Raw genomic sequence first — 71052 nt, 5'->3', positions numbered from 1 at the left:
TTGGTATGTGTACAGCCATGTGACTAACTTTCTTGAAAAGTTCATTGCAGTTAGCTGAAGCGGAATTATTTTCCAGCCAACTATTAGATTACTGGCCGGCTCGACAAGTCTGCACACGTTGGATGTTACTGTGGCTGGCTACCTTATGCGCCAGATTTTTGAGAAGTAATTTGCAAATACTGACACCTCATGCCTCCCCAGTTTGAAAGATGACGACAGCGGAGACCACGAGGACTCGGTCGCGACCCGAGAAGAGAAGAACGACACCGACAGCGGCTCGGTCAACAACAACAATAACAACGGCCGACGGAAGGTAAACCCGCTTCTATTTGCTGATCGTGGTCGTATATATATGTCACACAGGGTTTACCTAAGTGCCAAGCTCGCAGCCTCACCTAACTTGACCAGTCATAACTCCTTCCGTGCCACTGAGAAAGCCCCGTCCCCCATCTCGCCCTCCCAGACACAGTCCCGACCCTCAATTAAGTGGCCCTTAACAGACATGTGACCAGGGGTCTCCGCGCTGGTTTGAATATAAGTGCACGAACGCCATGATTTCAGGAACATTAGTCTGAATGTGGTTTTTCTCTTGTAGACCATCTCCCCGGGAGTAGGGGAGCACCCGCTTCAGTACAACTACACCTTCTGGTACTCGCGGCGCACGCCCAGCCGACCGGCCAACACACAGAGCTACGAGCAGAACATCCGGCAAATCGGCACCGTGGCCTCGGTCAGTTCAGTGGGAGTGCAGGCGGGTTGGGGGAGCCTCGGATAGGAAGACGATAATGAAACACAAATCCATAAAATGTTTTTAGCCAGTTAATGGGCCTGTTGTGTACTTTGCCTGATTTGCATTTACTTTATTTATCCTATTCTTATTTGGCAGTGACAACGTAACATTTTTGATGCAAATGCTGTCACATATAGTGCATTATGTCTCTTTAGTCCATGAGCTGTTTTATTTCGTGAGCACACTTGCACAGGAAATGGCACCACATAAACAATACTGCTGAAATATCAGAGATGTTGTTTTGTCGACTGAAGCCTTGAGCGTGTTTTAGTCACTCTCACAGTGAGTAACAGCCTGACTAGGAGCAGCCTCATGTTTGTGACCCGACTGCTGCCCCTCTGGTCCTCTCCCAGGTGGAGCAGTTCTGGAAGTTCTACAGTCACCTGGTCCGGCCTGGAGACCTGACGGGTCACAGCGACTTCCACCTCTTCAAGGAGGGCATCAAGCCTATGTGGGAGGTGAGGGTATAGGTTTGTGTTAAGGAGTATGGAATGCGTATGTGTCTTAAGGAGTGGGTGAGGTATTAAAGTTTACTAGGGAATGACAAGGTATTGGTGTATTTTAAGGTGTATGAAAGTTGTATAAGTGTTAAGGAGTGGTAGAGGTGTATGAGTGTTGAAAAGTATGGAAAGTATATGACTGTGTTAGCGAATGAGCGAGGTTTGAGTGCATGTTTGAGTGTGTTAAGCTGTGGTTAAAGTATATGAATATGTGAAGGGGCAGCAAGGTGCAGGAATTGGGGTGTTTTTTTTTTTTACAGTGATTGTCTGTGTATGCTTTCAGTTTTTGTTTTTAGGATATTACTGCTATAGCATTCTGATACCTTATGATTTTACCTTGATTACCAAGTAACTGTGTGTGTTTGTGTTTGGCAGGGAGTGACAGCTATGGCTTAGTTTAGCGTATTGTCCTGTTTGCATTGATGTAATGTTTCTGTGGGTAATATGGTTCTGTGTGCGTCTTCAGGACGAGGCCAACAAGAACGGGGGGAAGTGGATCATTCGGTTGCGGAAAGGGTTGGCCTCACGCTTCTGGGAGAACATCATCCTGGCCATGCTGGGGGAGCAGTTCATGGTGGGAGAGGAGATCTGCGGAGTGGTGGTGTCCATCCGCTTCCAGGTCAGGCACTGACAGTGAAGAAGTACTTCTGGGTCAGATAATAATGGGCACTTTAAGAGTGAGGAAATACTTCCAGGTCAGACGCTGACAGACTCATTGGCTGTATTTCAGTAGTGCTTCAGTTGCATCTTTTTCCTCGATTCCTACATCCTTGCATACTTTGTGACCCAGGAAATGATCATTGATCACCTTTATAAGGATTATTCCAGTTATGTAGTAGACATATATAAAGGAGGAAAAACATGTCCTCATTTGTGTCCTCATGCGGATCTGTGAAGCAAGCCACCATAGAGGTGTCACATTCCATGCATTTTTTTACTTCCTTAAAAACTCATTGCAGTAGGTACCACATTATTTTTTACTTCTCGTCACTTTCTGGTCTTTTTGATGGGCATCACCAAGGAAGAGAGGCAAGGAGGAGACACAAGGACACATTTCTAAAATAATGCAAGCACGGGAATCCTTCTGGGTCACATACTGGCAGGCACATAGAGAGGGAGAGGGAGAGAGAGAGATATATGTACTTTCGGGTAAGACACTGACAGGCAACGGGAGAGCGAGGCAAACATGAGGAAAAAGGGATGGGAAAATATCCGCGCGCTGGTAGCAGATGTTGGTCCTAGGGAGTGGGGTTGCTGATGGTACACACATGTCTTTGGTTCGTTTCTGCAGGAGGACATCCTGTCCATCTGGAACAAGACGGCCAACGACCAAGTGACCACGTCCCGCATCCGGGACACGCTGCGCAGGGTGCTCAACCTGCCCCCCAACACCATCATGGAGTACAAGACACACAACGACAGCCTCAAGTACGCTGTCATTCACACACAGACGGCCGTGCGCACAAACACACACACACACACACACACAGAGGCACCTGCGTGCTCACATACAGACCACCGAGTACACTATGCTGCAGACACTCACAGCACAAATGCACGCTCGTGCGCACACACACCCACACACACACCCAACACACACACTCCCGAAGTCACTCGCAGAACACTAATTCATGTTCACACACATACACTACCAGTTACTGTTACTGAAGTGCAGCATGAAATGACACCCACAGGAATGCTCACATCCATACAGAAATACAGTTGCCTTACTTTAGCTGAAAATTCAGGTGCATGACAGCACATTGCCATGCACAGGATAGTACTCTCTCATACAGGTAGTGCTGCTCTTTCTGTTCTTGGCTTTGTATCCCAGTCTGTCTAAACCATCACCGTGCCTCTGTTCTCCCGCAGGGACAACTCCAGCTTCCGCAACACGAAGATCACATTGTGAAGACCTGGAGAGCAAGGGATGGATGGATGGATGGATGAATGAATGAGTGGGCGGGGGATGAATGATGGACGGATGAGTGGGTGCACCTCTTTCTCTCTCTCCCCTTCTTTTTCCCAATGATGGACTTTGTTGTCTCTGCGATCAATGAATCAGTGACGGAACCAGACAAGACCGACGGGAGAGCGAAAGGGGAGACCCCAAGGGACCACGTCAAGTGACCATGACAGTGGCCTCGCGCCACACAGCAGCACAACTCATGTTTCAGTCCCCCTTCTTTTGTGACCTTTGCTTATATCTGCGAGTGGGCGTTCGGAACCCTCAGAGCCACTGATGTCACATCCTGTATTTTCCACTGAACAAAATATAAGCCTTCTATTATGTTTCCAGAATGCATGTGATACAGATCTAGCCTGGTGCAACACAGATTTTTTTTTACAAGGGATGGTATTTTTTGGTAAACATAATACCTAAGGTTTTTTCAGGCCATCAACACTGATGAGTTGAGAACTTGGAACAAGATATTCAAAAACCTCTGCTTAAAATGCAAAGACTTAATCAAAGATAATCTCGCTCGACATGGCACACTGGTTTTCTCAGACGTCATGTGTGAAATAGCCAGTGAGTATACCAGTGTTTCTGCCCCAAAGTTTCAGTTTGTGTTCTTTTGTTTTTAAGGAGATAACATCCATCTCGAGTGCTCTGTCTTAGGAAGCAGCGTCAGTCAGACATGTTTGTACCCTCTGCACAATCTCACAACTGAAACCAGTCCAATATTCCTGGCACTAAAAAGGCTGACTTTGTCAGGTGTATCAGTTGGTCCAGTTGCACACGTTTTGGAAGACCAGCATGATTTCTTATTTTCCAGCTCTGAATATGTGTGTGTGTATGTGGGTGATTGTAAGCATGTATGCGAGATGTGCTCATTCCAGCATGTGTGTGTGTGGATGCACTGTTTACCTGTTCACATTTAAATAAAAGCTTTGTGTGTTTGAAAGTGTGTAGATGTTGTACATGAACATATCATTGATGCAAACTCCTCACCTTTTGGCGAAATTCGCTGTTTTGAGATCAAAATAGGTCACCTATGAGATTCGTGCAGATCTGAGGAGGAATTGTTTTGGGGGGGGGGGGGGGGGGGTGTCAGTCAGGTGACCGGCAACAGCAGAAGTTCAGAAACACTTCTGTACCTTCTCTGTGGACTGCGTTTTTTTCCCACCCGCATTCTGCGAAGACCAACCCCTACACTGCCTCTGATTGGCAGATTAAAAAAAAAAACAACGGACACCTCTGTGTTCCATGCAGAAGGCAGGTAACTTGGTAGTCACTGCTTAACCTGTAAGGTATCTCAGAAGGCAATGGTAGAAATTATGTTTGGAATGCCCTTTGAAGTTTGAATGCATCACACGAGACTTACGTTTACTCCCACATCACCGTCTTCATCAAACAAGCACAGTATTGACACTACGCGTTCACACTAAGCTTCACAGGTGGGGTGCTGGGGTGTTTCTAGGTGGTTGCTGGGCTATTGCTAGATGGTTACTAAGGTATATGAGGTGGCTGCTAGGGCGTTGCTGGGTGGTTGCCAAAGTGTTGCTAAGTGGTTGCTAGGGTAAACAATATGGTTGCTAGGGACACACCCACCTTTGCTGAGTGTTAGGTCACAAGACCCAAAGCAGCATATCAGGTCCTGTGGGTATTGGTCAAATGGTGACTGAGCGGTAAGACTTTGAAAAATGAACTGAAGTGAATGGGAGGATGGAGGGATGAGTGAATGACAAAAAAACAAGTGTGGGTCAGAACAGGTTTCAATGAGTGTTGGACGGCATGACCTGAGCCAGCATATGAGGTATGTTTGCCGACAGCCTAAGTGTGACCGCGTGATAGGGCTTTGAAAAATTAATTGAAGTCAATGGCAGGATGGAGGGATGAATAAATGAGTAAAAAAACTGATGAAAACTGTGGGAAGAGAAGCGGTACAAAATTTGGTGGAATAAGAAGAAGAATAAAGCTATCAGATAATAATAGTTATAATGCCTCGCATCGCAATCACACTAATAATTGAAAGGATAAACCCTAAATGATAATATTGCCTATTATAATATTAATATATTATTCAATGGTGTATTCTCCCACTCATTTTTGGTAGGAGAATCATTACTAGTAGGCTACATCATTGTGGCAGGTTTTCTCTATCCACGCAATGTTCTCACCTTTTTTAACCCTTACCTGTCTGCATCCCAGACATATATACTCTGGTTAATAGTGGCTTCATTTTGTTATACCAGATTTGTGTATTTGTAAATTTAATCGGTTCTGACAGCACAGAAATGCGGTTAACGCCATGAACCTTCAGATAATGAAACAATGAACACTAGAGGGCATCAGAGTCATATTGTACACGGAGTCGAAACGGCTCTGATTGTGCAGGGTCATTGTGGTTAGTTTTATACAAAGCCCCAAAATGGGTGCAGTTCTTGGTTCTGTATGATTTAGATGCCCCAACTACCATTCTGGTGTATTTCAATGTTTGAAGCTGGTTAAACATTTGTCCTAAAGTTTTCAATATTTAAAAAAGATTGTGGTCATATGGTCTAGTTTCACAGCATACTATGCACACTGTAGATTGTAATATAGCTATAACATAGCAGAAGTCGCACACATTGAGTGGAAATTCAATGCTGGCACTTGCTGTTTAATGTATAGCTGATACTTGTTTAAAATGTGTACTGTGAATGATTGAAATAAGTAGAACTGTGTTGAATGTGATATTCAAATTTAAGACCAGAAGGAAAAAGTATGAAATTCTATACAGTGTGTTACTGAGTTTAAAATAGTCATATTCCGTAAAAGGTGTTAGGCATTTTTTTAACGAGTGGGTCTTTTTAGTGTCATAATTTGTAGGTTTAAATGGACTGAGAGGGGAGAGGAGGAGATTTGGAATGCAAAGAGAAAGTAAAAGCAAAATGACATCAAAAAAACATCACCACATGCATGCTTTGAGATCTAAGGGAATCGCCTAAACGCCTGATTTTTTCCCAAGATCAGGAGAATACCATCTAAAGGTATTGTATTTCATCATACTGTATGTCGTTGTGAAAGTAAAACTTTTAACTACTTTTGTTACCTCAAAATAGTATGCTTTTATAAAACAGGAAATTGTTTCAAAAGTGACCAAAACATGTCACTTTCAAAAGGGGGTTGGGCTCCTCTTCTCTAAATAATGGAATGTGAATCTTGTCAACTTTTTGGTTGAACTGATAAACCCCTGTTTCTTCTGTTTCAAACCAAAGTTACTGTGGATATCTGCTCTGACAGTTCTGGGAATATGAGTGTCTTGCAGATAAAGACACAGGTAAACATTTTGTGTTCTTTCTAAGCTTTTGTTACACAGTGAGCTAGTTGCACTATCTTAGACTGGTGACATGTCTTGAATAGGATCTGCAGATTCAATTAGACAAGCTCAGGAGTATAGGAGAATGCTAGATTTTGTTTGAGGTTATATGAGGTCTTCAGTCATGCTTTGGAAATTAAACTAAAGTAGCAGATTTGGTTATATATTTTCATGACATTATTGCTCCTAAAACTTTCTCATCAGCAGCACACATGCTTTTGAAGTGCCTATGGTACTGCATACTGTAGAAAGGAACGAAATTGGTTTAAATAATGATTATTTATTTATTTTTGTTGTTGAGTAAACTCACCACTTAATTTTTTTGTAATAAAAATCTGCAGACAGGGATAAGTAAAGCGGCAGTTTTAATTACATTTTTTACAATGTGTACTTTATAGGAAATAAAACAGCATTACAGAAAGTACAGCAATATCTGAGGCACACAAATCACCTTTTCATTCATGAATTACAGACATTGATCTAACTAGGATATAGAGGATTTAAAAAACAGAAAAGCTGTCACCTCTATTTATTTGTGAGTCAGTGAGTGTGTAAATGAGTTGGCACTGTGTCTCTTGACCCTGCAGTGTCCCCGTTGCCATCAGCAGGGGGTTAAAACGAGTGGAGGTCAGCGTACCACATGTGCCTCCTGCTCCAAAGACCTGGGGCATGCTTACCGCTACTGCTATGCCTGCAAGCGACAGTGGCCACGGGGCAGGACCAGGGAGAGTTCCTGCACTCTTCCCAGGTGCGAGATCCGGGCTGCCCTCCTCTCCTCCGAGACCATTACTGACCCGCTCAGCTGTGTTCATGGATGCCCCTTTTTCAGGGCTTGTCCTGGCTGCAAAGCCCTCCTGAACCACACAGGACAGGGCTGCCCCAATATCAGGTGCCCCCATTGTGGTTTATCATTCTGCTTCCGTTGCCTGAGGACACAGTGTCTCTTTAACTTGTGCCGTGTGGTGCATAACAGTGAATGTCTCAGGGCTTTGGGTCTGTGAGGCGTGCGGACACCAGTGTGGTGTAGTGGTAAGGAACAGGGCTTGTGACCCAAAGGTGGGCATTGTTGTTGTACCCCTGGGCAAGCTGGTTTCTTCACCAAATATCCAGGTGTATATTTGGATAATATTAATATGTCTATTCACTCTTGGCAAAGTGTGCTGTAAGCTAATGTAAAGGTGTCCTGCGTGGGAGAGAAATGGAGATCCTATGTGAATTTCTGTGATTTTTTTCTATATAATGGAACTATCTAATATCTCATGTTCTTGACATGCATAGTTGCTAGGTTATATCAGCTTTGCTTACTAACGTTGTGTTAAGTCATTAATTCATACATATTAAAAAGATGGATGTTCTTGCAAAGGTTAACAGCTTTTGCCAGTAAATGCTTATAGTGCATTATTATTTCTGTCTCATGAAAAAAACCTTTTCCCAAAACTGTAGGGTTACCAATTTAAAGTGTACCATGTTTAAATTCTTGAGAGGTCCAGCTTCTGCAACACAAAGATTACAGTGTGAAGACCCAGGGAGTGAGGGATGGGTGGATGGATGAATGAGGGACGGATAAGTCGATCCACCTCTTTTTCTCTCTGTTTTTTTCCAATGATGGACTTTGTCATCTTTGTGATCAACAGATCAATGACCAAAATGAACAGAACCAATGGGAGGGCAAAGGCAGGGGGGAGGAACTGTCTGACAACTGAATTCACTCCAGTGTTCCTAAGACTATAAACACTGACTCTTTCTGTTGAGAGTGTCAGCTTGTCTACTTGCACACAATGTTTTGAAAGACCAGCCAGCATGATTACTTGTTCTCCAGCTCTGACTCTGTGTGTGTGTGTGTGAGTGCATGCTTGTACATGCCAGTATGCATATGTGTGTGTGGCTGCAATGCACTTCTGCTCACATTTAAGTAAAAACTTGATGTGTTTAAAACTGTGTCCATTTTATACATGAACATATGTACACTGCTAGGCAGGGTCTCCATTTTGTTATAGCAAATTTGTGTGTTCATAAATTAAATCAATTCTGACAGCACAGAAATGCATGTGTTAAGACCACAGACCCTCAAGTTGAAAGTGTACACCTGCACACTGGAGTGCATCAAGCTTCTCTTCAGTGGGCCTCTACATCCAATCAGGGCAACTACAGCTCCCCCTGTCATCAGTTGTGGAGGAATTCAAGGTGGCAAAATGCAGAGTCTGAGAGTCTCCAACGAAGAACTGGTGTCACAACCAGAACTGGGCGCAAGTGGGCAGCCAACGCAGCCGTAGAGCAGGCAGTGATTTCTCTGAAGCTGCGAGACATCATCGACAACCCCTGCGTGGGGAGGCAAGGCCTCAGCTCTGCACACTTCCAGCAGTGGGGAAACGCAAGTGCAAGGAAGAGGCGAGACATGGTCCAGGTACAAGTACGGACTCGTAATGAGGAGAAGCAGATGTCAAAGGCAGTGGAACAAGGGTCCCAGGGTGCATGGACAAAATGGGATCTGCCCAAGCGCAAGATCTCATGGGCAGAGCTGTGGAGACTGGAGCCCAAAGCCCTTCCGTATTTCCCTCCTCTTGCGATCTGTGTATGACACCCTTCCTTCGGCATCACATCTGCACACACGGGGGCTGAGAGAGGACCCGCACTGCAAGCTCTGTGGTCAAAAAGGGACACTGGCACACATACTGTCCGGGTGTAAAACATCTCTAACTCAAGGACGGTATAGGTGGCACCATGATAAAGTGCTTTTGTCTCTTGCTGACACACTAGAGTGGGAGAGATGCAAGAAGAGGCCAGCCGGTACGGACTTGAAGAAGGCCATCACCTTCATCAGAGAGGGAACCAGGCCTTTCTCAACCAAAAGACCAAAGCCCAATCAGCTGCAAACTGCTAGGTCCTGGGAGATGAGGGTCGGTGTGGGAAGGAGGCTGCAGTTCCCGGAGGTGGTGCACACAAGCCTCCATCCGGATATTGTATTGTGGTCAACCGAAGACCGGAAAATAATTCTGGTGGAGCTGACGGTGCCGTGGGAGGAGAGTTGTGCAGAGGCCCACGAGAGAAAGGCCTTGAAGTACCAGCCCTTAGTTCAGGAGTGCAAGGACAAGGGATGGCAGGCATGGTTGTTCCCCGTGGATATCGGCTGCAGAGGTTTTCCAGCCAGATCAACATGGCGGTTGTTGTCAGCTCTGGGCCTGGATGAAAGGAGTAAGAATCAAGCAGCTCATAGGATGGGGGAAGAGGCAAAACGAGCCTCTTGTTGGATATGGAGTAGGCGAGAGGAGGGAGGCTGGAAGCCAGGAGCAGATGGGCAGTGATTTGACCACTACTGCCGGCCCACCAACTGGAGAGTGTCGTGGTTAAGGGTCGAAACACTCAGTGAAGGTTGGGTACCACCTGATGATATCTGCTCCTGGCCGAAGGCTACAGTTACTTCATAAGGCAACCGGAGAATGCACCCCAACAGGTGTGTGTCACAAATACAGGGTCATTGGGGTTATTTAAGAAGCCCCAAAAGGGGGCCAAGTCTCAGCACTGTATGTGCATAGAGATCATGTGGTCTAGTTCCATAATATATTATGCACACTAACTGTATGGCAACAGTGAGAAGTCACACACATTTAGTGGAATTCACTGCTGCTGTTTGATGTTTAACTGAAAGCTGAAATTTATTCAAAATGTGTACTGTAAATGATTGAAAACAGTAGAACTGTTAAACGTGTTTTTCAATTTTAAGGGCAGATAAAAATGAATGTTAAATTCCACACCTTATATCAGGGGTTTTCAAAGTCTAAGACTGTGGGCCCCCCCAGAGAGCATAAAAGCTACTGCGCCCCCCATCCCCCAACACACACACACACGGCCATTATTGTTATTATATGCTCCTATCATTGCTGAACACATATATCTTTAGCAGCAAGGAGGAGTAAGGTTTCACCAATGTTGTGGGGTTTACCTGCCTTTGCGATGCGTAAGGCCACGAGATATGATGCTTCGGTTGCCTTAACATTCACAGTGCTAAAAGTCTCGATGGATCTTTTCTGCCCCACACTTTGAAAACCACTGCCTTATATGATTAACAGCCACTGAAGTTTGAACTTGCTGTCGCTAACAGGTCGCTAACATTTTTTTAACTGGTGGGACTTTGTGGTTTAATCATTTGTAGTTTAAACAGGCTGAAGAGACAGAAGGAGGAAGATTTTTGGAGTGTAAAATCGGAGTAAAGAGAAAGTGAAAGCAAAGTCACATCAGCGTTCATTTTGAAAGAGAACGAGAGAGAAACACCGAGCACCTAAAGTTTTGCCTTCGATCAGTAGAAGACCTCACAAAGGCATCGTATTTCATCGTGCTGTAAGTCGTTATTAAGGTAAAACTTTGAACTACTTGTGTTAGCTCAAGTGTTATGGTTATATAAAGCAGGAAATGAGCTATAAAGGACCAAAAAATATTGTTACTTTCGAAAGGGGTTTGGTTCCCCTTCTCTAAAAAATAAAAGCATTTCTTGGCACATTTTGGTGAAGCAGTAAAACCTTACTTCTTCTCTCTCTATCTCAGGCTAAAGGCCAGTGACTCGGGTATCTGCCAATTCTGGGAATATGAGTGTCTCTCAGACGCAGATACAGGTAAACATCTTGTGTCCATTGTAAGCTGCTGTTACACAGTGAGCTAGTTATGCTAACACAGGTTCTGGAGAATCAACAAGACAAACTAAGGAGCATATTAGATTTTGACATGAGGTTACATGAGGTCTTCAGCCATGCTTTCTAATATAAATACAAGGAGCTGATTTTGTCTTGTATTTTGATGACATACTGTTTTTGTATTGACTCCTTGAGAATTGTTCAGCAGTCCATTACATGCTATTGATTATAGAACTGCTGCATACTGTACAGAGGAAATGAACTGACAGAAATAATGTTTTTGCTGAGGAAACTCACCATTTAGATTTTTACAAAAACTACAGACAGTGATGGGAGAAATTATGCATTTGAACTGCATTTATTTTAGTTTATTTAATTTCATAGTGAACAAAACAATACAGCATTTGAGGTACAAAAAAGTATCTCAATCATTACAACAGAACAATACTTATCTGAGGTACAAAAATTATTTTCCATGCACAGAATTACAGATTTTGATACTTAAAGGCAAAAAAATTAATTACTGCTATTCATCTGCGAGTCAGTGAGCATGTAAATGTGTTAGTACTGTGGTAGTGTGGTATCAGTGGTAAAGGAGCAGGGCTTATAACCGAAAGGCTGCAGGTTTGATTCCCTGCTGGGCACTGCTGCTGTACTGTTGGGCAAGGTACTTAACCAAGAGCTGCCTTAGTAAATATCCAGCTGTATAAATGAGTTACATGGGAAAACTGTAACCCATATAAGTCCCTTTGAATAAGAGCGTGTGCTAAATGTAATGTAATGTACTGTTTTTCTCTTGACCATGCAGTGTCCCCGATGCCATCAGCAGGGGGTTAAGACGGTCGGGGGCCAGCGTACGCCATGCGTCTCCTGCTCCAAGGAGCTGAAGCGCCTTTACCACTACTGCTGCGCCTGCAAGCGGGAGTGGCCCCGGGGGGTGACCGGGGAAAAGTCCTGCACTCTCCCCGGGTGTGAGACGCGCGCCGCACTCCTCTCTCCACAGACCATCACCGTCATTCAGAGCTCCGTTTATGGTTGCCCCTTCTTCCGGGCCTGCCCCCAGTGCAAGGCCCTCCTGACCCATACGGGACGGGGTTGCCCCAATATCGTGTGCCCGCACTGCCTAACGCAGTTCTGCTTCCGCTGCCTAAAGAGAGGAGTCTGTCCCTTTTTACGACCCTCTCCCTGCACCATAGTAGATAACAGCGCATCACTCAGGGCACTGGGGCTGTGAGGTGTGTGGGTAGCAATGAGGGTAGTGGTGGAAGAGCATGTTGCTGGTTCAATTCCAAGCCACTGCTTTTATGTTGGGCAAAGTTCTTGCCTCAGTAAATATCCAGCTGCTCAGATGGATAATATGTAATGGGGGGGAGGTGAAATCCCTCTGAAAATCAGCTCTCTCCAGTTCTACTTCAAAATTGTTTATGAAACGTATGTGCATTGGTCTTAATTTTGTAAAAAAAAAAAAAAAAAAAAAGTTTTTTTTTTTATAGTTTTGATGATGGTGACACTTTAAATCCTATCTGAATTTCAGTGATTTGGACCTATGTAAATAATGGAGCTGTCTAACGATGTGTTACATCATCTTTTTTTTCTGGCGTTGCTTTTAAATTCGTACATATTTAAAATGATGGACGTTCTTGCAAAGGTTGACACACTGCTACTACCCATAGAGAGCAGTCTTACTCGTGGGTCTTGTTAAAAAATCCAAAGTTTTTTCCCTGCTGCATCCATGTTCAATACCATATCCCAGCACAAAAAGTATCTGCACTTTTGTATTCAGTTTAAATGAATCATTTATAGTTAATAGCTAATTCACATCGTATCAAGTTAATAAACTGATTCATACAATAATCACGGAGTGGTTTGTGTCTAACTGCAGTTTTGTAACTTTGGTGATGATAACTGTTCATGTTAAATTATCAAGTACAAGCAAGTATCAGGAGGCACAACTAGGGTTGCCAACTGTCCAATAAAATACGGAATCATTCTGTAATTGAACTGAAAGAGTGTTGCGTATTGACCTGATACGGGACTCGCTTTGTTCCGTATTTTTGAGAATCAATTCAGTGCAAATCTATGGGAGAGAAATATTACAGGTTAGACTATTAAGACAGGGTGTGTACGAGATAGAAGGAAACCCTGCTGCTCTCCCTCAGCCTGTCTGTCATGTTATGTTCCACTATCCAAACAGAGAATGCGCTTCTCATTGGCCGTGAGTCACGACCAATGAGAAGCGCTGTCAGCGTTGCTACGATACGCCTGACAGCGCTAATGATTGAAATTCTTTCATAATACCAGGTCTGTTTTATTCAAAAGTAGGGCTGGGCGATAAAACGATAACAGTAATTATCGTGATATAATTTTCCTTGATAGAAATACAACAAATGTTCGATAAATATTCGATATAATTACTTTCCATGCTATCACAGAAATGATTCACGAACTGCCAATCATGTCGCAGGAATAGAGGTATGGATTGCGCAGTTAGGTTCCACGGCCAGCACGTGGTATTGTTTGCAGACACAGTGGCTGATAGGTTTGTAGTTAGAGTGGAATAAGCAAAATAAGCGAATGAGGGACACCGAAGAAAAAGCAGTGCCCATGACCAGCTCGAAGGACGAAGACATCGTCGACAAGAAAGGTTACTCAACTTCAGTAGTTTGGAGATATTTTCTATTTTGCTATTTACAATCCGACAAAACAGAGCAGCGTGCTCTGCAAACTGTGCCAAAGACACATGCCATCATAGACAGGCAACACCACAAACCTATTTCATCATTTGAACCAATATCCATTAGAACACGCAAAACGTAAGAAATTACAGTCCCAAACGAGTGTTGTTAGTGGACCCTCGACAAGCACCAGGCCAGTACCCAGTGCGACTAGACAGTAGCAAACGATCGTATCACCATTTTACGGCCTTACGACAAAGGCACAAAGACATCGCAAATGCAATTGCATATTGCATTGCAAAAGACATGCTTTCCATTAGCACTGTCGAAAATGAGATTCAAGAAGCTTATCAGAGTCCATCAAATGTAGTTTTAGCCTGTGTGTGTATATGTATATATATATATTGTTTTTCTTAGAATACAGATGTTTTATTCTAAAAAATGAGAAAATAATATATGTTAAACTTGTTTTGCACTGCCCAAATAAAATTCTTTAATGACAATCTGTTACACGCGTATTCCTATCGCTCAGAAATACAAAACTGATCAAATTCAGGTTTGTGTTTGCTTGTCTTAATACATGGGCCTATAGATACATGTCTGGTAAATGGTTGAGGCCATTGCAGTTTCCTTGATGTGATTATGTACGGTATGGATAGGACTTCTCACAACCAAGTATGTGGGCATTTTTACATTATATCTTTAAATACAGTAAGTCTACTACATAAGTAGCAGGTGCAATTAATGCAGGTGTAGTAGTCAGAGCTCCTCAGTCCAACACCCCTCCTCCCCCGTCCGTCCGTCCGTCCGTTTCTATTTCAGGAAGTTGGCAACCCTAGGCACAACTACGAAATCCAAACAATGTGAAGGACCATCGCTCCTTTTCGGACGTTGTGTTCGTTACTTATTAGCCAACGTCATTTGTTATTTCGGTCACATGAGCTTCATCTCTCGCCAATTTATCCAACTTTATTTGCGTAAAACACTACGTAAGTACACACAGTTGACGCGGAGACGTTGGCGCTTTTTGATGACGCAAACCCGTCGCTGAGGGATGCGCGGTTGCTATGGCGCGTTCGAAACCGGGAGTTTTCTGCTCCTCTGTAGTTCGTAACCGACTTTCTCCTGGGGATTTAATTAAGCAAATAGGAGCACTGAGAGCGGTCCTCTGGAGGATGTCCTAAGTAGTCCCGGTGAGCATCAGAGCTTCTCGCCTCAGCATTTAACGAATGCTAACTTTGTTCTGAAGCAATTCAGAGTACTTCTAGTGAGCTAACTAGCTAGTTAGTCTAGCAAATTTAATAAGCAAATTGTCTTGTCATTTTACCTAATGTTAACATTAGCTAATTAGCCCTTCGTGTATTGTTAGTTGCGTTGATAGCTGCTTAGGTTCGTCAGTAGCTACTTGTTGCAATTAATCAACAGAGTAGAGCTTCTTCTAATGTTTTGTGGGGACTTTTAATTTGCTCGCCAGTTGTTTAAAGTAAGCTTCGTAACTAACTACATAGACTACCTAGCTACCTTACAATGTCTTGGTGCCTATAGCTAGCTACATAGTAGCGGTCTGGTTCAGCAATAAAGGTGAAACGTTATAGTTCAGTTAGTTAGCTGACTTAGTTAAGTAACGATGATGCTTAAACTAACGTTGGCTGTTAGTTCGAATTATTGTTTTTGTTTTGAGGTAGCTGGCTACCCAGCGGACAGAATATTGCTGGAGCAAGTGCATGCTAACATTATTTGTGAATTCTTGTGTGCAAGTCATTGTGGTTAGGTAGTTATTAGCTATACTAAGTTACTCGCTGACTGTTGGTAAATTAGACCTTGCTATCTAGAACTGTGTGAATATGTAATGCTTTGTTTGAAAGTTTAAAGATTGTGCGACTGTGTTACTGTACTTGAATGACCGTGAAGATCACTTCCATCCCCAGTGATGTCCTCACTGAAGACTGAAGACCTGCTCAGTGACGTGGAGCCGCTGCCCTCCTCTGCGCCCCCCTCGCCCCCTCCCTCCGCCTTGTCCCTCTCCCACCTGACGAACCCCCCTCTCCCCCACTCCTCCTCCCGCTCCCCCCTTTCCCTGGCCCACTCTTGGCCTTCCTCGCCCCTCTCTGTCCTTGCATCCTCCAGCCAGGTGACTGCAAGGCTGTACGCCTCCCTCCAGAGGAGCCGGGAGCTGGAGGTCAAAGGTTATGCAGCCACCGACCCCTTTCCTGAATGCCCAGACAGGCCCAGGTGCGCTTTCCTTCCAGTAGTCCTGCTCAGCATTGCACCCTCTCTCATGCTTTTTCCCATTGCTTGTATCTTATGTACCATTCCCACATTCTGATGGTACTGTGGTACTGTGACCCAGAGATCTTCACATTTCAATCTGATGGGTTTTTTTTTCCCCATTTCTTCCTCTTTCCAGGCAGGTCACTTTCAACCTCTCGTCCCCTGAGCTCTACAGCAATAGGGCGGTGCCACCCCGCCCGGAGACAGGGGCGGGCTGGCCGGAGGACACGCCCCCGTCATTGCCCAGGCAGATGGAGGAGCGAGAGGGGGTGGACTCCTTCTCCCCGGCCTCCCTCGCCACATGCCCCTCCCCTGGCACAGGTGACCCTGGAGCAGGCGGGACCAGGGGTACAGAGGAGGGGGAGGAGGAGGGGGGCCTGGAGCTGGGGCAGCTGGCGGAGGAGATGAGCGCCAACCTGCAGACCAGCGTGGACAATACTGCCACCGTGCCGGTAACTGCTCCATACCACGCCTGCCCGTCACGCTGCCGCTGTGCCAACAATGCACTGTGCAGAGGTTTAAGATTGTCAGTCTGATTGTAACAGCTGTGTGTGTGTGTTTCTGTTTCTCTTTCTGTTTGTGTGTGCGTTTGTGTGTGTTAGAATGGTCGGCGGCACATCTTGGACATGGAGAATGTGCGCAGTCACTTAAAGACCATGCTGAGGGCCACGCATGATCCCATGGAGCATGAGAGTGAGTCTGGTAGTCTCTCTGTTTCCTCTCCTTTCTCTTTCCCCTTTTCTCTTTATCCTTTTCTCTATTGCATACAGCCACATGCCCCTTTTACTATCTCTGCCTCTGGCTGTCATTTCATCTGGTCAGTTCTAGTGCCGAGACCTCATCAGTAACAATAGAGCTAAAACTTCAGTTCCTCAAAGAGACATACTCTACCTTTTCTACTTAATTTTTTTAATCCCTCAGAAGCTCCGCTCCAGTCACTTGCTCCTGCAGAAGTCACTGCATATATATTGCTCATAATCTGTCTCTAATGTTCACATTTCCTGTTCCAGTGAAAATAAATTTCAGGATAGTATGTTCTTGGGTAAAATGCATGCACTGTTCACTTGCAAAAAAACCCTACTATGGAAAATGAACATTTGTCTTCATCTCCCTCTCAACTGTTTTGAGCTTTCTCACTCCTCCCACTTAGCCCATTTCTATTTGTCAGTCAGTGTTAACCACCCTTGGCTACCACCAGGGGCAGCAGGCACAGTGTGGTTGTGGAAATGGAAAAACGGAAAAAAAGGGATTGTTGGTAACGGAGACATCTGTACACTTGCTCTACGCTGTAGAGCGTGCCAGTACATCAGTATGAGGCTTGCACACACTCCAGTGTGTGGTACTTGATTTTTAGAGGAAGTTGAAATAGGGCTGGGTGAAATCATATTTTGGTATTTTTAGGCTGAATCGTGATACACAACATATATCTCGGTATTTTCTATGAATTGGGCTAAATCTTCAGTGGTAACTCAAAGCCACATGTGAGATGTCACAAGCAGGGATTCCACTAGGATTTTTTCTTGGCAGTCCGGTGTCCGGGAAGAATTTATTTTACCGGACAAATTTGAAACTTACCGGTCACGTTCAATAACAGCCTATGTTACAAACGCAAATATAATTTACACCTAGGTTGACGAAAAAATGACAACGGCCTGAAATCAGTTTGACTGTTTAATGAACAGTAACAATAAAGCGAAACAATCAGTAATGATTGAGCAAAACCTCAGCATTAGCCGCTAAAATGTAGGCTATTACGAAACATCTGTAACCTGTAACATCTGTAGCCTGTTTAAAAAATGTAGCCTATAGGCTACCAGGTAACATTTTATTTTCTCCTTTTTTTCATTGCAGCAAAGCCGTCTGCTGCTAACTTGAAACCAGACGTGTCCAATGTGTCTTTGCAGCTTGCAATGCACATAAGCCGTGTCACTCTCCGCCTCCAGACGGCTTCGCAGCACTGTCTTAATTCGATTCTGCAGAGAGAAGCCCCTCTCTGCTGGCACGCTTGACACGGGCAGAACACAGGCAATTTTAGCCAGTGTAGCCCAGTCGGGGTACAGCTCGCTGAACTCATAAATAAGCACGTTTCGCTGTCACAAATGTCCTGTTTAGGGATAGCCTTCGTTATAGCTACATTTTGTATGAGCATTATTACTGGACGTTTTGACTGGCAAGTTTTTAAGTTATCGTTTTTTTTTTTTTTTATAAATTTTACCAGGCAAAATTACCGGCTAACGGAAACCCTGGTCACAAGCACTTTTATTAAAACGCTGTGATCAAAATAAAATGCAAAGACAGGGGTTCCTTCCCTGTTTGAAAATATACAGCTGTGTGAACGAGTGGGGCAGTGGGACGCAGAGGGAAAGTGGGGGCAGGGTTGCGCGGAGAGTGTGAGAGAGGAGAGATGCAAACACTAGCACGGATTTACGGAAGAAGCGGGTTAAGTAACGCGACAACAGACTATATTGATATAAACGGTATTGTCTCATCCTATATCTTGTTTGAAAATATATCGTACCTTAAGTCGATATACTGCCCAGCCCTAGGTTGAACACTGATTGACTGCTGACCCTTGTTTGGTCTTCTCTCTTTTTCCTACAGAGGGCGCCACCACACTGACTACATACACCTTGCCTGAGAGACACCGAATGGGCAATGAGTCCTTTGAAAGTGACAGCACAGCCCACCTGCTCAGGTAGGGCGTGTAATTATACCCCCTGCACAGCGCTTAGACCTTCTGCCACTGGCCTTGATGGGTTCCAGTTATTTCCCTCCATTTATTTTGGAAATGAGATCACTTTGCATTGCTGTAATTTATGGTCCATATTCTGTGATTATTATTATTTAGGTATTTAGCAGGTATGCGAATATAAGGAACATTAGAAATGGCAGTCCTGAATGTAAATAGTAGATTGGCAAGTGAGGTACAACTAGCAGCATATCACAATACTGCTATGCCCAGAAGGCAGCACAGAGCAGGTCATTTCCATTGTGAAGGATACTTAACTACTGACACTATCCCACATTTACACTGCATGATGCCTGTGAATCACAGCCACCCCTGGCAGCTGGAACTGGAGCCACAAACCAGCAGCCACAAACCCACATAACAGGTTTTACAGTGTTACTTAAGTCCTTTTGATCACAGCCCCCCTTAGTCAAATACCAGGGGAACGCTGCTACCGTCTACTCAGTGAGGACCTGTGGTCGACATATGGCTGGGTGTCAAGTTTCTGGAAGTTTGCAGAGGGTATTGTTTGCCATATTGAAGTGCCTGGGAGTAATTTTGAGGGGCTTTTTTCCCTCGACTTCCTCAGTGAATGGGGCAGATGTACAGGTGATAAGCTGTAACCCCTCCCTCCCTCTCCGCTGTGCATTAGCGCCCCCCTGCTGGCTGACCTGTCCCCACCCCTGCCGCTGGGTGGCCTGGAGGAGCTGTTCCCCCGCTACTCCCGCCTGCGGCCCGACGGCGCACCCCTCTCCTCGGAGACGCAGGTCCTGCGGGAGAGCCTGGAGAGGGAACGGGCACGGCGCAAGGTACAGAACACCTTCCTCCTCCTCCTTCTCCCTCCTCTTCCTCTTCCTTTTCCTCCTTTTCCTTCATACCCATGGATGTGGTAGTATCAGAATCACCTAGCCATCCATCCTTCTCACTTGCTGGGCCTTCTAGTTAACACAGAGCAGTAGTGTGGTACAGTGGTAAGGAACAGGGCTGGTAGGCCAGCACATTTTCCATTACACTCTACTGTTACAAAACTCCTGATGTCCTTGAGTGTGGCATAGTGCTAAGTAGCAGGGCTCATAAGGTTCTTAATCCACATTGCCTCAGGACAACTTGTAAAAATTGTTAGTTATGTAACTTGCTCTGCATAAGTATGACTCCCGAGGAACTGTAATGTAATTTAAAAGAACACTGGGACGTTTAATAGCAAGAACAGTGAACAATGAATATGCTCATGAAACAGCGCAGATTGTCTGTAGTTTGTGTGCTTGCGAAAGCTACAACGTGAGATTAACAAGGATGGCATTTATCGATTTAAATTACGTTAGATACTCATGACGCATCACATCTTTTGTGAGGTCTGTGTTTCTCCAACGTTATTGTTCATTGCACCTAACCTAACCTAGAAGTTTATTCTCGCTAATTTAATCGATTTAACTAAATTTAACTTGTTTTGTAATTTGAATTTTGTAACACAAGAAAGCTATAATATGAAACGTTTAAGAGAAAGCTTTGGGATTACTTGCCACTTAATTATTCAAATTGCCATTTGCAATCTCATGCTGTAGCTTTCACAATAGCACACAAACTACAGACAATCTGCGGTGTTTCGCGAGCATAATCATTTATTCTAATTACGCCATTGGTGTCGATTATGCTGTGAATTTGTTTTATTGTTAATCAAGGAGGATAAAGGGGAACAGGTTGAAAGTAATGATAGATTTAAAGGTAGTGTTTCTGCTTCCCCTGTTTCCAGCTCACCAGCCTCCACTGTGTGACACTAATAATTGTACGTTGACAAAATTACACCGCCGAATGCCATACTGGGTACAGCTCACTAGCTAGCCAGGTAGCATAACAGTCTGTTAACAGCTGGGAGAGGCTCTGTCGCTACGGTACATTAAAGAACAGAAAACCAAGATCTAGGATGAAGAAAGTGAGACCGGAGTTAGAATGATTTATTTGGTAAATGGAGAACCAAGGGAATTGTGACTGATCAACAGCCATTTTAATACTTGAATACCTTAGCTTGAAGGATAACATATTGTAAATTAATATTAAGCTTGTTTCTTACTTGTGCAATAGAACGTTTGAGTAATATCTCTTTGAATACTTAAACAGTTTTGAGTATTTTAGGTCAGTTTATAGTATAATATTTGGTTTTGAAAAGGAAACAATGTTAGAGTTGTTGCTATATCTATTTTTTAAGTTCTGTTTTTACTACATTGCAGTTTGCACACTAAAAATGGTTTACATTCCGCAACTGTTTGATGCATACTGATTCCTTAATATATTGTGTCATTTTGTGGGGCCAAGCAAACCCTATAGTAATCAAAGCCTTCATTATATACATGATGAAATTAAAATGTATTTATATTCTATGTACTCCTGACAGTAGAATAAGCCACAAACATATATAAACGCTCAGTCATGCAAAAAAAAAAAAAAAACGTGATATTCCATGAAGCTAGCAGAATCTTAAAAAATACCGTGATACACATTTTTGGTCATACTGCCCAGCACTACTCGTTACCTATGTTTATTGTTTGTGCGTGGACCAATCAGTAGTCTGAACCCGTGATCACACTGTGATGTTCTAGTGGCTGGTCAACCCCAGTTTTTAATGGAGTTAATTAGGGGTGCAAGGAATAATCGACGTAGTCGACTAAAATTATAACTAACCAAATTAGTTACCAACGAATTTTATTGTCGATTAGTTGGTAACATCATCGCGTGTGTTTTTCGTGCTGACTCAGAACGCTCAGACATGTAACCTAAGCTACATTGTATTACTGGAGTGAACAACAGAGATGGCAATACCTTCACGACCAAAGAAAAGTGTCGCAGCATTTCACTCTTAACCCTTTTGGATGTAACTTATTTTTTATGCTATGTAGTGTGCGTTACGTTGCATGGTTCATTATGTTTTCATTAGCGTTATTAAGCTTCTCATAGTATTTGTATATACTGTTTGTATGTAGTATTTTTGTTTCCTCAAAGCTAAAATTAGCTAGAATTTTCCCAATCTAGTTTTCTAATCGCACCGGTTTTAGCATACACGCTAAACAGCTAATCACACCGGTACGCCCGAAAGGGTTAACTCTGCAACATTTTCAAATCTGGCCTTGCCTGACATTGGAGCACATCAGTTATGCTCGAGCATCTGAAGAAGTGGCACGTTGGCTCTCTGGATAATGAAGACTCGTCTCGTTAAGTTAGTTAGCTAGCATAGCTAATGTTAATGTTAAAAGCCATGTTACTTCACATTATGAGCTATTACGTTTTCTGTTTTGAAATACATTTTCTCCTGATCAATTAATTATGACGTCGAACATACAGTGTAGCAAATAATAACCTCTTATTCACAACAACCCTGTTCACATCCCAAATGTGCCCTAACTTTACAATGTTAAATCAGAGCCCGTCTGCTACTTAGAAATTCTCTGCTTAAACATTGCATCGTTGTCATGGCGACATTTATGGCTGGAGATAGTGATGCTGCCGAGTGCACAAGTTTAGAGAACACTGGAGAATTTGTTATTTTCTAAGAAGATTTCTACAACTCGAATCTATGCGTGCGTGCCCAGTGTGGGTTGCATTCGAATTAATTCCAACGAGTTATAGGTTTGTTGGATCTCGTAATGTTACCATGGATGGCTTTTTTCAAAGGAAGCAGATTTGTACTCCCCGGCAAGCTACTGCCTTCACTGAATTAGTCCTAGTAACCATTCATTAAAAGATGTATTTTTGAATGAGGTTCTCATCCTTATTGTCTTTGTTAGTTAGCATATGCTTAAAACAACCTCAAGCTAAAGTTAAAAGCTGATAGATAAATGAGAGCCATTGAGTAATTGTGCGATCATAATCCGAATAGTCGATTATTCATTTCAATAATCGATAGATTATTCAACTATCAAAATAGTTGTTAGTTGCAGCCCTAGAGTTAATACAGAAAAGGCAGATGTTGGGAGGGTGTATGAATCCGTGGGTGCAGCCCAAAATGAATGCTTAGATGTTGTGTTATTTCTGCAGTTGCTTGCTCAGCTCCATTCCCCTCTGTAGTTGTCACAGGTTCACATACAATGAAGAGAACCTTTTAGATTCAACTTAAGCGGGACGAGACTATTGCTTTGTCCATAGCCCTGTGGTTACATAAGCACACATGCTAATCACTTGTTTATTACATGACTACATTAGATTAGGATTGTTTTACCATAGGAATAAGTCTGTTATGGGTGCAGTATTTGCTTGTTTCCCATTTTCCAGGGCTCTCAAGAACATTTCCTCTGTGCATGACAATGATCAACTCTAATGACCTTTGATTGATGCTCTATACTCTTTACCCAAAGTCCTGTTTGCTTTCATTCACTGCTTTGGCACAGTGCCTTGATCCAGTTAGATTTCAGTCTGGTATTACACCCAAATCTTTTCCACTGTGGACACATATCAGGTTGCCCCCAAGCACAAAAACATTAGCAGTGATAATCAGGAATATAACAGTGCACTTTAATCAGGCATCATAGCCGTTGCGCTCTGAGACTGAGGTGGATAGTGATGTGGCATTGACAGTGAGGATGATGAGGAAGACTCTCTCCTCTCTCTCCTCCTCCACATGGGGGCTTCCAGGAAAGCTTATCCCGGGCCACCTGCACGAGCCCAGGTCACATGACCTCACGCCGCTTTGCGCGGTGTTGTGATTCGGCGACGGGGACACCGCGTGCTCTCCTGTAAAGGAGAGGCTTAGTGCAGTGTGCAGAAATAGAGAAGCCCCTCCCCCTAAATGAGAGAACAGCCAGGCAGGGTCTCAGCCACTGTACAGAGTCCAGAGACGGGCTCTCAGCCACTCCCATAGCAGTAATTACTCCTGATTACTCCTACTCCTAATTACATGTCAGTTTCTGCACCTGCTCAGTTCAGGAGAAATGGATGCTTTTGACTGGATGCTTAAATATCCAAACTATTCAGTCATAATTCAGTTCTCTTCAAATATTCAACCATTCAAACCTAACTCAGCTCATCCTCTTTTAAGAATAAACTGTTTTTTGAGTCATATGGGCTGGTCCTTTTAGAAAATAAAGGTTAAAGAAGGCATTTAGATGTAAGGGATGGTTACCCAGCTAGAAGCTTGGCCAAATCCTTTCAAACTGTCTTTTTTACATACCATTAATTTAGACGGTGTACACACAAGGAACAGAAGGAAAATTTCAGCATTCACAATTCATCTTACAGACCTCATGAACCAAATTACAGTAGTCTTAGGAGGGCTACCACAGGATTAAACATTTATAGGTATCCAAACCCCCCGTGTGTGTCACTCAGTAAGAGGCCTTTTAATTACACTGCCAGTGCCAAGCACTCCCGCTAATTTCCCTTTGTTTCATTGGTTCCCATACGGTAATGTCAGCCTTACCTGCGAGAACATGGTTTTAAATTAAGTATTAAATCTGCATGGAACAGTCTTGAAGATACAGATACAGAAGTTATTCTATGAAGTTTAAGGTACCGCAAAACCATCAAAGTTGCGTCGTTCTACAGAAAACTGCAGTGTGTCACCCAATCCTTGTACCCATCAAGAGAAGAACTATCTCCCTTTCTCTTCTCACTGCCTTTCCTTCTCTAAAGCTTTACCCCCCCCCCCCCCACTACCCTTTTCAAACTCAAAGTAAAAAAGCTTTTTTGGCAGGAAATGTACATCTAAAAATTTGTATGGAATGGAATGTCCATGCTAACAGTCATGCTAATGTTGTAGTAATGCTAGCAGTCATAGTTATCCTTATTAATTTCTGAGACAGTTCAGGTTTAAGTACCTTTCCCACAAGGCCACAACGGCAGCGCTCCACCCAGGAATTGAACCGCAACCTGGTCATAGCAGTTGCTCCTTGCTGCCACTATACTGCATTCCACACCACTGCCCACTTGCTTCAGTGAACTCTAGATTTTTCAACCATTTCTCCAAAGTGGGGGGAACAATGCAGGAAATGACAGCACTACTGCAATAACAAGAAGACACCTGCTTTGCACCTGATACTACTTGATACTATTCTTAATGAAAATAAAACCGAAATATAGCTCTCATTGCCCATGGCTCCCCTTATACTGTTACCCTCCTCTTGGTGCGGAATTCCCCACGTGGCCTGATTACACAACATAGTGGGCAAAACCACAGTACTTCACTTTAATTATAGAAGTACAGTGCGGTCTGTTTATTTTTGGCTGCAGGATTATGTACTTAATTGCAGTGCGGTGCCTGTAGTCAATCTGGAATCAATTCAAGCCCTCACCATGGGCCAGAAACGTTTCCATAGTACATGCAGGTCCAATTTCAATGCCATTTCTGTCTGACTAATACAGTCCTAAAATCACTGTTGCATGGACTCCTCGTCCAAGTACAGGTTCATATAATCAGTAGTGCTCCATTTTGTAGGTGAGTATTTGTAATGGTAACCTCCTCAAAATGTATTGCTGAGCAAGATTTCTTGTTCGATTGTGTATCAGAACTTGAATTTAGCATTTTGACTAAGACTTATTAAAATTAGATGCTCAGGTTCTGTCAGTTCTGCATACACAGACACACATAGACCTCTCCTAATTTTGTGCTCCCAACCTGTCTGCACCGAAGGATCCTACTGAAACGCAGCACCGGGACCTGATGGCTTTTGCCGACAGAGCCAGATGACGTTGAGTGTAGCCTGTGAAAGTGAGTCAGTGTCGTAACAGAACTTGGGTTTTCCAGCGACATTGCACAACTTTTCTGCATTCTTCATCTATTTAAGGAAAAGGGGCTGCCCTAGCTTACCTAATGTTAACTCTTACATACCGTCTCTGCCTTTGCTCCCGGTTGGTGTGACATTAATAGAAAATCTGGGGCTATCCCTGTTATGTGTGACCTGGGTGATTTGCGTTTGATCCCCAGTAACTCCCCGGCCCCTCGTCCCTCACCGCTGTGTGCCTAGGCCCAGCTTAGGCCCCCGCTTCTGAATTAGCCCACGCAACGGGCTGTAATATCTCTAATGCAGTCGCCCCAGGAGCGGGGTGTGGGCTCCCGCGAAATCCGCTTTGGTGCCCCTCCCACCGCCCGAGCAGCCGCCGATTGATGTAATGCGTTTTGACTTGGAGCCCAGCAGGACAGCCCTGGGGGGGGGGGGGGGGGCAGAACGCCGTCTCCAGCTCCACTGTCATTCCAGCTCTCAGTACGATGTCCAGTGCTGCCTGCGCCTCGTCTCTCCCTCTCTGTCTCTCTTTCTCTCCCTCTTTCTTTTTCTTTCTTTCCTTCTTTCTCTCTCTCTCTCTACCTTTCTCCCTCTCTCCCCTCTCCTCTCTTCCTCTTTTTCTCTCAAAGTTGCTTTATTGACATAAAATACATTGTGTTGTTACTGCCAAAGAAAGCTCTGTAGTACATGAGTCCAAAAGGGGCAAATAACATAAATAATAGCTGAACGAATTAAAAAATATAATGAAGTCACTCATTCCCTTCTGCTTTCTCCCTCTCTGTCTGCCTTGTCCTCTCCCTCTCTCTCTCTGCTTCTTTGTCTTCTCCTTCCTTCCCTCTCTCTCTCTCCCTCTCTCTCTCTATCTTTCAGTGCTCTCCCATCCTCAGAGATATCCCTTCTACTGATCATGGTGCTCAGGTGCAGGCAGAGCTGGTAATACTGAGAAGGCCATAGTCAGCATGGCCATAATGTCCCTTTCCTTCGCTTCACCTTTATGTCACTTGCTCAGGTTATTTGTGCCCACGCTGGGGCAGCATGACCAAAACGTTGCTAAAACGAAATGAATACGTCTAGAGAATGTTACACACTGCAATAGCAAGTTACTGTGCCCCCAGTCTCTCTTGGCAGCCACATGTTAGGTGCACCCTCCTCCCACAGGCTAAAATGGAAAGTTATGCAGTCGATTCTCTCCACTGGCAAGAGTTCTAGTGTGGGGGTTAGAGGGGGTGATCCCTCACGCCCCCCCGCCCCAGTGTCCTGGGACCCCCCTCACCCACCCCTCAGCTCTCCCGGGCCGACCTTGCAGCACGGCACAGGTGCTGCCAGCGAGTCTCACATGGGGCTAATCAGCTTTCAGGCCTGTGAGAGCGGCTCCATTTAGCTGCCTAATCTGATTAGCCCAACTAAAGGGAGCGCACACGCCTGTGCGCGCGCACACACACACACACACACAGTCTCATGTAGCTGTGTTCCCTGTCATCCCTTAGCCTAATGTGCAGACCAGATTAACCCTGTTGACCAGCAGTTTGATGTTCTTTTCCCATGTCCCCCCTTAGAAGCCTGTTGCTCACGCCCCTCGCTCTGGCCCATTCCCTCCCTCCTCAACTCTATATCGCTCTACCTCCCATAACCCCTAACCCTTAACCTGAAGGGAGGGAACCTAGCTTCCCTCCTCCTCCTCTTCACCCCCTCTCTGGCTTGATGCTCAGGTTGCCTACAGGTGCTGTTCTACAACAAGATTCCCCACAATTCTAACCTTACTTTTACATTTACATTTGCCTTAAGCGCTATAAGCTAAACAGCAAAACTGGTCCTGGGTCAGCACTTTTAGGCAACTTCTGCCTGGAGCCTCTCCCTGTCTCTTCCCTTTCTTGGTGGCTTTGCAGCCCAGGTTCTCTCTTTTTCAGCTGGCTCAGCGCCCTGTGTCATGTACCTCCCTCCTTGTCCTCCTTAGACCCAGGCTTCTTTCATTCTCCTTTCCCTGATGCCCTGCTGGGCGGGCTCTCTGTCTCCCTCCCTCTCTCTCTGCCTCCTGTAGATAGGACCAGCTTTGGCGTGACCTTCTCAGCTGTAGGCCAAAGCCAGTTCCAATCTTACCTTTCCCTGGGTGGCTGCAGTTGTCCCAGAATGCTCCGCTTGGGAGATAGTGCCATGTTTGCTTTGCAGATGCTCTTACCCAGAGAGACGTGTATAGCTTACCGTTTTGACGTTATCTGTTTATACAGCTGGATATTTACATAGGGAATTCAGGTTAAGTTCCTATCCCAAGGGGACAGCAGCAGTGACCCACCTGGGAATCAAACCAGCAACCTTTGGGTTATGAGTCCTGCTCCTTTACCACGGCAGCACACAGGACTTCAGTAGAGTATGATTGGAAATGTGGCGGCTTAGCTGTGTACTGGATGATGTCAGTAATACGTTAGAGGTGTGAGTGAGCTCCCTTTATCCAGGAGGGACGGCTCAGTCATTCTCATATCTCTTACGCAGAATATAAATCTCATCAACTAAAACGCACCAGGGAAGGCACAAAAATGACTACCTCAGTTAACTTCAGTTTACTTCAGTGAACTGTTATTTATATTGGAATCTTCAGACAACAATTATGGTCCAGCTTTGAAGAACCTTTTGAGAGGGTCATTTCACATCGAATGACCCTTCAGCTGAAATGAAGTCAGAAAGCTAGACACTGGTACTCATATTTCCTGTGTTTAGGTTAGTAAAATAGCTAGAAACACACTAGTTTTCCCACTCTATGATTGAAATTCGATTTTGCTTTTTGTTTTCTATTAACACCTTTTCCTTATTGACATCAATTAAAGGGCTTAATCATTTAGCAGCTGAGGAGAAGGGCAACTATATCTTGTTGTGAGATATTTTCAGTGCACTCATGCTCTACATATGTTTGGCACTAACATGGGCACAGTTCATTCATATAGTAGAGTGAACATCTCATGACAAAAGTGGCAAAGACAAGTGACAACAATGTAATGGAACATAACATAGTGTGAGTTTCATGGGGAAGAGGGGTGACGACCCCGTTTTTGACTGTGGAGCTTGGCGCTGTTTGTTTGGAATGTGCTTTGGAGTGGACTGTTCAAGTGAATGAACATGTTGCGTGCGTACAAATGTAACTGAATTTGTGTGTCTGCTGGCACGTACAGGGAACAGTGAGATACAGGGGCCTGCGAATGGGGTACAGGGAATGCCTTCTTTCAAAATGAAACTAAACAGAGCCAAGACCGTATTAGACCAGTCCAGTATCAAAGGCCATAATTCACTGCTCAAGTGATATGTGTTTTGGATTAGTATGTTCTTTACTTACAGATAAAAATTGATGTGTAAAACTGTTTAGCCAATTTTTCTGTGTGTGTGTGTGTAATTCTGTCACCTCTCTTCAATGTGTTAATGCGTCCTCTTTGTTCCTCAGCAATATGAGAAACAGATCCAGGTGCTACAGAGCAAGGCACTGCAGCTCCAACAGCAATTGGCTATGGCAGTGTCAGCTGACAGGAAGAAGGACATCATGATAGAGCAGCTTGACAAGGTCAGTGAGGAGCAGAACACTGTCCACTGTCCACACTATACCCCAATTCCCAAGCTACGTACACCCTGACTTTCATGCTGTGTTATCTCCACACCACGTGTCCCCTATAGAAAAAATCTTTCCATTGTCTAAAGCACGCAGATTAACAAATACAATAGCAGATGGAAGAGCAATGCGTGTCTGAATGGGGAGGCGTTCTGAGCTCCTGAATGTCGCCCCTCCCAGACTCTGGCCAAGGTGGTGGAGGGCTGGAGGAGGCACGAGGAGGAGAAGAGCGCGGGCGTGAGGCGGCTGCAGGAGGAGAAGGAGGCGGCGGTGAAGGCCCAGGCCACACAGCAGGAGGTGAGGAAATGCCGCCCCCCCCCATCCACCATGAGCGTGTCTGTTCCACTGTGCACAGGCTGGGTTGAGACAGGGAATGACTCTGTGTGTGTCTGTGTGTCTGTGTGTATGTGTGTGTGTGTGTGTGTGTGTGTGTGTGTGTGTGTGTGTGTGTGTGTGTGTGTGTGTGTGTGTGTGTGTGTGTTGCAGGTGCTGCTGCGCTTTGAGCAGTCTCTCTCCCAGGCAGCAGAGACTCTGGATCGAGAGCAGAAACGTACTGAGGAGCTGCGCAGCGCCAACCAACAGCTGGTGAGTCCCACACATACAGACACACACATATTACAGACACACACATTCATTCACTCTGTGTCACATGCATACATACACTCAAACACCAGCCTACATACAGGCACACATGCAGACACATTCAATCATACAGACACATGCAGACATCAGTTTAGTTCTGTGCTGACCCCGGATCAGCTGAGCTCTGTGCTGACCCCGGGTCAGTTTAGCTGTGCAGACCCCGGATCAGCAGAGCTCTGTGCTGACCCCGGATCAGCAGAACCTCGCTGACTCTGAGCCTCTGCAGGAGCGGGAGCTGGCTGAGCTGGCCGCGCGGCTGGAGGAGGAAAACCAGGAGGGCGAGCGGGTGCGGGCCGAGCGGGACGAGGCGCGGGCGGAGGAGGGGCGTCTCCGCGCCCAGGCCCAGGACGCCCTCGCCAGCCTGGCCCAGCACAGGGACACCTGGACCCACAGGGAGAGGGAGCTGCAGGGGCAGCTGGAGGCGCTGGGGGCCCAGCTGGACAGTGAGAAGGTGAGGAGAGGCGGAGGGGTCCCCACAGCTGCTCACAGTCATCCACCGAGCCTGAAGGTCCTGGGTTTGAATCCCTATTAGACATATTAGAATTAGACATAGCGTAGCCAGATGGGGTACAGATTGTGCTGTGTGTTTTATGGGGTCACCCTGGCTGTTGGCTGTTGCTACATAAATGAATACTTAATGAAGATAATAATGTGTAACAAGGAAAAATTGCACTGGCCACAATGGTGGGGCACTGCTGTTGTACCCTGGGGCAGGGTGCTTAACCTGAATTTCCTTACTAAATCTGTAAGCTCTGTTAACTGGCCACAAGGAATATGATGCCTGGATCATCGCTGCGCCATGCTCTCTCAGAAGTGTCCCCACTCATAACCTGCCAGAGGTCAATATTCCCGTCCCCTGTCCACATCACTGGCTGTGGAATGGAACTGTTCTGACTAACTGTTGAGATGAACTGATGCCTTATGTGTTCGGCAAATGTCATAATTTCTATTAATATTTTGTCTCAGCAGTCTCTTGACCACCTTTTCCCGGGGTTAGGGAATGATGTTATGTTTTTCCCAACTGGCCTGGGTTTTCTTGTGTTTTGATTCCCTCTGGAAAAATGCAGTATGCTATATGGGCAGCCCTTTGCTGTAACTTAAAAGTGATTGAAATATGTGGCTGTATAGATGGATAATGTAAGAATCGTAAGTCACTCTCGATAAGAGTGAAAGTAAGGTCCTGTGCCAGGATGTCCATTAATGAGCACTGTACACCCCCACCCCACCCTGCAGGAGAGCCGTGAGAGGGAGGCGCAGCGGCTGCAGGAGGCCCAGCAGGAGCTGCAGGAGGCGCAGGGGAGGCTGAGGCAGCTGGAGGTGGAGCTGGAGGAGGCGCGGCGGGAGAGGGACGGGACGCGCATGGACAGGGCCCTGGATCAGGTGACCACTCCGTCTTACACTGGGGGTGGCATGCAGATGGAGACAGGTGGAGGCATATGCTGGGTAATAGGTGTTTGTATGTGAGGGTTTGCATACAGTAGAGCAGGCAGAATCATTTTGTATGTGTTTGTGTGTGTGTGTGTGTTTGTCCCCGTATCTGTGTGTGCCTCTTTATGTCCATGTCTGTGTGTACGTGTCCATTTGCGTGTGTGTGCGCGTCTGTGTCCGTGTCTGTGTGCATGCATGCCTGTGTGTTCGTTCGTGTGTGTGTGCGCGTGTGCACGTGTTAATCTCCGTGTGAATGTGTGTGTGCTTCTCAGGCCCGGTTCGAGGCCCAGCGCTCTCAGATGGAGGTGGAGTTCCGACTGTCAGTGGAGCAGCAGGTGACTGAGAGACTGGCGACTCTTCAGGAAGACAACGCCAAGACCACCGCTGCACTGAGAGAACAGCACAGGTACACAACCCCCCCCACACACACGCACACGCACACACACACGCACACACACACACACACACACACACACACACACACACACACACACTCACTCACATGCACACACACACACACACGCACACGCACACGCACACCGACCCCCTGACATTCAGGCTGAATGTCGCTGACTCTCTCCTCTCCCCTGTGTCACAGGAAGCAGCTGTTGGATCTGAGTGCCCGTCACGAGAGAGAGCTGTCTGCGCAGCTGGCGCAGTTTAAGACCGAGCTTCAGGAGCGGGAAGAGCGTCTGCGCAAACTCACTGAGGAATATGACACAAAGTGTGTGCCTTGGGTCTCTGGCACTTTCATGCAAGCACTGTTTTCATGCAAACACTGACTCCTGTTACATTGACTCACCTACTAGCACTGACTCATGACAGTTCTGACTCACACCAGCATTGGCTTCTGTCAGTACTGACTTGTTCATATCAACAGTCCTTGTATCACTGGCTCCTTCACCTGTGCGTGCCTGGTCTTACCCGAGTGTCTGTCTGTGTGAGTATGTGAATGCGTGTCTCTCTGATTCTGTCTGTGTGAGTGTGTGTATGCGTGTCTCTCTGATTCTGTCTGAGTGAGTATGTGTATGTGTGTTTCTCTGATTCTGTCTGAGTGAGTATGTGAATGCGTGTCTCTCTGATTCAGTCTGAGTGTGTGTGTGTGTGTCTCTCTGATTCAGTCTGAGTGAGTGTATTATGTGTGTGTCTATGATTCAGTCTGAGTGTGTGTCTCTGATTCAGTCTGAGTGAGTGTATTATGTGTGTGTCTATGATTCAGTCTGAGTGTGTGTGTGTGTGTCTCTCTGATTCAGTCTGAGTGAGTGTATTATGTGTGTGTCTATGATTCAGTCTGAGTGTGTGTGTGTGTCTCTCTGATTCAGTCTGAGTGAGTGTATTATGTGTGTGTCTATGATTCAGTCTGAGTGTGTGTGTGTGTGTCTCTGATTCAGTCTGAGTGAGTGTATTATGTGTGTGTCTATGATTCAGTCTGAGTGAGTGTATTATGTGTGTGTCTCTGATTCAGTCTGAGTGAGTGTATTATGTGTGTGTCTATGATTCAGTCTGAGTGAGTGTATTATGTGTGTGTCTATGATTCAGTCTGAGTGTGTGTGTGTGTGTCTCTGATTCAGTCTGAGTGAGTGTATTATGTGTGTGTCTATGATTCAGTCTGAGTGAGTGTATTATGTGTGTGTCTATGATTCAGTCTGAGTGAGTGTATTATGTGTGTGTCTATGATTCAGTCTGAGTGAGTGTATTATGTGTGTGTCTATGATTCAGTCTGAGTGTGTGTGTCTATGAGTGACCCCTGTGTCCCCCGCTGTGGCAGGTTGTCTGCGCGGCAGGAGGAGGTGCTGTGCCTGGAGGCCAGCCGGAGGAAGCTGGAGGGGCAGAGGACGGAGCTGGTGACGCGGCTGCAGGGCCTGATGCGCTCCCACTGGGCCGAGGCCCTGAGGCTGCTGTCCACCCAGACCCAGGTCAGGAGGGGGAGGGGAGATGCGCCTGTCCTCCAATCAGTGTTTGCTCTCTCGCAGTGCATTTTGGGACTTGCAGTGTGAAAAGCAGCATTGGTTGCGCGGGGCTGTATTGGGGTAGGGAAAATGGCTGACTGTCCCTGCCTGTAATCTAACCCCGCCTCTCTTCACAGATGGACGGCAGTCCCTCTCCTCCCTCCCAGCGCCATGCCTCCTCGTACGAAGGAGACGTGTCCCTGTCCCCCTCCGGCGGCGGTGGGGACAGTGGCGGCTGGGAGAGCCAGACGAGGGCAAGCGGGGGCTCGGCAGGGGCCAGCCCCGCCTCCCAACTCGTGTCAGGTAGCGGCACCGAGCCGGGGACCCGCCCCTCGCCCGTATTCAGCATGCCAATGCCAGCAGTGGGAGCGTTTCCTCCCTGATCACTCCAAAACCACGCCCACTTGAGGTTCTGGAATGTTAACCACTCCTGCAAACCACCCACTCGCCTAAAATGAATGTGTGTTCACAGATTGGCAGAAAATCAGGCTAGAATTCACAAGCGCTGCTCTGTATCATGTCACTTACACAGTAAAGCTACGCAGGTAACGGGGCTCCATGTCACGCTGCATATTTCTGTTAGAGGAGAGGAATGTTTCAGTCGTCGTCTCCCCCCCCCCCCCTTCCCCTGCAGACTGCCCCCAAGCAGTGGCACTCCACCTGTCCCGAGAGAGGGGGGGCCCACGAGTGGCCCACAGCGACGGCCTGCACGCCCCCCTCGCCCCACCCCACGCCCCGGAGCAGGAGCTCAGCGTCCTGCTCAACCACAGCCACACCTTCAGCCCCCTGGAGCCCCAACTGGATGACACCACCGTCACAGGTCAGACGTCACCCCTTTCTGACCTTTACACCACTGACCCTCAGTCTCTGACCAGTCTACCATATACATATTGCGGAACAGATATGGAACAGTTGTGATCTGTAAGGTTGTTTTTGTTTGATCTATTCAGGTTTTTTCAGAGATGATCCTTCTATTTACTTTGAACACACATTTGCTTGCACTGACAGCTGGGATACTGAGACACATACAGGCAAACAGAGATGAGGGGACAGGTAGAATCTAGTGAACCCAGATGAGGTTTGGTCTGCCATCCGCACAGACAGATGCACACACTACCCCAGTGTGAGACTGAGGGGGGAGTGGGGGGTCGAACCCCGCGGCTCAGCTCCCCACAGCGCTGTGAGGGGGTGAGTGATGTCGGCGGTGTGGCGGTAGCCTGGGGGGAGCGTACTTGACCCACTCTTGAATAGACTCAGCAGTCTAGGGTGTCTGCTAAGCAAATTAGCGCAGCGGCCTCTCTCATCCCGACACATAGGTACACTACGTCTCTTCTCAGGGCTTACACTCAGCCCCCGTGCCAGCCCCCCGAGGGTGGGTCTCTGAAAACGTAGTAGTTGTTTCTTTATTACTGGTATAATTATGCTTCCAAGCCCACCATGGGCTAGGAAGCATATTGTCTTTTAACCTTAATCTTGGTATTCAGAGAAGGTGATGAGGTCCCAGCTAGAGGGACATGTTTCAGCACACCATAACATTTATCCTGAGAGTACTGATTTATCATGGGAGATATAGGTCTGTTAAAGCATATGGAAATGCAGTGCAACCCAGCACAAGCGCAACTTTATATGAATCAACCACTGATCCCAGCATAGCCCTTCAATCCCACGCTCTGTGGCTGAGCTTTGAGACGAGACCCGGCTGCTCTCCGCTCGTTGGCCGCACCCAGCTTTTTATTTCATAAAACCTTCATAATCCAATCGGCTTGCCTGCCCTCTGGTAGCAGGTCAGCTGCAAGGAATCAGGCCCTCAAATGGATTAGCCTGCTGTCAATACTTAGCCACCTGCCGCTCTCCTGCACTCACCCACAGCGTCATAGAACCGGTGCACTGATCAATTACATTCCTAGCCTCCTTTTCCGGTTACATCGGAGTCGGCTGCCAAGTGAGGAAAACACCGTTACTTTCGGAGGACTTGTCCTCACAAGGAGGTGGTTTTCTCTCTCTCTCTCCCCCTGTTCTGCTCCCCCCCAGTGTTCCCTGTTTAATATGATAGGCCTTACCAAACGTCATCTTTTTTTACACCTTTGACCTGGGCCATGTCTTTAAGACTGCCCAAGTGACCAGGTCAGTTGGCACTTTAGGTAATTCCAACATCCATGAAAAAAGTGATAGCTGAGGATGTCCACACAGTGTTCGAGACTCAGTTTTTTCTTCCTCGATAGTAAAACAGTAGTTTTTTCTGTTTCAGAACCGAAAATCCCCCGGCTCCGTGCTGTAATTATTCCACGCTGTGAGTTCAGGGCTTACTGTGTCAGATGACCATCATTTCAGTAGTAACCTTTTGTGTCAGTACACTTCAATTCAACACTTTGCTTTCATTTCAGCACTCTAAAATTGGCTTGGAGCACCAAGTGCCTTATTAAAAATCCAAGATTTATTTATCATGTAAATCTCTTTCAGCACAGTTTTTTGGGGTCTACAGACCACTTACATGTTACCCAGGAAAGAGGCAGATCAAATGTGCCATCATCCAAAGCCTATTGCTAGCTATGACTTTGCATGTACTGTAGTCTAATTGGCTTACACAAGGCCTCAGCTGCAGGCTGCTATAAATACATCCTCCTCTAAAATCCCTTGCAGTTGGTCTATATATGCCTTATTGGTGGCCTCATGTCTCATTAAACTTATGTCAACCCTCTGCCGGTGTGTCTCTGAAAGATGGAGCAGGGGCATCAATGCTGAGAACTTCAGTGTGGCATAAAATTAATTTGTCGACACCAGTGTATAGTTTATGGGAGCCTGACTACATATGTAAATGATCACTGTATTGGAACAGCCCTTTGTTATTATAAATTGTTGTCCGCGCCTCCGGTGTGTGTGGGCTGAGTGACGGCAGGTGTAGTCTGCGGTCACTGGCCTCGTCCCCCCCCGCTCTGGTCCCAGACAGCTGCGGCGTTGGGGCTGGCAGAGTGGAGTGAAAGCTAGGCTACCCTCTGCGTCTGGATCAGCTGTGCAGTTCCTGTGTGAATGTTTTGTTTTGTATCTACATGACGGCCTTGCACCTCTAATATATTTCAGCTCTTTTTATTGATTTTTCCTCCCATTAGAAATTCTACATAAAACAAGAATGTGTAATTGTTACAGATGCAAAAGAGTGCACCAACCTCACAACACCTCGCAAGATATGTGCCCTGAGTTCTGAGAGTGTTTCTGCATTAGCTACGAAGCCTGCCGTGTCACAGTTCTCCAGGACCAGGGGAGCTTTGTGTTCTTACAGGCAGCGTTTTTGTGGCTCTTTCTCTTCTCAGTGCTGGGCAGCTGTGAGACAGAGGAGCTGTCCGCGAAGCCGCTGGCCGGAGCAGGAGACAGGGGCTACGGCATGGAGAGGGGGACGCAGCCGAGGGGACATGTCACCGAGAGGGGCCACAGCTCAGACAGGGAGGGGCGGGAGAGGGGGTACAGCTCTGAGAGAGAGGGCCGGGACAGGGGCCACAGCTCTGAGAGGGAGGATAGCAGTGGGTATAGGTTTCGCGGTGGTAGCGTGGGACAGAGCGCGTACTCCTCCTGCATGGAGAGACAAGCACCCAGCAGCTACGGAGTGGACATGGGACTCCGACGGGGCGAGAGGGGGTATGGCGCCCCGGGAGGTGGGGAGAGGGGACACGGAGGTGGGGACAGCGGGTACAGCACCGCGAGGGGGGGAGAGGCCCGCGTGGTTTACAGCACCAACAGTGGTGCCTGTCTCCCTCTGAGCACGAACGGCGGGGGTCACTGGGGTGTGGGCAGGGAGAAGGCGTTTCCCGCCGGGCATGAGCACCACGCGGCGGGGCAGGGCAGCCTGGGGGGGAGGGGCCACAGCAAGTGGGCGGGGGTGGCGGACAGAGGGGCCGGTGGAACCAGGGTCCTGCAGGCCCTAAACGCGTCAGGCATGTCGATCGGGGATGCCAGCTACAGCAGCTTGGCTTCGACTCAGGCTAAACCAGGCGGGGGGGTCCCACAGAGGCCCCCGGGGGAGGCTGCGCAAGGAGAACGGCCTGGCGCCAAGGATGAGGACAGGCAGAGAGAATTGCAGTACTACATCGAAATGGTAAGCCATATACTATGCTGTGTTGCCAGCCACATGTATTCAGATCAGCTGGAAAGGCTTGGATTTGATCTCTCTACGGTATCTAGCCAAGCTTTAGGTCTCTCTGTCAACATACCTGTGTGTTTAGTTCTCACATTCAGATGAGGCACTGTTGCTGTAAGATTTGTCATAATTACAGCATTGCAATACACAATAAAAATTTATAAAAACCCAAAACAAGTCTGTCCTACAGAATTGCTGCACTGCAATAGAGGAGTGCTTAGCATGTGTGGGTGTGTCTTCCTCTCTATAAGCACTATACAGATGCGTGTTTGTATATACTGTACCAAATGCTGTACCAGAAACAGGGTATCGTACCCACCCCTGTGCCTGAAGCCACCCCTCTCTCCTCTCCCCTGCCAGCTGCTGGACCGCTCCCCTGGCCAACCCCTGGAATTGTCCGCCCTGGAACACGAGCATCAGCCATCAGGTCAGAGCTCCGCGCACGCACAGACGGGTAATGACCCCTTTTCGGGTGTTGTCAGCTCACAGCTGTCCACCTCATCCAGTGGGCATGTGACCCTCCCTGCCCTGCCCCTGTGACTGCAGGTCTCGGCGCGTCCTGGGACAGCGAGAAGGCCAAGGCCCCGGCTGGAAAGGCCATATCCCCCACACAGCCTCCTAGCTCGGCGGTCACCAAAACCAAGCTCCGCCCCTTGGCACCCGGTCAAGTGTCAGTCAAGGAGCCACACCCAGGAACCCTCCCCCCTGAAGCGATGGCAGGTAAGGCAACCACAGGCTCTTGCCCCACCCCTGATGGCTCAGCTGACTCAAGATCCCCTAGCAGCTGGAACACCACATATAATGCATGTTACGAGTGCAGCATGTAAATTTTAAAAATAATAATAATAATAATATGACTTTATTGTCCACAGATGTGGAAATTTGTCTTTGGCTCCACAGGTAGTTGTTAAAAATACAGACACAATGAATACAATAAAACACAGTTAATAAATAGTACACATACACGAAACAGACAGCAGTATAAATAAATATGGATTCCATATGAGTGGCCTGTTGTGAGTTAAGCAAAGTTATTGCACTTGGTATGAATGATTTTTTGTAGATATTCTTAGTTGCTGTTGCGGCTCTATAACGTCTGTATACTGAGTTTGAAAGATGTTTACATGAATTTGGTTTGCAGAATTGGTTTTCAGGTTCAGACCATCAATTACTGCAGTGATTCCTAAATAGCCACTATCGCTTTGTTTCTTTTACCAGTGATCCAAAGTCTGATATTATTAATGCATTAAAGAGCTATATACTGACTGCATCTGGGGCGGCAGTGTAGCATAGTGGTTAAGGAGCAGGACTTGTAACCAAAAGGTTGCCGGTTCGATCCCCGCTGGGACACTGTTGCTGTACCCTTGGGCAAGGTACTTAACCCACAATTGCCTCAGTAAAATATCCAGCTGTATAAATGGATAACATTGTAAAGAACTGTAACCTATGTAAGTCGCTTTGGATAAAAGCGTCTGCTAAATGAATAAATCTAAATGTAAATCACCATTTTTGCTGTCTCTTTCCAATGAATGCAGTTTGTATTTCACGTGTATGTGTGCTCAGAGCTCATTGTTTCACATTACAGCATTACACGTTAGTCTGCTCTGCACCTTGTTGCAGCTTAGTTCTACCTCTTATAGTGTGCTCTGTACATTGCCTCATCTAAGTGTTACATCTGTTACAGCGTGCTCTGTACACTGTATCAGGTTGTAGTGTTACATGCGTTACAGCGTCTTATCTGTGTGTGCAGCGCTCCCCCCAGAGAAGCTGGGCCAGCTGTCCCTCCTCCTGTCGCAGTACCACTCCCAGCCCGAAAGGGCGGCGCTACCTCTGGAAGAACTCCTCACTTGCATGCTCCAGAGCCAGGCTGACAGGTGAGAAGGTTAGCAGGAGTGGCACGGGATTAGCAATGGCGCAGTAGAAACCAACGAAACCACTTTTATCAAGGCCCTGGGTGAAACCAAAGTGAACTTCTCTGATGACAGCCCTGCTGTGATGAGTTAAAGCAGGTTGTGCGCAGTTGTGGGTGGAATCCATGACAGGATTGTAGGTTTTCAGGGGTTTTACATCAGAGAAGCTTGCCTTATGTGTAAGTATATCCTGTTGAAGGCATGGCAGTTCAAATCAAAAGGAACCTACTATACCTACTACACATGTGAGAGTCACTTTTCTCTCCTGTTGCGGGTAATTAGAATTTAAAATTCATGTAGTTGTCAGGGGAAGAAATCCATGTGTATTTTGAAAGACACCCTGGAAAGGCGCACGTTTGGAAATGCCAATCAAAGACCAGGGAAAAGGCCTACACAAGGCTGACTGAGAAATGCTGAGTGTGTCATCGTTAAAGAGCTTTTATGATGGGAGTTTGTAGGTGAGGTTGTACTGATCCAAACCCTGTTGGAGGGATCCTCACAGACACTGAATGGCAGTAGCGCCAAATGAGTATGGGAAGGCATGAGAAGTTCTGACGTGGTTCTGTCACTGTGTGCCAGGTCACTTCCTGGGCAAGGGAAAGGGGAGGCAGACGGGCCTGTCCACAGAAACCCGGACCAGAAGCTGAGTCAGGCCCGAAAAGAGGTGAGGAGAAGTGTAAACCCTGCACTGTCACATTCACTCTGTCATTCCCCCTCAACGTCGCACTCTCCACGTACAGCAAAACATGCAAGTCAAAGTAGGCTATGTTCATTTACACTGTCTTGACCAGACCATATTTAAGGTGTAGTGTCCAGCTTTGGGTACCGCATTATAGTAAGGATAAAGCAGCTCTCCAGAAAGCACAGAGAAGGGCAACAAGACTAGTTCCAAGTATTATAAGGTGAGACTGAAGATGCTTAAGTCATCAAAAGGGAGACTTGGCACGGACTTGGCTGAGTTTTTTGAAATTTAATGGGATTAAATAAAGTTGATTTAGAAAGAGATTTCAAGTTGGGAGTTTGCAGCAGAACAAAAGGGCATAGGTGGAAATACGTTACAGGTAGATTGACCGTAACAAGTCAGCATTAGCGCTGCGTCTCTCTGTCCCCTCAGACGGTCGGGTCAGCCCCGCAACGCCGCACTCAGCCCCCACGGCCCCTAGGGGGCGAGAAGGTTCAGAGCCAGGCTCCAAAGGGCAAGAGGGTCGCCCCCCAGGCCCAGCGAGGACCCCCGGCTCGGGGTGGCGTGTGGAGATGAACCAGGGGGCCGGGAACAGGAGCGGTCTCTCCACAGAGAGGTTTCTTATTTTTGGCAGCTTATTCAGGTCTTATTCACGTAACTTGCTGCCCTGTCTCAGCTTTCACGTCTCTTTAGCATGGCCTCTTTAGCACCTCTGTAGCATGGCCTGCTTCAGCTAATTGTTTATGAAGACTGACAGAGTGTTCTGACCAATCAGACAATGTGCTCATCAACCATGTCTCTGACGGGTTGCTAATCATAATGATGTGTTTTGTGTGGTTTTTATAAGTGATACCATAACAATGCTGAGCATCTGTACAAAGACTTTGGACCAGATCACCACTGAGACTGCGATGCAAATTCAGGCTTATATGACAGACCTAAAAAGAGGACATTTTTTACATGTATGGTTTTTTAATACACAGTTTGTGTCTAATTGAAGGAGTTTTTATTTATTTATGTAGTATTTGTACATGACGCAGTTGTCCGATGCTTTTATTAAAAATTTACTTTTGCTACACCTGGGATTTTCTGTCTTCTGTTTTTTTGTCTCTGTGTGTGTACCTGGTCTTATGAAAGTGAACACAGAATATTGTACAAAGAAGGTTGAGGGAAGAAGGTTATGTATGTGTGTATGTGTGTATCTGTATCGATCACGCGTGTCTGTGTGTGTCCTGTGTCTCTTTTGGATGTTATAATGTGGGTGAGGCTATGGGGAGCCGGCCACAGTCACCCTCACTTTAAACAACAGGAGTGTCCTTCTCTGAGCCAAACTGCAGATTTGTCCCTCCCAACCAGCTGCTTGCTGTGGAAAAGTCCCTGCAGCAAACGCAAAACAAACTCTCAGAAGCCCACCAGAGATACAATAGGATACACGTCATTTTTATTTGTCTTAATTTTTCCTTTTTATTGTCTTTAGTTACAACTCCAGACCAGTAAGCAGACACTTGAGGATCTGGCTTCTTGGCGTCATTCAGGGCAGCCACAGCAGGGTGCCTATCCCTACCAGGAGGCATTTATGGCACACTCCTAGCAGCTTTATCTTGTTACCAGCAACACGATGGCTCAGGTTCACTGCAACCCCCCACCTGGGGATGGGGACACCGTGGGGACATCTGAGTTTTGTCACCCTAACTGAACTCCAAATTTAAAATCTAATGGAGGCGTCTCTCTCTCTCTCTCTCTCTCTCTCTCTCTCTCTCCCTCCCTTTCTCTCTGTACGTCAGATGTATCATGAGATGAACATGTGTCCGAGAGCTGGGGGCTCGTGCACCTGCGGTGCAGCACACATCAATGCAACTTCAGTCCCCCTTACCGTCTGTTCTGAGTCTTAGATGCGCGCCCAGAATCTTTGATATGCACGCGCAACGCGTGCACTGATCCCGCCCCAATACCGTTCGCCTGGATTAACGACTAAAGACGTTAGGGAGCTCTGCCCTTGCTTGCCCTCCCCTTCTTTCCCTCCCTTCCTCTCTCTCTCTCTCTCTCTCTCTCTCCCCCCATCTCTCTCTATCTGGTAGCAGGGAGCTGAGAGCTAGAGAGCCTGACCCTGTTCCCAGCGCTTGCTCTCTGGTTTGGGGCAGGTCCCAGTCCAAAAAGAAACAGGGGCAAAAAAAAAACCCCACCAGGACTAAAATTCAGGAGACTGGGTGCTCTCCGTGACTTCCCCTGGACCTTTGCAATTCCCTCAGGAGCTCACAGCTTTGGAGGAACCTGACCCTGGAGCGACCACGCGATCCTTTTGGTTCAATTGCTTCAGCTGCATTTTTACATTTCTGTTTTTTAAGTTGCCACACGTGTTGCTGTTCTCAAGCAAAGCAGTGGATTTTTCTCATCTTGAAAGGAGGACAATCCCAACTATATTTATGCCATTCCAAGGGAGATAGCAAGGAAATACCTTTTTCTTTGCAAGGTTTTCATAATCTACTTTTTCCCACATTTGCACCTGGAATATTACAGGTTTTTACTATTAGTTGATTGGTGACATCTAAGGAATTGTGGAAGTTACAGGAATTGTGGATCTGTCAGTGCTCTCCAAGACTGAAGCTGTCAATCAGAAGAAACTCCACTCTCAAGAGAAGCGGCACTATGTCTCTCAGATAGATCCGATGCATCAGGTTGGAGCATTTCTCATTGTTCTGGTAGCAGTTAGTATAATGTAGGCCACCTTGATTGTCCTTACATTTATCTGTGCTGTAATTCATAGCTTCTCTGTTTCTCTTAATCCCTTATCATTTGAATACCTTTCTTCATTTCTTTCCTTCAGTTAAATGCCTCTGTAGAGTTATTTAATAGTGTTTACTGTGGTATCCAGAGTTGGAAAGCCTTATTAATTCATTGAAAAAGTAAGGCAAAGTTCTCTTTAATGATCAAATACCTCACAGCACTTTTCTTTTCTCTGATTTAAAATGTTCAATAGCAATTCTCTGAGTCAATCAATTCTTATTATCAGTAGTAATAGTAGTGTTGTAACATCTTTAAAGTACGTATGAGGATGGATTTAAAGTATTGTAATCATAAAACATTCTCCCTCCGGTGAAGTATTTTTTCTAATTTCAAAGTTAATCATGACATCTTCTTTCTTCCCAACAACAACTTTAGAATGTACCTTGGTAAACTGTTACTGTGGTACACGCCTAACTGTAGTTTACACTACTATAGAAAGACTATAAATGGTCTTATATATCAGGGTAAATCATGAAAACAGCTTGTAAGCCCTCCATTCGTACAGAGCAGCCAGCTCATTTTTATCAAATGCAGTGCTGTGGTTTCACATGTACCTGAGTTTATGCAGAAAGAAGTGACATAAAAGCAGAGTGGGAAGTAGAAAGTGCAACTTTAAACTGTGTGGAGGATGGTTGTTGCTACTTGTTCTTAGTTTACACAGTGACTCATTTGTAAGTGTGTCGAGGTGTGTGTATGTGGTCTGGAGTTGACTGCTCCGCTGAAAGGGCGAATGGAGCTCCTCCAGTCAGAAGCCGTGAGGGACTGTGAGGGATGGTCCGTGCCTGCGCTGATGTAAGAAGGTCATAGTTCCCTCCCTGGCCTCCAGGGGGCAGCCTGTCCCGACAGGCCGCCTCATGACATGTAATACGTAATAACCTTAAACTGTGATAATCACGCGAAGCCTCCAACACGACTTCTAATGTGGAGGAGAAAATGTTAGGGTTTGCAAACTGGAACTTCACAACCGACCCGACTGTGTAGTATTATCTGCTCGCTGGGGCCTATTCAGGCTGCTCTCTCCTTTCTATGACACCAAGCCACGCTGTGCCAGACATTCAGCACCAAATATTAGTAGCCATACAGAATAAGCACTACTTGTTTGTTTTATATGCGACCAAGGGCAATTTGTGTTAACCACTACCAATATGTAATGTAAATTTTGCAGTATTACAAGAGCTTATTGTCCCTTCTAAGGCCTGTGTCTAGACAAACATGGAGAAACGCCATTCTTTTTTACTGTTCCCTTCACTTATAATAAAATATGGGCATGCTGTATGTACGCTGACCTTGGGGTGAGAACAGGTTTTTTGAATTGTCGATATTGTGTATTTGTTTTTGTATCAATGTCTGATGGAGAAGAGGCAACACCTCTGTCCGTTGTGATTGTGCCAAAGGTGGCAGGACTGGAGCCCCACAGGGTAGGCTTGTGCTAGCACGGGCTCCAGTAAAGATGGAAGTGAAACCTGGGTATTTTAAGAGCAAGCAGCCTACGATAATCCGATTGATCGACTGTGACACGCAAGGTCTGCGGCCTCTCATCTTTCCTGGTAGTGGGAGAGGACACGCTGCACCCCTGAAAGTGCTTAATCAGCCATGTGTCTGTGCCTGAGTCTGTCTGTCTGTCCGTGCGTGTGTGTTTGCACACGCTCACTCGTCCCTTCGTGTGTAAAAGTGGCCAAAAAGCACTGGATGCTCCACCCTGTCTCTGCCTGGCGTATAATCTTACTCGCGCATGTATAACGTTTATGTGTTTAAGTAAATAGAATAGCACGAGGGCATGTGTGTATATGTTTTGGGCAGTAGCGTGGTGTAGTGGTAAGGAGCAGGGCTTGTAACCAAAAGTTTGCTGGTTCAATTTCCAACTAAGGCACTGTCGTTGCACCCTTGGGAAAGGTCCTAAACCCACAAGTGCCTCAATAAATATCCAGCTGTATAACTTGATAAAATCGTGAGTCGCTCTGAATAAGGACATCTGCTAAATGACAGTAATGAAATATATGTATTTGGGTGTTATATTTGAACATTTTTACCCAGTTGAGATCTTTGAGGATGTACAGTTGCAGCTCTAACAAAGCTCTATACAGAATGTCGGAGAAATCTATGTGATGCAGTTATGTATGAGTATGTCAAGTACAGCCAGCCTCCTGATGGAGCTCTAGAACAAAACTATCATCTTCAGTGAATACAGAACGCGTGGAGCTCTAGTGCGGTTCCAGAGCACAGGTGTGGCTGCGGGTCCAGTGTGGTTCTAGAACGTGAGCGCTCTGGTGCATGAGCCGCTTGAACTGCTCTGCAATGGGGTGAGTGAAAATCCAGGTAAAGCTATCACAGGGTCCAGAGAGACTTGAGCCGACAAGTCGAATGCTCTAATCCTCAGACTCTGCAGGAGTGAGAAATTTACAAGGGATTCACTAACAGACTACAGATACAGTAGACTCCGTTTACTGTATCTCATTCCCTGCAATTTGTTTCTGTCATTTACTTCTCTATAAGGTACATCAACATCCACACAATGGAGTGTGATGAGGTCAGGTGATACTGTGTCTAGAAGTAATTCTGTGCCGGTGATGGTATCGGCCCTGGGCTTTTATGGCCTTCTGAACAGCTCTTTGTAAAGTCCATGCACAGCATAGCTAAACCCAGCCATTCGATACCAGCCCTGTGCTTCCGTAATAGCAGACCAATCAGAATAATGCAGGCTACTCTCTTTTTCCACAGCCATGGGCAGTTGGCTTGTTTCGGGGTCATCCACAAAAGGGTGACACAGAGGATATGGAGTCAGCATAAAATTTGTGTCCAGAATTACGAGTCACAATAAGCTTGAGAGCAGAATTATTTGGTGTGTTCCGTATATAGCAAAAATGTATCTGCAAAAATTTACTGCGATAATGTATGGATGGCCGACACCTGATCTATTTTTTATTCTCCACACATCAATCACGATTTGTCCACTCAGCCTGAATGGAGTCAATATCATCGGGTCACTTGGTCAGTGGTCATTGACTATCGGTCGGCGGGCTGTGGGACAATGGGTGCTGGATTGTGATGTGGGACTCAGTGTCAATGTCGATGCTGAATCCAGCTTGGGGCACCTGTGCCCAGCACTCTGCTGTCAATCTGAGGCCAGATGTCAGAATTATTTAAACTTCATTAGGATCAAAGGTAAAAACAGGAAATAAAACTTTTATTGTGGCTCAGTGATGACTGATTCTATACGCAATGAAGACATTGCTTCTTTATGCTCTTATTTTTCATGAATGCATATTCTCCTTTAATGCTAATCGACTGCAGTGTTATTGTAGAGCTATTGCTTTGACAGTGCTGAACTGTCATGCCGATAAAGCACTTTTGAATCTGAATTGATCTCTCCTTCAATGTTCTGACTCATGTGCCGTTAATCCTCCTATTACTGTATTTATGGAATCCCTTTACAGCGGGCCTACCGCAGCCTGGTCCTGGGAGGCCAATGTTCACGAGGTCTTCATACCACATGATCTCTTATTCACGTGACCTGATTAAACCAATGGCTGGCCTCCATTGGGCCAGAAGAACTGCCCCCTGCTGAGTCTGCATGTGATAGTGGCCTAAAGGGGTGGAGCAGAGCCATCTATGTTTTGGGGATTGGTTTGACATCAGCTTGCTATCATATAGCCTATCATACAGACACTGAGGTGGTATAGGTGACCTTTTTGGTGGGGGTAAGGGAACACTGTGGTCAGGTGTGTATGTTACAGAGAGAGAAACAGTTTTTAGCCTTGGGACATTTCCCAAGGTGAAGGACCCCAGTGATTTATCCCAATGACCCCCACCATTCTAAAGCCATGTGTCACCACACTGATGACCAGCTGGTCTCACGCATGTAGCTGAAGTCATGGCCCGACCACAGGCTAAGGCAGGCACAGAACCAACCAATCAGTGAGGGAATGCAAAACCTCACTGTCTCATCTCTGTGTCTTATACTCCATTAAAATTCAAACCCCATTTCTTCATTTACACAGTAAGTGACTTCTTGGCTGGCAGTATAAGGAAAAAGGCAGAGCTGTGCAATGCATTTATGATGTATTTAGACTGAGTAATGATTACTGTTTGTAGAAAGTGTTTGCTGTTGGGTTTACCCTGTTAACTGGTGTGCCCTTAAGCATGGCACAGCACACCACAGCTTTACTATGCAAATCTTATGGTGCTGAAAGTATTTTGCAGCGTTTATGGGTGAACAGTCGACAGTATATGCCCTGCAGCAGGTGGCAGACCAGGTCAGTGTGCTACAGTGAATCACTTTGCTGCATTACACTGAATGTGCCACCCACCACGGTGAGAGTTTAAAGACAGAGGGTCAAAGATAGGAAGGAGTGCTTTACAGTGCAACATCCGTCACCCTCGGATCCACCTGAGGCTTGCTGTTTAAATGCAGCTGGATTCAACTCCACTGTAACTGTAAGGTCCCAAAAAAAATTGGTATGTTGATTGAACCACAGGCACAAATCACATTGCATTTCCAGGCTTACAATAGTTAGCTGTCTCAGGTCCTTCACAACCAGAGTGGAACGACTTTCGTAATGGAGACAATCCTCTCGGGGTTCTCCGATCTCTAACAGTGGTTTATTTTGGGTTTAGCTTTAAAATGTGTATAATGCTGAAGAAGCTTCAGAAGCTGAGGATTGATTTAGGATGTCATTATCACTTAGACATATACAACCACATGCTACTACAGAGGGTGTGGAAATGTTATTTATGTCCTCCAGTAAGATCTCAATTATCATGAATTTAACATATGGGAACAAGTCGAGATTGTAGGCCCTATGCCATAGTGTGTAATATTAGTATATAAAATTATAACAGCATTAATATCCCAGTCAAACACCACTTGTGATCTGTCTTAAAGAAAATGTTCAAACTAGATAAACTCATCTTATGATGGATGTTTATGTAATTCCAGAGAAATTGTAATCATTGAGTCATATATTGAATGCTGCAATTCAAGTTAATTCACAGCAATACTCGCTCTACGCTTGTGTGATTCTGACCCATAGTGGTTGTGTTCAGTCTGCGTGCTTCCTGTGTCCGGTTTCTGTTCTGCCCTGTGTCCAGACTCCAGACTTCATTTGTCTGGTTTCCACACTTCCTGTGTACAGTCTCCACACTTCCTGAGTACAGCGTCAACACTTGTTGTATCCAGACTGGGACGCATAAATCAGACAGACAGACAGTACGTCAGAGATGGCACAGCTCCAATCTGTTTCAGCCAGACTGTGCTGCACTCTGCCAAGGACTATGAAGTTGAGGAGAAAAGTTGGCGGGTTTTGGTTAGATGGATATACTGGTATACTGTCTGTGAGAACAGTGGCAAAGCCTGCTGGGAAAGGAGAGAGTGAGGCAGGGGCGTGAACCATGATGGTGTCACAGAGCATTATCACCACTACATAGCTGGGCACCTGCAGGCATTGGAGGCCTCAGGAGTCAAGTCTGCTCCTGTCAAGAGAAGGGGAACGCACTGTTTCTGTGTCCTTTTCACTCTCTTTTAAGGTTTCTTACCGTTGTCAAGTTTCTTCTATGGTCTTCTGCCAAAGACCAAAGCGAAGAGATGGACTTGAACAGACGGCTATTGAGTGAGCTATAATGTATTGTTAGAGTGGAAGTGAGCCTTGGACCAGTTTCTCACACTATTTTAGGATATCTTTACATTTCTCCTCATTCGGAGGCCTGTGTTCTGAAGTCTCTCTGAAAGTTTAGCCTCCTCTTTTGCTCCTTTATGTGAAATTATTGCTTCAGGGTAGAGTGACTGGGCAACCTGAGCCTAGTGCTAAATGTCTTACCCATTTTTAGACTAGCCTGTTTCCAAGGTGGAAAATTGATTAGTAAAAACCTGCTGAGAAATGACATGCTGAGGTTTTGTTAGGAATGTGTCCTCGTTTCAGTTCCCTCATAGGCTTGTGCCTTCTGGTGTTCTCTTCAAGCTTGTTGTCTGTGTTTTAAGCAAATATCGAGAGAATTGCAAGATCAGGAAACCACAACGATAGCACAGGTGCCTCTTTGCTACTTTTGGTGACAGTCTCCACTTGGTGCCCATCTTAGTAGTGATGGTTTTATTGCTCTCTTTTCCTCCACAAGCCATGAGTCCCTGAAATTCTGCTGTCAAGGACCAGCTGAGGACAAGAACTATCACAGATGTCTTGCTTGCGCACTATCACAGCGTCAAACAAATTCTAAAACCTGTCTGTACCTCGCTATTATAAAATGGTCCTTTGCCGAGGGCACTCAGGCTAGCTGAACACGGTTGCCTGCCAGGTCGTTTTAATTCACCCTTTGGTGTCTGATGCGATTAAAGGACAGCGATGGAGAGGAAAGGTGACTCCCAAGAATTCTGGGAAGGCGCTGACATCACCTGCCATGCTGCTCTCAACCCCCGCTCATTCTCTCTGGCCCCCTTGTCCCTGGTACAGGCGATACATGGGAATGCTTCCGTTCAGCTGCTGGCAGTGTGAAGGGGAAACTGAGCGAATCGGGCTCTCCTGAGCCTCAGGCCCTACGTCACGGGCTTAAGGCTGCCTTAAAGGGCTGGTAAAGAATAGGTCTCAGCCACGTCCTTCAGCTTCACCTGCCCAACTAAAAAAAATTTCTATGAACATCCTGTGATCCAGATAAGAAAGTGTGTGTTTTAATGAAAGGGATGATTTGATAGGCCGTGATTTTTGTCATGTGGAAAATCATTGTAGGCAGTTTAAGGAGGTCAGATAAGCGTCCCACCTTCTTGCTGAAGCGGGTGATGTGTGCCACAATATCACTCTCTGTAGCGATAGAACCTTCTAGAGAGCCTTTGCTCTGCTACCTCAGAGATGCTCACTGGCAGACATATGACAGATTACAGCAATGGTAAGGCTGTTGGCAACAAGGCAGAAGTTACCGTGACACTACCCTACCTAAACGTCCTTTAGCTAATTTACTGCAGGAGCTCGCCAGCTAATTACAAGATCCCAAAAGAATGGCCCGGTCTAATAGGATGTGTCGGTAAAAGGTGGGTGACTAGGTTGGCACCCTTCACCCCAGAGTCTTGAGAAAGTTCCAGAATGGGTCGTGAGAAAAGGTGTGACTGTTGCTTTTAAGTGGCAGGACTAGAAGCGAGCGCTATGTCTGACGGTCATGGAGTTAAACCAGTGTCTCTGTGGTTAGCTTTCCACTCAATCTTTTTCACTTTTACCTTCTTTAACCTCTTGTCCCCTTTTGTTCTTTAGACACTCCCCCCAGCCCCCCTACTCAGCGATAATCTAACAAACAGATGGATTGAGAGAGGATTAAATTAAGAAACCATTTCTCTTCGGTTGTCTCATTCTATCACCTTCTCTGCCCTTCTATCACACAAACACACATGCACATACTCATTCACTCATACAGAGTGTGCCCATGTGGTACCCTGTGTGTCACAGTAGTCTGACCCCCATATGTCTGGGACTTCCTGCTTCTATACACTGCATTGTTCTGCAGAAGGAAATCAGTGGTTTTCCTGTACCTGTATCTTTTCCATTCCGGCTCCTCTTGCGTTTCTCTGGTGCCGCTCTTTCTCGGTAAAGAACTGAGATGTTAATAGGCTTGCAGGGTATTAGCGGAGCAGTTGCTTAGCTTATTAGCTGATCTGGTTGTGTGTGTGTGTGCATGTGTGTGCGTGTATTTGTGTGATGTCACTGTACTGCAGTACTGTGGGTCTGAACTATTCCTTTATTGCAAAATTGAATTGCAATTTATTGCAGTATTGAAACTCTGACTCCCCTCCTCTTTTCTTCTCCCTCTCTCTCTCTTCCCCCACCCCATACCTTCAGGGCTAGAGCCCTTCTGTGCCAAGGAGCAGAACGGAGAGAAGGAGAGCAGTGGCACACCCCATCAAAAAGCACAGACTCTCCTCTCTATACCTATCCACCCCTCCAAACCCTCCCCCCACCCCCCAGAGTGCCCCCAGCTCTCCCCCTCCTCAGCGTGTCACCACCCTCTTCCCTGGACCATAGCACAGTGGAGCGATGGCGGCCCACGCGGACACAGGCTGCCTCTATAGCCTCTCCCATCACCCCCGGTGGCATGGGCCCCCCCAGAGAGCCCGGCAACGGAGGCCAGACAAAGGGATGGACACGCCAGGCGGCGTAGAGGCCGCTCCGACCCCGGCGCTGCGCCCCCTCAGCTGGACGGCTGGCTGGCTGTGGCTCGGCCTGCTGGTGGCAGCCTACCTGCCCTGCGAGGCCTGGGCCGCTACTTTCAAGGTGGCCATTGTGGGGCCTTGGACGTGCGACCCGCTCTTCTCCAAGGCCCTCCCCGACCTGGCAGCGCGGCTGGCCACCAGCCGCATCAACAAGGACCCCTACCTCAGCAAGGGCTACTGGTATGACTACTCGCTGGTCAACGAGGACTGCCAGACGTCCCGGGCGCTGGCCCGCTTCGCCGAGCTGGAGGGCTATGGCTCGGCCTACCTGGGGCCCGCCAACCCGGGCTACTGCTCAGCGGCCGCCCTGTTCGCCAAGAACTGGAACAAGCCAGTGCTGTCGTGGGCCTGCCTGGAACCGCGCATGGGCGAGGACAGCACCTACCCGACGTTCGGGCGGCCGCTGCCGCTGTCCTCGCGTGTGCTCTTTGCCGTGCTCCGCTTTTTCCGCTGGGCGCACGTGGCCATCGTCACCTCCGAGGGCGACGTGTGGGAGGCCACGGGCCAGGAGCTGGCCTCGTCGCTGCGCGCCCTCGGCCTGCCCGTCCGCACCGTCGTCACCATGGAGACGGACAGCGACGGGCCCCGCAACGCCCTGCAGGCCGTTCGGGACACGGACAGGGTTCGAGGTGGGTGTGGGGAGAAGGGGGCAAAGATGATATCCCAGGATGCTTTGTGTTTTGAACATCCCAACTGGGTGGTGTGTGATTGCAGGACTGCACTTCATCATCTATAGAAGCAACAGCTAGCCAGGTAGTTAACTAGCAAATACATAACTTGCATTCGCATAATGGAATTTTTCTGATTGAATTTAAGTAATTCATGGTTACTTAACTGGCAAAGCATGATTTTTCATTCTCCTTATGTGTAATTATACATGTGTAAGCGTACTTTGGAGTTTTATGTAATTAGATATGTGAAGTTTTTCTTCAGGGCATGTGTTAGCATTTTATTTGGAATGGTATAGTTCCTAGGTTGTGCATATTGCATTGCACTTACATATCTGTCTAGGTACACACTTGCCATCTCAGCAGTATGTTTGGCACTTTGGAGTATTGTTTATGTGTGGTTAGTGATGTCCTGTTGGTAGAGCTTCTCATGCTGCTTATTAGATGCGCTGTCTAAGTTCTGGCTAAAACTGCCTGCTAAATGACAATAATATACTGTAATGGAGTGGAACACTCTTACAGCCGGTTCATAGTTAATGTGACTTTAGATACCTTTAGGTGTCATCTACCCAGTGTTGCTTATCACAGTTTAAATGTTTAAATGATTTTTTGGCCCACGAGTGACATGTATGATCAGCAGAAAACCTCTACCTTTCAGTTTGTTTCTCATCCTGCACCTCTTGTCTCTCTTTGGTGGATCTGAACATTGTAAGTCTGTATTCTTGCTTCCTATAGGTCATTTTCAGGAATCCAATGAGATCGCAGGGAACATTTTTGTATTCAATGATTGCTGAATATAGAAAAAAGTACATTCCATTCTGTCCGACAACTATTCAGAGTGTGCTAATTCATGGTTCTTGAAAGCACAGGGGTATATTACTTAGTACACAGGTTATGTGAAAATGCATATAAGGAGTTTTTTATTTCAAGAAAAATAACCTTAAAATGAGTAATTAAAATGATTTTGAAGTTTGCCAATGGCAAATGGAATACTAACTTGATTTTAAAGAGTCTGAATGCTGACACTGACAGTGCCGATGATAATCAGAAAGGTGGTGAAATTGGCACAAACCATGAGATCCTGCTGTCTGTCAACCCCCCACACACACTCTCTCTCCTGCCCCTCCCTCTCTTTCTTCCTCTTCTCTTTGTTCTCCTTCCCTCTTTTCTCTTTCTACCCCTCTCTCCTACCTCTCTCTTTCTCCCTTCATTTCTCCTTTTATGCATCTCTCTACCTCCTTCTCTCTTTCTACCCCCTTTTTCTACTGCCTACCTTCCTTGCTCTCTCTCTCTCTTTCTCTCTCTTTGTTCTCCTCTCTCTCCCATGTCTGTCTCCCTCCCTCTCTTTCTCTATATTTCTTACCTCCCCTCCCATCTCTCTCTCTCTCTCTTCCTCCCACACTCTCTTCTAACCATTTTCCCCCTGTCTCTGCAGTGGTCATCATGTGCATGCACTCTGTGCTGATTGGTGGAGAGGCCCAGCGACAGCTCCTGACCACAGCCATGGACATGCGCATGGTGGACCGTGGCTACGTCTTCATCCCCTACGACACCCTCCTGTACTCCCTGCCCTACAACAACATCAACTACCCCATCCTGGCCAACGACACCAAGCTGCGGAGGGCCTACGATGCCGTGCTGACCGTCACCGTAGACTCCGGCGAGCGCAACTTCTACGAGGCCTTCAAAGACGCCCAGGACAGCTATGAGATCCGCTCCAGCTCTCAGCCCGAGCAGGTCAGAGGGCAGGGGGCAGGGAGGGGGAAGTGACTCTGAAGTGTGTCTTCATGTGCAGAACTTTTGGTGGGTGGGGTTTGGGTCTCTGCTCTGATTCTGTTTGGCCTCAGTCATATTTGATTTATCACTTGTTTTATGAAAAAAAAAGAAATGGTACAAATGCAGCAGGACAGTAGATCCTTCTATCAGTGCTTGCATATTCACACAGCATACCCCAACAGTACAGGACAAATGCCAACATCCAGTCTGAGTGCCATGCTTTTCCATGCTCGTTGGCTTTTGTTTGCAACCATTTCTCCACGTTTGACCCATATGTGCAACCAGCAGTGCTCAGAGTTAGGGTGGCACACCTTGTGATTTGTTATTTTCTTATTCATTTGTTTGACAGATGCTTTTGTCCAAAGTGACTTTTAAGTGAGGCAGAGTACAACATAAGGGAAAGCCATACGTTGAGTCACAATGGTAGAAGTGCTGCACGAGCAAATTTCAATAGTTGGCCAGACAAGGAACAAGCTAGCTGGTAAAAACCCAACTGCATTAAACCATCATTTTTTTTAAAGGAAAACAGAGTGTAGGACATAAGAAATTGCTTTAGGTGGTAGCAATTCAGGTGATTAGGTGAGTGCGGAAGAGCTGTGTCTTCAGATGTTTCTTAATAATAGTGAGGGATTCGGCAGAATGGATGAAGTGTGGAAGGTCTTTCCACGATTGGGGGACAACGGCAGAGAAAGTTCTGTATAGTAATATTGTGCCGCGATGTGATGGGACCACCAGCCGCTGTTCTGTAGTAGAGCGTAGTGGTCGGGAGGGAACATATGCTTGTAGTAGAGCAGTCCGGTGGGGAGGTGCAGTTTTGTTGGCTGTTCTGAAGCAAGCAACAAAGCCTTTTACCTGGTATAGACAGCTACAGGGAGCCAATGGAGCGAGACAAAGAGCAGTGTAATGTGGGCCTTCTTCAGCTGGTTGCAAACCAGACGTGCAGCTGCATTTCGTATCAGTTGCAGAGGCTTAATGGTGCGTGTAGGAAGGCCAGCCAAGAGAGCACTGCAGTAGTCCACTCTTGAGATGAAAAGAGCCTGGACAAGCAGCGTGCAGCATACTCAGACAGGTAGGGCCTGATTTTCCAGATGTTGTACAGTGCGATTCTGCATAACCTAGCTGTCATCGCAGTGTGGTCCTTAAAGTTTAGCTGGTCATCAAACACATCCCCCCAGGTTCCTTGCAGACCTAGATGGAGTTAGTGTCGTTGAGCCAAGCTGTACAAGTGATGTTGTGCTGAATGGACGGACTGGCTGGGATGATGCGGAGCTCCATCTTAGACAGGTTGAGTTGAAGTTGGCCTTCCTTCATCCAAGCTGAGATGTCTGAGAGGCAGGCAGAGATTTGTGCCAACACTGTGGGGTCATCAGGATGGAATGAGAAGTAGAGCTGGGTGTCATCAGCGTAGCAGTGGTAGGAGAACCCATGTGCCTGATTGATTGGGCCCAGTAAGGTTGTATACAGTGAGAAGCGGAGGGGGCTAAGCACCGATCTCTTAGGTACCCCAGTGGTTAGCTAATGTGGCTTAGAGACGCTGGTGATGCCCAGACCAGCAAGAGTGGACAGAAGAATCTGGTGATTTACTGTGTCGAAGGCGGCAGACAGGTCTAGTAGAATGAGGGATGACTGATCCATCCAGTATTAACAAAGTGTGGCACTGTTTGGCACCATGTCAGTTCCATAGCAAGTGCACACACTCAATAACCAATCAAAGATCAGTGGGGTGGCACTTCTGAGTTCTGCATCCGTTAACAGGTGGGTGAAGTTTTCAAAGGGCCGTGGTCACATCCTCTGCTTGTGATTCAAGGAAAACCTGGGGAAAAACCTATAACAACCACTGCGGACTTTTCCCTGTCACCATCAAATCCATTGTCACACACACCATGCAATAAATAAATAAATATATATGTAGATAAATTAAAAAATTTATTAAATAAAACCTCCAATGTGCATGTCAGGTCACTGGTTATTGCACTTGCTATTGTTATTTTTGTTGTTTTCAGTGGCTGGGGTTTTCTAGCTCCTACTTCACTGGATCTTTGGGCCATTTTGTTAGTGCCTTCAGGCAATGTTCATGCATTATTTCCCGAACAATGTAAAGTAGGCCAATATTTACTGGTTGGGGGATGTTGGGGTCAGTTTAAGAGTTCCTTAATTCATTCTATAACTTAACTCCAGCACTCTGAAGACTCAGGTGTCCAAACATTGAGCTTTTTCCCAGGTGGTGCATTTAAGATGGTGTCAAGTGATTCCTTCACTTCACTTAAAGGGCAACAATAAAAATAATGTTTTAGCTATTTTCTGGCTTCTGATTGGACCTCAGCAGCCTGTACTGTTGAAATGCTGTTAAGAGTAGAATAAATTGCTCTTTCCTGGCTATGCAGATCTTCTCCATAAGATTCCTTCAGTCTTTTCCTGCAAATTTTACACATTTTACATCAAACTTACCTGCATCACTCTGTATTAAAAGAAATGCATTTTTTATGTGTGTGTGTGTGTGTGTGTGTGTGTGTATGCGTATGCAAACAATGAGAGTTTTCACATGTGTAACCATAAAATTATTGACAAAAGATTTGTCAATATAAATTGGATTTATATTCCGAAGCCTTTCGATGGTGACACTAACAAATCTGTCCTTCTGTCTCCTCTTTTTCGTCATTGTCACCACCATGGCAGAATCAGAGATGTTCTGTTCAGTTGCAATGCATGTGGGCATCTGCCTTTTACATAGAAAGATCTGTCGCTGACCCGTTCAACACACAGATCTTCAAGGAAGGCAGATTCTGAGCAGCCTGTAACAGGGCTCTATTGAGGACAGGAAGGGGCGTGGCCTGCTGTACAACATTCACTGACTTGGGTGTCGTAATCCCTCCTCCCCGTCTCTAGGTGTCGCCGCTCTTCGGCACCATCTACAACAGCCTGTACTACATCGCCATGGCGGTGGAGCAGGTCCGGCTGGCGCATGGCCGCTGGGTCACTGGCGACCTGCTGGTGCAGGGCGAGGGCGGCTTCGAGTTTGCTGGCTTCAACCAGCCCCTGTCCGCCGGGAAGAACGGCGAGGGCATGCAGGTCGCATACGTGGTGCTGGACACGGACGGGCGGGGCTCCACGCTGCGCGCCACACACCGGCTGGAGGCCCCCCACACCTACGGCGAGTTTGGCGGCCTCAAGTACCTGGGCCGCTCCATCCACTTCCCTGGGGGGTCCCCCACCTCCGAGTCCAACTGCTGGTTCAGCCCCTACATCGCCTGCAGTGGGGGTGAGTCAGCGGGTCACGGTGGGGCGGGGTCACAGTGGGGCGTGGTCACAGTGTGGTGGGATGGGGCAGGGCAGGGCAGGGCGGGGATCCAGGGGTACAGGGGCGAGGGGTGAAGGGAAAAGATGGCAATGCTGCTCCTTCCAATGGCAAACCCACTTATTTACTGCAGAAGGACTAGGAGTGTGGTAGAGTTGCATAGAGGGTGTCAGTGGGGCACAACTGTTGTACCCTTTGGTAGTAAATCTGTCTTGCCTCAGTATCCAGCTTTATAAATGGATAATATGTAAGCTGTATAAGTCACTCTGGATAAGGGTGTCTGCTAACCAAGTGACATAATATTTGAGGGAAAGCACAGAGCAAGTGCATAGTATCACTGACAGAACTGCAGCTGCAGATGGGGTAAAACAATCTTTTGTCGGTTTCTTTCTTCCGCTTTTCCCTCCCTCTTTACCTCCATCTCTCCCTCCATTTCTATCTCTCTACCCCTCCCCCATCTCTCCCCTCCCTCTCTCTTACCCTCCTCTCTATCTCACTCTCTCTCCATTTCTTTCCCTCCCGCCATCCCTCCCTCGCTCTCTCTCTCCTACCCTACCTTTCTCACCCTCCTCTCCACCTCCCTCTCTCCCTCCATTTCTGTCCCTCCTTCACTCCCTCCCTCCCTCCTTCCCTCCATCTTTCTCCTCCTTCCCTCCCTCCCTTTCACCCTCTCTTCCTTTTTTTAAGGCATGGATGGGGTCTCTCTCTTCCTCATGTTTATGTTGGTGTGTCTCCTGGCTGCGGGGGGTGCTGTCCTGGCCATCGTGTTCAGGTAAGCAGGACTGACAGAGGAGCAGGTAACTCACTCAAGCTCTTCAGCCACCCAATCACAGGCCTCCTAATGACTCCTTTCTTCTTGTGTCTCTGTTTGTCTGTCTGTGGCCCTGTGCATCTGTGTGTTTGTGTCTGGTGATCTGTCCAGGGGCAAGCTTTCACGGGTGGCGCCATTTTTCGGAGGAGGAGGAGGATCCTCCAAAATTTTGCTGACTCTGGATGACCTGGTCTTCATTAACACTCAAGTCAGCAGGAGGGTGAGTATTAGGCAAAGCTGTGTTTGTGTGTTTGTATGTATGTATGTGTGTGTGTGTGCGTTTATATTACGCTGATCAGGGTCTGCCCTGGAATGATGCGATTTTCTTTCTTTTAGGGGAGCAGGTGCTTTATCTATATGAACCTTTCACATTTCATGAGAAAGCACAGCTCTGTCTCTATCTCTGACACAACTGATGCACGAGAACAGCCTGTCCCATTTAGGCCAATCTGTTTGCCCAGTCTGTGTTTGGGATGGCTGATCCTGGGTCAGTTGCTTAGGGGCACAGCCAACCCAGAGCTTTGTATTTGAGCCTCTTTTGTGGGGCTTGCAGTGATAGTCATAGTTACAAGGTGCCCCTCTATGGGATGTGCGACGGCCTAATTCTTCCCCCACCTCTTCCTATGCAGAAACTGAATGAGGAGAGCATGATGAAGAGCACGCTGGATGTGAAGACTCCCTACAAATCCGTGTCAGGCCGCAGCTACATCCACTCCTCCCCAGAGAGCTCCAACATCGCCCTCTATGAGGTGGGACCAATGTCGGCGTGTCTATATAAGCGAACTAGGCAATTGCCTAGGGCAGCACTTTGGCAAGGGTGGCAAAATGTGGGCCAACCAGGGGCCAATATTCAAAGAATATATGAATTCCTGAGGAATGTGTCAATCACGCTGCACCTGTAGCCACCTCCCTCCCCCGCCTCCCGCCCCCAGCTCTCACAAGCCATGACTGAGGATAAGGGAAGCAGCATGTCTAAACGACCGAAATTATCTGGCTGCGAATATAAAAAGAGGAGACTATTGAAGGAGCAAGCACTCCGAAAACAGATATTGAACAAAAACAAAAACAAATATTGATCTCGGGAGTGTTAGCAAGGAGTGTTAGCAAGGATGACGCACCTTCAAGTCCACCACCGAACCAAGAGACCGCTAGCACAACTACCACCGTTGCTCCATCACCATGTGCTCCAGAAGAGGCAGCAGGTGCTAGCTTTAGCAGCGTCACCAGAGCAGACACTGAGCCGCCTTCAGATAGCTGTGCTGTCATGACTCTGCTGTAAAGAATTTGGAACCAGATTATTGGAGTTATTATGCAGACCTGTTTGGTGCGTTATTTGTGTATGGATCTGCAAAATGCCCGCATATTGCGTCATGCATACTTAAGTATTGTTGACACTTTGAGCACACTAGCGTTGAACTAGACTATTTATGTTATGTGTATGCCATATTGGCCTTTGTGTGTTGTTGCAAATAGAGGGGCAGCATAATTGTTTTTCACCTAGAGTGGCAGAAATGCATGCACCGGTCCTGGGTGGGACACACGTTCACACACTCACACACAAAAACAAACACACACACACAAACCCTATCCTCACACCGTGCTCTGACACATCCTACGCCCTCACAAACCCATCTTCACTTTGGAGAGGGGAGGTCTCTGGTCCTGAAGGATCGTGGGCACAGATCCAGGTTGACAGTTGACTGGCTGTTGACTCTTCCTAGCATGCACATAGCAAAGATAATCACCTGGAAATTCTCCCACTCAGCAAAGATGGCTCTGAGTCCTGCTCCTTGTGGTATATAACCTGTAATTATATTCCCCAGTGCAGAACAGGTATTGTTTTCCAGAGTGCACCAGATATTGTGTTCTCTAGAGTGTGTAACGGATATTGCATTCCTCAGAGTATGTAATGTGTATTGTGTTCCTCAGAGTGTGTAACAGGTATTGTGGTCCCCAAGTTGTGTAACAGAAATTGTGTTCTTCAGGGTGACTGGGTCTGGCTGAAGAAATGCCCACATGGAGACAAGGTGTCAGAGGTGAATGAGAGCACCAAGGCCATCTTTAACAAGGTAAGATGGACAGCAGTGGCAGCAAGACTACAAAAGACACAGTGCAGAGGACTTACCACTGACCTAGTAGACATGCCCAAGGGCAGACCGATACACTGACGCATTATAGTAAATGTACAAGACCAAAGCTGCATACAGAATTGTAGAATTCATCAACCCAGTCTTCTAGACCCCTTCTATGGAAGTACTGTACAACATTCTGAAGCACACTGAAACTGTGTTCAGTCTTACCCTCAACCTTAAGTTAGGGTAAGCCATGTCCAATAACCAGTTACTGAGACCTGCATTTGAGCCCAGCTGTGTCATCAGCCAATCATGACTGGGATCCCATGGGTGTGGAACAAACTGAAGGGGACAGGGTTTCAGATTACATCAGTGGAGACAATAGCTGTCCTCCAATTGACAATTGCTCCACTGTGGTTAATTGTAGGACATGTAGCGTGAAAAATAATAGCCGTAGGCATGCAAGCATTTAGAAGGACTGCATGCTTTGTGCCTATGCTGTAGAAAGGTTGTTGCAGTGAGACGAGCCTAAATGTGTAACCGATGATTCAAACAAGGGGTGCGAAGGGAGGAAAAAACATAAACAAACTAAAGCAATGTCTTTGCACCCTCTCCCAAAACCCACCCCCCTCCCCAGCTGCGGGACATGCGCCATGAGAACCTGAACCTGTACCTGGGCCTGTTCCTGGACTCGGGCATCTTTGCCATAGTGACGGAGCACTGCACCCGCGGCAGCCTGGAGGACCTCATTAACAACAGCGAGATGCGCCTCGACTGGATGTTCAAGTCCTCCCTTCTGATGGACCTCATCCGGGTGAGAGAGGCCCCCATCCTGTCCTCCACATTCCCCCATCCTCACCCATCATCACCGTCCTCATCCTCCCCACTGACTGTTTTATACATTCATATGTTACCAAACATGAGAGGTGAGTCATACATAGTTTGTTAGAAGCATATATAGTGTGAGCATATTGTATGGGAATGCAATTTGCCATAGTGGAAATATATTAATTGTTGTCTGCTCAGGGGACATTTGAGATGGTTCACAGAACTATAATGCTCTATGTAGTTTTGCATCATGTGTTGCAATATGTTCATGACATTACCTGTGTGAAACTGGAAATGGTTGATATATTTCTCACGCATGAGACATCTTGTGGGGGACGTAGTCCTTCTCCATTTGTAGTTTTTTAGCATCTCTCGCTTTTGGTGAGGGTGACGTGCTCATTCTCTCCCCCTTTCTTTCTCCTCGTCCTCCGCCTTGTCCCCCAGGGAATGAAGTACCTCCACCACCATGACATCGTCCACGCCCGCCTGAAGTCGCGAAACTGTGTGGTGGATGGGCGCTTTGTGCTGAAGGTGACGGAATACGGCTACAACGGGATCCTGGATTCCCAGAACATGACTATAGAGGAGAACAAACCAGAAGGTGAGAACACTGGAGGGGTGATAGGGTCCAAACCCAGGGGGGCAGGGCAGATCTCAGTGCCATGGTCCAAAGAAGGGACTTTCCTTCCTTTCAAGTCTCTCCTCTCTATATCTCAATGTCTGACTCTCTCTTATGTATGACTCTCTGTTTTCCATGACTGTCTTTCTTTGCCATGACTCTTTCTTTTCACCCAGAGTCTCTCTTTTCCATGACTCCTGCTCTCTTATTTATGACTCTCCTCTACCATGACACTTTCTGTTTTCTGCGACACTCCCTTTTCCATGACTCTATCTCTGTCACGATTCTCTCTCTCTGCCATGACTCTCTTTTCTGTAACACTCTCTCTTTTCTTCAGGACTTTCTCTTCTCCATGACTCTTGCTCTCTTATCTGTGACCCTCTATTCTCCATGACTCTCTCTCTGTACCATGACTCCCTCATTCAGTTTGACTTAAATGTGTGGTTTGTGGCCCCTCTCCCCCTGCAGACCTGCTGTGGACAGCGCCGGAGCTCCTGCGGGACCCGAAAAAGGAGCGAAAGGGCACCTTCCAGGGGGACGTGTACAGTTTTGCCATCATCATGCAGGAGATCATATCCCGCAATGCCCCCTTCTGCATGCTGGACATGCCAGCACAGGGTGAGACAGGGAGGGGTGCGGGACGGAGAGGGAGGGAGGAGGGAGGGGGAGGAATGCTGGGGGGTAGGGGGGGTGGGGAAGGGGCCAGAGCTGGCAGACATTGACAGAGTCTCTCAAACGTGCCATGTTTGAACAGAAATCATCGAAAAGGTGCGGTCACCGCCTCCGCTGTGTCGGCCCTCGGTCTCCGTGGACGAGGCACCGCTCGAGTGCATCCAGATCATGAAGCAGTGCTGGAGTGAGGAGCCTGACCGGAGGCCCACCTTCGAGGAGATATTCAGCCAGGTCAGGAATACACACACACACACACACACACACACGTATATACACACACACATACACACAACTTCACATATACACACACATACACACACATCTACACATACACACATATACACACACACATACACACATCTTCACATGCATACATACATAAATGCATGCGCGCACACACACGCACATACAGACATAAAAGTATGGAGAGACAGGGTTCAGGTCTGTTAAAGCTGTACTGTATACTGTACTATAATGTGAAAGCATCCATTCTCATGCCATACTCTAATGTGAGAGCATCAATTTACAGTTCAAAAACGTGAACAAAGGCAAGAAGACCAACATCATCGACTCCATGCTGCGCATGCTGGAGCAGTACTCCAGTAACCTGGAGGACCTGATCCGAGAGAGGACCGAGGAGCTGGAGGTGGAGAGGCAGAAGACAGACAAGCTGCTGGCCCAGATGCTGCCCAGGTCTGTTCCTACACTATACTGGCACTGCAACCACACTATGACTTCACTGCGACTGTCACTGCGACTGCCCCATGACCACACTACAACCGCACCATGACAGCACTGTGACCACCCTATGACCACAACACTATGCGGTCCTACCGTCTGCCTTTTGCTAACAGCAGCTTGCCTTCTCTATCTCCCTCTCTCCTCCTCCTCTCTTTCATTCTTCCTTTCCTCTCTTCCTTTCTCATTCCCTCATCTTTCACTTCTCCCTCCTCATCTCTTCTATTTGAGCCACTGGCTGTAGTGTACTGTATTGTCAGCAGACTGCACTAGGAAGCGCTGTATGTGTTAGAAATGTACTGAACTATATGTCCCTCGATGTGTATTGAATAGGTCGTCAGATGAGTAGATGGGACACATCTAAACACACAGTAGGTTAACATGAACATACAAAAATTTCATGCTCACCTCTCTCCTCTCCTCTCTGTCCTCCCCTTCTCCCTCCCATTCGTGCCCTGTATTCTTCCTTCTGTCCTCTCTCTTTCTGCAATCTCTGCTCCCTTGTTCCTGTCCCTGCAATATCTCTTTCCTCTCTCCTCCATCCCTCCTTCCCTACCTGGCCTGTTTTCTGCCTTCTCTCCTCTTCTCCCTGTCTCTCTCTGTTCTGCTTCCTATTCCTCCATTCCTGCCCTACATTCTTCCTTCTTTCTCTAATATCTCCTCCCTCATTACTGTCCCCCAATACCTCTCTTTCCTCTCTCCTCCTCCTCCTTCCCTTCTCACCCTGCTTTCTGCCCTCTGTTCTGTCCTCCCCCCTGCCTCCCCTCCTTCCTGTGCTCCCCTGCACAGGACAGTGGCTCAGGCCCTGAAGACGGGGAAGCCCGTGCAGCCAGAGCACTTCCCCGATGCCACGCTCTATTTCAGCGACATCGTGGGCTTCACCACCATCTCTGCCCTCAGCGAGCCCATCGAGGTGGTGGACCTGCTGAACGACCTCTACACTCTCTTCGATGCCATCATTGGAGAGCACGATGTATACAAGGTGTGCATATGTGTGTGTGTGTGTGTGTGTGTGTGTGTGTGCTCATGTGCACTTATAGGTTAGATTGTGAAGGAGTATACTCTTCTTTCACTTGGCATCTCTGTGTCAGCGTGCCCGTGAATGTAATATGTGTATTCTCTCACTGTGTGTGTGTGTGTGTGTGTGTGCGCGTGTGTATATATGTTAGGTCGAGACCATTGGAGACGCCTACATGGTGGCCTCGGGCGTCCCCAACCGCAACGGTAACCGCCATGCGGCTGAGGTGGCCAACATGTCCCTGGACATCCTGCACTGCATCGGGGCCTTTAAGATGAGACACATGCCCGACGTCAAAGTCAAAATCCGCATCGGCCTGCACTCTGGTGAGTGATGTTCCTCCATTGTGGCATGGTCTTCATCCTGTTCCCCTAGGCTGTGGTTCCCATCCTTTCCCCATGATGCCCACTGTCCCTTCTCTTCCCCCCAGTCCTGGTCTCCATCCTGTTCCCCTGAGGCATGGTTTCCATCCTATTCCCTTCAGGACTTGTCTCCACTCCTATCCACCATTTCCTAATCAATACATGTTTATGGGGCCAGTTTGTTCCAGTTAGCAATTAATTGACAAATTGTCTGCACACAACAATACAACCCTGACTGGGAAAGGGAAACATACAAACCAATATACCTAATTCATGATAAATATCAGATGGATAACTCCCCTTGCCCCGCTTATTAGTTAGTTATTAGTTGTTTCTCTTTGCTCAACCCTGCCTGACACTGCCCTGGTGCACTGCTAACTGCTAACCCTAACCCTGACACCATCTCCTGGTCTGTCCGTTTGTCACTCTATCCATTCAACTGTCTGTATGCCCATCTGATTGGCTGTCCCTCCTCCCAGGTACCGTTGTGGCAGGAGTCGTCGGCCTGACGATGCCTCGGTACTGTCTCTTTGGAGACACCGTCAACACAGCCTCCCGAATGGAGTCCACAGGGTTGCGTGAGTATTGCATTGGGCCTCAGACTCGGTTGTCAGACTCTGCTGATACTCAAAGTGCAGTCCTAAACCCCTTTCCCACCCCCTGCTACCTGTGCTGCTCCTCTACACGAGCACACCTGCACTGCAGTCTAAACATTGTGCTTCGAGGTTGCATAGAGAAGCTCAGCAACACTTCACAAAGAAGCATCTTACCACCCGAAGTGAGCAAAATGCAGCAAACTTACCAAAAACAATCATTTATTTTTAAAAATCTACAATCACCGAAACCAGCCTCAGCACACAGTCAACCGTAGAAAAAGTGAGTCCCCTCTGCAGCCACACACCTGCATTTGCGGCCCGCTAATTAGAGCACGTGGCTGATTGACCAATAAATGTTCACACACAGACAATGGCAATTACACATTCAACAATCAGCCTTTTTGAAATGACTCTGAAGAAACAAGATCTGCCTGTTGTTGGATTTGAAGAGGACGGAAAACAAAGAGGGCCCTTAAACATTTAACAATTTCCCAATTCACACCAGCGCTTGCTCAGGGGACGAGTGAAGGTGCTGGCCCATTTAAACTTGTACTTTCCGGAAAGATCCCCGTGGCTGCTCCTACGGCTCGCCCCAGATGACGCGGTGACACCAATTCGCCCCTGTTAGGGAAAAACGCGCTGGGAGGTAGCTGGAAGGCAGCAAGGAGCAGCTCTGACGTGCCCTCTATACGCCAGTGCTCCGAAAATAGAGCGATGACGGAAGAAGAAGGGGATGGAAGAGAGCCGGAAAAGGAGGAGAGGAGGCGACGGGGGAGGGAGGGCGGCCGCTGGAATTAAAAGGGCTCTTTTTTGTAGTAATAATAACCTGGCTTTGATTAAACCAATCAGCTTTGTTTAAGCGAGTAAAACTGCTTTGCCCCCGTCGGCCCTCCCCTCCCTCCGGGCGGAGATTAAGGCCGCCATGTCAAGAGTGGGTATTAATATAGCCTCACTTTCACAGCCATAGAACCACAGAACCGCAGACACAGCACTGATGCTCAGAGTTTAAACTTCTTGGTATCTGGGGAAGGAACTGCAGTCAGTGTCCCCTGGAGGCCTCGGTTGTCCAAATTTAGATGCCTACCAAATAACCCTGAGAGGGGTTAAACTGCAGAGTGAAATTAAAACTGAAGAGTAAAAAGTTTTAAATGTGCACATTCATATACTCACGTGTTGGCATAGCATGCCTCTGTGTGTGTGTGTCTGTGTGTGTGTGTCACTGTTGGTGCCAGGATCTGAATACATACATGTTGGGTATGTATGTATGTCTGACTGCATGTGCACTTGTGTATGCTGGGTAGTGGTGTGGGCTTGTGTGTCCATGGCAGTGACTGAATGCATTTGTGTGTACATATCTGTGTGTGTGTCAGAGAGAGAGAGAGACGAAGAGTGTGTGTATTGAGAGTGTGTGAGTAGCTCAGGGAGGTTTACAGAGTGCTCTGTAATCCTTTAAGACTATCAGCAGAATTAGCCAGAATGTTCAGGGCTTACCGGTAGCCTCCTCTAATAGCCAAACCTCTATCTCCTCATCTCTCATGGTCAGGCCAGAGGGAACATCCACTGCCCACCGCGTTCGGTTATTAAATGCACAGAACCCCACCGCACCAACACCGTCCCTCACTGCGTTCAAAGTAACAGAAACTGGGGCCCTGGGAGCCTGTTTGTAAAATTATGATGAGATTATCAGTGTCCCGGTGAGCGAGTTCATTTTGGTTCGCTTGGGAGTACCTTAAAATATAAGATAAAGTATAAAGACTGAGGCAGGGTCCTCGGCCCGTGAGTTAGCCCGACTGCGTATAGGGATTGCTGAACTCATACACTGAAGATAAAAAAACTAACGTTTTTCCTTCATAGACTTTCGCGTCAGATCATTTCTTACGAGAGAACAACATGTGAGATTGTCTGTCACCTGCCAGTTAAAAGAAAAAATGTAAAGAATCGTGAGATACACTATCCTTAAATATTCTCTTTTTAAGCTAAATAATCGTAAACGTTCTTTTAAGAATGTTACAATATGTATTGCAGGCATTGGTCCATATAAAATCGTTCTTGCTTGTCATAAGGATCCGTCCCTCACAAATGATATCCCAGAACACACAGCCGACTGTTGTTCAAAAACAGTCGGATAATTTCAGTAGGCTACACGTCATGAGACCGCTACTGGGTCGGTTTAGCTGGCGGTGTCCTTGTACTTTTCTGCTATTGGTTCAAACTCCGGTCTTAATTACTTGATTGGAACCGTTAATTGGATAGGAACTGGAATGTCCTGCTGTTCCAGAAATCAATCAGCGGTTGGTCGGAATGGGTTTCAAAAGCAGGGAGGAGGATCGGCTGTACCACGACTGGAGTGCGTCAGAACAGTGCTGTTGTCCTCAACGCGTAGGTTAAGTGCTGATGTAGGATCAGGCCCGCAGCAGCTATGGGGTGCTTAGGCGTGCGTTACACCCGCAGACAGACCGCAGTGCACCCCCAGTTGTCTCCTTACACCCGATGTCTACATAGTATTTACTACGTTTTTTAAGATATGACATTTTTCCTCCCGCCCCGTGGATTGCAAGTGCACCCCTCTGTATTTTGTCCGGGCGCCGAGCCTGTGTATGACCAGCTTTGCTGACAACATAAGTTAATGTTGGAATGCTGGAAGACCCTGCTAAAAGCACTCTTAGTTAAAAAAAAAAAAAAACTGCCTCAGGGTAGACTGGGAGTTATGAAGCCTCCTACCCCTACTTTCAGCTGGAAGTGAGACCACTTCCGAAGAAATTTGATTTAAGTATATCGTTAAAAAAATTAATGTAGGGTTTAAACTTTTCGCAAACGTATTTCTGGAAGCACCAGTCGTTAAATAGAACTTTTTTTTTTTTTTGAGTTACGTAGCCTACACAGACTAGAAATCAAACCTTAAAACAAATACATAGTCTATCCGTGGTATCCGCTGTGTGACGGTTCTGGAATTAGTTTACACGAACAACACCAATAATGGTCTTCCGCGTTTATGTAATCAAGATCCTACGGTTAATGCATACACAGTTCAACGTTGAAGCGGCAAAAATACGGTTGAAAACCAGGCGTTACAAGGTTATAAAAAAAAACTGGTCACATAATGTGGCTGACGTTGTGACTAGATTCCCTCTAGTGACCATAAAGTATATTGCAGTGAGAAGCTCCAGATTTAAAACTTCAGGACTTGGTCACGCTCAGTGAATTTAAAGCTATTGTTAAGAGTTTGGAAACAGTGTCTATTGGGAATTGCAAATGTTTTAGCTGAAAATTGATTGCTTTTGCACTTGTACTTTGCACTTTCTACTTGTCCTTCATCTTTTGTGCATTTTTTATGCTTATGTTGTTTTGTTTTGTCTGAAACTTGATGTGCTGCTTTTCTTGGCCAGGTCTCTCTTGTAAAAGAGATTTTAATCTCAATGGGACAAACCTAGTGAAATAAAGGTGCCACACTCACCCATGAAATACTGAGCGCTGTTTACACTGATGCATGGCAGTCAGTTTGTTTTGAAAAGTGCTGGGGACAACAACGGGTTTGACGTGTTCACACATTTTTAAAGTGGTGGGGACATGTTCCCAGCGTAAATGACGCCTATGCACTGATGAGCCAAAATATTCTGACCACCTGTCTAATATGCTGTTGGTCCTCCATGTGCCGCCAAAACAGCGCCAACCTGCCAAGGCATGGAAAGACCCCTGAAGGTGTCCTGTGGTATCTGGCACCAAACCATTAGCAGCAGATCCTTCAAGTCCTATAAGTTGCGAGGTGGAGCCGCCGTGGATCGGACTTGTTGGTCCAGCACATCCCACAGATGCTCAATTGGATTGAAATCTGGAGAATTTGGAGGCCAGGGCAGCACCTTCAACACTTCATCATGTTCCTTAAACCATTCCTGAACAATGTGTGCAGTGTGGCAGGGTGCATTATCCTGCTGAAAGAGGCCACTGCCATCAGGGAATGCCATTGCCATGAAGGGGTGTACCTGGTTTGCAACGACGTTTAGTTAGGTGACACGTGTCAAATTGACGTCCACATGAATGGCCGGACCCAGGGTTTCCCAGCAGAACATTTCCCAGAGCATCACACTCCCTCCACCAGCTTGTGGTCTTCCCACAGTGCATCATGGTGCCATCAGTTCTCCAGGTAAACGGTGCACACGTACACGGACATCCACGTGATCTAAAAGAAAACGGGACGCATCGGACCAGGCGACCTTCTTCCATTGCTCCAAGGTCCAGTTCTGACACTCCCGTGCCCATTGTAGGTGCTTTCGACGGTGGACAGGGGTCATCATGGGCACTCTGACCGGTTTGCGGCTACGCAGCCCCATACGCAGCAGAGTGCAATGCACTGTGTGTTGTGACACATTCTTCCCGTAACCATCATTAAAATTTTCTGTGACTTGTGCCACAGTAGACCTTCTGTCAGTTCAGACCAGACGGGATAGCCTTCCTTGCCCTGGCGCATCGTTGAGCCTTGGGCACCCAACACCCTGTTGTTGGTTTGTGGTTTGTCCCTCCTCGGACCGCTGTCTGTAGGTACTCACCACTGCTGACCGGGAGCACCCCACAAGCCTTGCCGTTTCAGAGATGTTCTGACCCAGTTGTCTGGTCATAGACGTTTGGTGCTTGTCAAAGTCGCTCAGTTCTTTACTCCTGCCGATTTCTCCTGCATCCAACACATTGACTATGAGAACTGATTGTTCGCTTACCATCTAATCTACCCAGACCTTGACACGTGCCCTCGTTTGGAGATGATCAACGTTATTTGGTTCACCTGTGAGTGGTCATAATGTTTTGACTCATCAGTGTATGCTTAAATAGTTTGTCTGGGTCTCCTTCGAACAATTAGCAAAATTAATATGATTTATATTTTCATTCCCCTTGTTTTACTATTTATTCATAATTACTTTATAATTAATTACTTTTTAGTTTTTAGTTTTTCAAGACTAGAGAGGTTGGAGTGCTTCATAACATCTTTATCCCTTTATCGCGCGCACACAAACACACACACACACACACACACACACACACACACACACACACACACACACACACACACACACACACACACACACACACACACACACACACACAAATGCACGCACACACACACACACACACACACACACACACACACACACACAAATGCACGCACACACAGGATGGGCCAGAGACTCAGTCTAAAGCATGTTTTTTTTCCTTGAAATGCAGCTTACAGGATCCATGTCAACCAGAGCACCGTTGACATCCTGCACAGTTTGAATCTGGGCTACAAAGTCACTGTCAGAGGCAAGACAGAGTTGAAGGTACAAGCACAGACACACATATGCACACCCATCACACACGCACACACACACACACACACAGCACCGTTAAGCTGCAGATTTACACACATAATCCAGTCCTGTTACACCGACTTCGCTGTGTTGCATTACACTCTGTCCATGTGTTTCTCCTCAGGGGAAGGGTATTGAAGACACATACTGGCTGGTGGGGAGAGATGGATTTAATAAACCCCTGCCCATACCCCCTGACCTCACCCCTGGGTAAGACTGCCTGTCCGTCTGTCTTTCTGCCTGTCCGTCCATCTGTCTAAAGGCTGCACCCTGTCCGGGAGTGTCTGTGAAGCTGGCTGTGTGACCTGTCCCCTCTCACCTGTTGTCCGCCTGTCATGCGAGTGAATGTGCAAGTGTTCTCAGCCTCCCAGCAGGGCCGCCGATTATGTTACACTCTCTTATCACTGAAAGGAGTGACCATCTCATCCCCCTCTCTCTGTCCTCTGCACAGGGCCAGCAATCACGGCATCAGTCTAGACGAGATTCCCCTCGACCGGCGACAGAGGTTCCTTGACCGGCAGAAGAGGATGAAATAGCATTACGAAGGTAACATAGAAGCAGCCAACACAACTCTCTCTCTGATCAGAGGCCTCCTCTTTGTACTCCTGTCTCTATCCAATTTGCCTACGCAATTTTTTCAATGGTAATATTGCAATATTTGTAATTGTGCTACTCCAGCACAACAAATTGCACTTCAGCACAGAGACATAACTCCTACAAAGCTAAAGAATGTTAAAATGTTGCTGATGAACCAGATGTTCATAACTTTACATGTTCCCACAGAAATACAATAATCTGATAGCTCACACACACTTTATATGTTCAATTGAGCTTTGTCTTCCATTATGTCTCTCCTCTGGTTCTGTTACTCTCCCTTCATTTCATTGGCTGATATGGTGTACACAAACACCTGAACACCTTCAACATGAAGACATGAACATCAACACCTTCTCAGCAATGACATATGAGAGACCTGATTGGACGATATGCTGCTGTATGTGCTTTCACAATGATGATGTCATTAACCACAGGTCTCTCTCTGTACCCTCCTCCTCCATGTGCAGAGTGACACCCAGTGTGGTCTCCCCTATTGGACTGAGTCAGGGAAGGAGATAGAAGGAGGGTTGGACGGATGGTGGGTGGGTGGGTTGGGCAAGAGTGGGCGGGGCACCGGACTCCCTCCCTTCCTCCTCCTCCTCCCCTCTGCCACACAGCGCCCCCTGCCCAGTCTATCTCTACTGCGCCACAGTCGCACAGCAACAGCAATGGATATACAAACAGATGAGTGTTGATTTCGAGTTGGCCGTTGAGATATGTGCACCGTACACATTTTGCACATCATGGGTAACCTCTGAGTCAAAGAACCACCC

At 46.8% G+C, this 71052-nt stretch overlaps 3 protein-coding genes and 1 long non-coding RNA gene across 5 annotated transcripts in view; all 4 read left to right on the top strand.

Annotated features, from left to right (window-relative positions):
• The window catches only part of eif4e2rs1 (eukaryotic translation initiation factor 4E family member 2 related sequence 1), a 4525-nt gene extending 457 nt beyond the window's left edge, over positions 1-4068 (top strand). The window contains exons 2-7 of the mRNA XM_036548601.1: positions 202-313; positions 596-730; positions 1144-1248; positions 1757-1909; positions 2582-2718; positions 3163-4068. Of these exons, the coding sequence (XP_036404494.1) occupies positions 202-313; positions 596-730; positions 1144-1248; positions 1757-1909; positions 2582-2718; positions 3163-3202 (682 nt within the window). The 3' untranslated portion in view covers positions 3203-4068. The remainder of the gene's footprint in view (positions 1-201; positions 314-595; positions 731-1143; positions 1249-1756; positions 1910-2581; positions 2719-3162) is intronic.
• Positions 4069-10656: 6588 nt separating this feature from the next.
• Positions 10657-12514, top strand: LOC118790570. 2 transcript variants are annotated; one of them, XR_005005503.1, is made up of 3 exons: positions 10657-10928; positions 11133-11200; positions 12027-12514. It is a non-coding gene; the product is annotated as an uncharacterized LOC118790570 (long non-coding RNA). The 2 variants fall into 2 exon arrangements; XR_005005502.1 differs by having other exon boundaries at positions 10657-10944.
• A 3426-nt stretch (positions 12515-15940) lies between these two features.
• cntrob (centrobin, centrosomal BRCA2 interacting protein) lies at positions 15941-41003 on the top strand (the record flags this gene model as incomplete). The annotated part of the gene is made up of 21 exons (XM_036548432.1): positions 15941-16125; positions 16301-16616; positions 16767-16857; positions 18766-18859; positions 19545-19701; positions 29024-29140; positions 29366-29482; positions 29672-29770; positions 30054-30278; positions 31061-31207; positions 31528-31661; positions 31854-31979; positions 33024-33171; positions 33342-33507; positions 33839-34024; positions 36513-37291; positions 37694-37787; positions 37880-38053; positions 39084-39207; positions 39823-39907; positions 40358-41003. Coding segments are annotated over 21 exons (3708 nt in total), but the record flags the coding sequence as incomplete, so codon positions are not given.
• Positions 41004-50715: 9712 nt separating this feature from the next.
• Positions 50716-70218, top strand: LOC118790980 (retinal guanylyl cyclase 2-like). The gene is made up of 18 exons (XM_036548163.1): positions 50716-51520; positions 52995-53296; positions 56222-56594; positions 57318-57402; positions 57553-57661; positions 58071-58190; positions 59427-59510; positions 60151-60327; positions 60786-60942; positions 61429-61578; positions 61715-61863; positions 62162-62325; positions 63160-63352; positions 63540-63714; positions 64230-64328; positions 69558-69652; positions 69807-69892; positions 70134-70218. Exons 1-18 carry the CDS (start codon positions 50716-50718, stop codon positions 70216-70218), a joined length of 3408 nt encoding a protein of 1135 aa, XP_036404056.1.
• The last annotated feature ends 834 nt before the right edge of the window (positions 70219-71052 follow it).

Source organism: Megalops cyprinoides, chromosome 16 (assembly GCF_013368585.1).
Source record: "Megalops cyprinoides isolate fMegCyp1 chromosome 16, fMegCyp1.pri, whole genome shotgun sequence".
Taxonomy (NCBI): Eukaryota; Metazoa; Chordata; class Actinopteri; order Elopiformes; family Megalopidae; genus Megalops; species Megalops cyprinoides.
The sequence above is the reverse complement of the archived record's forward strand: the minus strand, read 5'-3'. Positions and strand labels throughout refer to the sequence as shown.

Excerpts from the sequence above, each read along its gene's own strand:
- LOC118790980 (XM_036548163.1), top strand. The coding sequence starts at position 50,716 with ATGGCGGCCCACGCGGACACAGGCTGCCTCTATAGCCTCTCCCATCAC. Across the intron at positions 53,297-56,221 it reads CCAGCTCTCAGCCCGAGCAG|GTGTCGCCGCTCTTCGGCAC; the intron begins GTCAGAGGGCAG and ends CCCCGTCTCTAG. Across the intron at positions 62,326-63,159 it reads CTGGCCCAGATGCTGCCCAG|GACAGTGGCTCAGGCCCTGA; the intron begins GTCTGTTCCTAC and ends TCCCCTGCACAG.